This window comes from Platalea leucorodia, assembly GCF_965183815.1.
Source record: "Platalea leucorodia genome assembly, contig: SUPER_19_unloc_1, whole genome shotgun sequence".
Taxonomy (NCBI): domain Eukaryota; kingdom Metazoa; phylum Chordata; class Aves; order Pelecaniformes; family Threskiornithidae; genus Platalea; species Platalea leucorodia.
The window spans coordinates 110114-177997 of NW_028121461.1; the positions used below are offsets into that span (position 1 = coordinate 110114).

Here is a 67884-nt window from a genome sequence, read left to right on the forward strand (position 1 = left end):
CAAACTGGTGTGGAAGGGAAGCACTCGCAAAGCAGGGGAAGCACACGTGTCTCTCCTTCTTGCTGAGCTGAGACGCTCCCCAGAGGGGACTGGCCGCTCTCTGACAAGATCTGCTTTCCTGTCATGCAGGAACTTTTGCGTTTTGTTGGCGGAGCAAAGACAAATGATGCAGCTTCTGCTGGAGGAGGTGGCTCAACTGAGGGCGGAGATCAGCAGGGCAAAGGTGATGCTGCGTTTTGGGGAAGGAGGCTTGGCTGGGCAGAACCCCCGAGAAAGCACTCCTTGGGCTTGTTGGTGGGGTCAGACTGCTGACTGCAGCAAGCCAGCCTTTGCCCCAGGGGCTTGCTGGGTGAGCTTCTGCGCTGCACAGGCCCTTCTCCAGGCCCAGTTTAAGCAGGCTGCTTGAGGCAGCAGAGGACTCCCGAGAGCCTTCCCTTGGCACGCCGGCACTCTGGCTCCTCTGGCTGGGCTCCTGAGGCAGGGATGAGACCCAGGCACGCTGACGGGGCCAGCCGTCGCTTGCAGGGCCCGAGCCCATCTCCCCGCTGACCTGCAGAGCGTGGAGGGTGGGGATGAGGGTGTGGCGACCCTCGTCAACCCACCTCGCGGCCATGGCCGTGGCCGTGGACACAGATTCTCTTCCTCAGTCCTCGTGGCTCACATCAGCAGCAGAGAGTCTTGCAGCTCTGTGGACGAGGCTTGCCTTGCCTTTCTGACACTGGCCCTTTGCCTCTGCCGGCGCTAGCAGCCACGCTGAAGTGCCTGCTGATGTGGTCCTTTTCTGTGTTCGTTTATGGCGTTCCCAGGAAGTGAACCAGGCAGTGTCCCAGATGGCTTCGGAAGTCTACGTCGAGATGTCTGACTGGGCCCTGAAAAGCTCTGGTATGGACACAAGCAGCCCAATCTCCTTGCCCTGCGCTTGTCTGCAGCACTCCCCAAAGAAGCCTGTGCTCCGGGCGCTGCTCTCCAAAGCGGGGGAGCTTCAATGCTTCATGGGGTCCAAGAGCAAGGCTGTGGCACAGTGGCTCTCTCAGACTCCCTCCCAGTCCTGCCCTCGGCCTCCGCACGGGGGCCTGCGCACGGGTGCCTCCGCCGCTGCCCCCGCACGTGTTCCTGTGCTGTTGGAAGGGCTCTCTTCCTCTCCACTGCATTGGAAGAGGGAACGGCTGGGCCACCCTTTGCTGCCCATGCCGCAAGCCCTCAGTTTTGGTGTGCTGTCATTCACGTGGGCGCCCGCTGTCTCCCAGAACCCTCAGACCTTCTCCTCCTGGCGCTGTGAGAGAAGCAGTCACCACCAGGCCGGTGGCTGCTGTCATTCCCCTGCACAGCTGGGCACCCCCAGCGGCGTGGGGAGGAGGAGAGGACTGACAGACGTGGAGCTGGCCGGCAGCATCAGAAATACTGTCTGAGCACTCTAGCTGCCCCAGGGGAGCCCACCGGCTCTCCCCGCCCTGCTGCGCCCTGGGGAGCCCCAGTGTGATGTCAGAGCCACCAGTGTGAGGTCAGAGCTGGCCGCCCGCACAGCCCTGTGGCGCGCGGGCAAGGAGCCCCCAGCTGCCGTGTGGCTCTTGCCCTGGGCAGGCGCGCTCCTGCTGTGGGGCAGCGTGGGGCTGCTGCCGGAGCTGTTTTTGCCTGGGCAGGCCACGCTGCTGGGGCTGAGGGGGAAGAGCGGAGCGGGGAGCCTGCCTTTGCCCAGAGATGGCGAGGAGAAAGGCCGCCGAGAGAAGACGCCAAGGGCCCTCCCAAGGCTCCTTGGGGAACGAGGCCGGCCAACAGCCGGCAGGGGAGGCAGCGGGGCCGAGCTGCTGCCAGACGAGTAGGTACGAAGCCTGGCATGTGCCCGGGGCATCAGGTTGGGCTGGTAGCACGGACGTGGCCTAGCACGGTCAGTGGGGTGCGGAGCAGCCTGGGGAAGCCGACAGAAGTTTTCTGAAGAAGAGCCCCGTGGCTTGCGACGCCCCCCTTCTGCGGGGACGGGTCTCGGCGGAAAGCCTGGCTCACTCTCGCAGCCAAAAGGCAGTGTGCAGCAGGGGCTTTTGGGGAGGCGGTAGCCTCGTGCTGCAGGGTCGGAGCCCAGCCCTGCTGCACGGGGAGGCCAAGCCCCTGGGGCCTGAGACTGGCCCCCTCGGGACGCTGAGGCGCGATCCTGCCTGGCTGATGGGAGCAGCTGTGCGGGGCAGAGAGGGGTCGGGAGACCTGGGAGTGCCCAGGGAAGAGGTGGGGGGGGGCGGTGGGGGGGGGACAGCAGCCCGTGCCCCCTCCCCGAACGGCCACTGGGAGGTGTCTGCCGCGGGGCAGGGTGGGGCCAGGGGCCAGGGAGCAGGGAGGGACGGGCTGAGAATCGGGCTGTGCTGCCGGGTGGGCTTCCCGAGGCGGGGGGTCTGCTGCTGCCAGCTTGCTCCCACTGCAGGCCTGTAAAGCAAAGGATGGGGAAAGGAGAGGGGGGGCCCGCTGGGAGCAGCCCAGCTGTGCTGGCCTCTCTCGCTGCTGCTGGGACGGCCCGTCCTCTGGCAAGGGCCGCCACTCAGGCTACTCCTGCCCGCCTTCTTCACTGTGCTCGCCGATTGACCCTTGCTTCTGCGCAAACGCAGTCCTAGGATCACGTAGACGTTGTCCTTCAAGACTACTGTTGCCATTCTTCTGTTTCTTCCTATCTTCATGGTTCCGTGCATCTGTTCTCCCAAGGCCGAGTTGTCTGTAACGAGATTATCCCGGAGCCCCCTCTTATCTTATAACTGTTCTTCTAGCTACTCCCTAAATCACATCAAACTGTAAGGCATTCACAACACCCTTAAATCACACCAGGGTGTCTTCTGAGCTAATGAAGAGACTAAGGTATTTACCACATCTTTCTTGCTCTTGTGGTTTTTAACCCTTTCGACAGGAGTCCCTCTTTTTCAGGCAAAAGGTGGCCCTGCAGAAGAAGAGGATCTTCCAAGTCGTCTTCTTGTTGCTCCCCGTGGCTCTTGGTGAGTTTGCATGAGCAGACACCTGAGAGCGACAGCCAGGCTGTGCTGCATGCCAGCTTTCCGCTGGCCAGCTTTCCTTTTGGGCCAGTATGGGCGGAAGCTCCCATGGCCCAAGCGCTTCCCGAGTACGTCCCGGAGTGGGCCTGCCTTTTGGCCTGCCAGTAAGACTGGGAGTCTCCCAGCCATGCTGCTGCTCTGGCCACTGGACCACATGGCTTGCTTCGTCTGCAAGTCCGCGAGAGAAGGGCGTAGCTACTTCCAAGCCTGAACTGGGCATTCCCAGAGGGGAGGGGCCGTGCAGGGGGACCCATGGGGAGGTACGTACCTCTCCTAGCCCATGCAGCCTGGTCTCGGGGCTCCCTGAAGCAGCGAGGGGAAGCGGGGAATAGCTCTGGGGCACTGAGCACACCTGAGGCTCACGGCTGCGCAGTCCCCTCAAGCCTGGGCCGATGGCTTCCGGGCAGAGGCGCGTCCTCTCTCCGCACCCCGCGTTCCCCACCTCCTCAGCTCACCTGCTGCCCCACCCCTAAGGCAACAGGCCGGAGACAACGCGACTGCAGGCATCGCTAGCGACCCCAGTAAAATAACTCTCTCTTGATGATGTGAATTGCAGCTGCTGTTTACTGCGGGACCTCACTGTCAGCGTGGACAATGCAGCCAAAGGGACTGCTGGAGGTCGGTGACTCCTGTGGCACAGGCACCTCTCGCAACAGAGCATCGCTGAGAGCGGCTGGATAAATCACGGGCTCTCCTGCTGCCACGCAGGGTGACCCAAAGAAGCAGCAGCTTGTGCCGAGTCTTCCTAGGGAAGCCTCTCCTGGGAAGCCCCGGCGGCTCTGGTAGCGGATGCTCGAACCGAGCGTTTTTCCCTTTCAGGCGCCGGCACTTGTGTCTGCAGAAGACCTGAAGACCCTGCGGTAAGAGACGTTTCCTGAGCTGGCATTGGTTCTGTGCAGAAGCGTCAGCCGACCTCGTGCTACCTGCACTCGTTTTGCTAACAGCCAGGGCTCCCATACCTCCTACCTGCCTTTGCCTTCTGCTCAAACTGGTGTGGAAGGGAAGCGCTCGCAAAGCAGGGGAAGCACACGTGTCTCTCCTTCTTGCTGAGCTGAGACGCTCCCCAGAGGGGACTGGCCGCTCTCTGACAAGATCTGCTTTCCTGTCATGCAGGAACTTTTGCGTTTTGTTGGCGGAGCAAAGACAAATGATGCAGCTTCTGCTGGAGGAGGTGGCTCAACTGAGGGCGGAGATCAGCAGGGCAAAGGTGATGCTGCGTTTTGGGGAAGGAGGCTTGGCTGGGCAGAACCCCCGAGAAAGCACTCCTTGGGCTTGTTGGTGGGGTCAGACTGCTGACTGCAGCAAGCCAGCCTTTGCCCCAGGGGCTTGCTGGGTGAGCTTCTGCGCTGCACAGGCCCTTCTCCAGGCCCAGTTTAAGCAGGCTGCTTGAGGCAGCAGAGGACTCCCGAGAGCCTTCCCTTGGCACGCCGGCACTCTGGCTCCTCTGGCTGGGCTCCTGAGGCAGGGATGAGACCCAGGCACGCTGACGGGGCCAGCCGTCGCTTGCAGGGCCCGAGCCCATCTCCCCGCTGACCTGCAGAGCGTGGAGGGTGGGGATGAGGGTGTGGCGACCCTCGTCAACCCACCTCGTGGCCATGGCCGTGGCCGTGGACACAGATTCTCTTCCTCAGTCCTCGTGGCTCACATCAGCAGCAGAGAGTCTTGCAGCTCTGTGGACGAGGCTTGCCTTGCCTTTCTGACACTGGCCCTTTGCCTCTGCCGGCGCTAGCAGCCACGCTGAACTGCCTGCTGATGTGGTCCTTTTCTGTGTTCGTTTATGGCGTTCCGAGGAAGTGAACCAGGCAGTGTCCCAGATGGCTTCGGAAGTCTACGTCGAGATGTCTGACTGGGCCCTGAAAAGCTCTGGTATGGACACAAGCAGCCCAATCTCCTTGCCCTGCGCTTGTCTGCAGCACTCCCCAAAGAAGCCTGTGCTCCGGGCGCTGCTCTCCAAAGCGGGGGAGCTTCAATGCTTCATGGGGTCCAAGAGCAAGGCTGTGGCACAGTGGCTCTCTCAGACTCCCTCCCAGTCCTGCCCTCGGCCTCCGCACGGGGGCCTGCGCACGGGTGCCTCCGCCGCTGCCCCCGCACGTGTTCCTGTGCTGTTGGAAGGGCTCTCTTCCTCTCCACTGCATTGGAAGAGGGAACGGCTGGGCCACCCTTTGCTGCCCATGCCGCAAGCCCTCAGTTTTGGTGTGCTGTCATTCACGTGGGCGCCCGCTGTCTCCCAGAACCCTCAGACCTTCTCCTCCTGGCGCTGTGAGAGAAGCAGTCACCACCAGGCCGGTGGCTGCTGTCATTCCCCTGCGCAGCTGGGCACCCCCAGCGGCGTGGGGAGGAGGAGAGGACTGACAGACGTGGAGCTGGCCGGCAGCATCAGAAATACTGTCTGAGCACCGAGTCCCCCTAGAATGTGGCCTCTTCCCGTCACCTGCTCTCCCTCCCTTCCAGGTGCCACCATCGACATGCAGAGAACTTCCGAGACCTACATCTGCAAAGAGAATTGGGGCTGCAGGCTTTTATGGCTCTTTCGCACTGCCAACCCCCCCGACACTATTTTGCAGGTATCGTAGCAGAACTCCTCAGGGAAGGTTTCCTGCCTCCCGCTGAAGTTGGGGACCGACCTCAGGGGCTCTGCCCTCGCTCCAGTGGCACTGCTCAAGCCCACAGTGTTGATCAGGTTCCTGAAAGCAAAGCTCGCACACAGGGCTGGGCTTGCTAGCAATCAGCGCTTCCCCTCAGGAGGGGAATGGAGCTGAACGGAGCCAAACTGCTGCATCTCGCCCACAGTGCTCTGCCCCAGCTGGGTGAAAGACTTTCTCCCTGGTTACCCTGTTTCCATGCCCATCCCTAACAGCGCCTTTTTGGGGCTGGCAGGCGGGAGGTGGGGGGTGCCCTGCAGAGCCACTGGGCAGAGAGGTGTTTCTGCTAGGCTCTGACTGGGACGGTTTCATAACCGCTGGTCTCCTCTGCCCCATAATCCTGAGAGCCCCCTTTCAGTCAGGCAGGGACGAAGGCCTCCTGCTTCTGTCCATTTCCTCCCACGTGCCTCATTTTCAAGCCAAAATAGACCCCAAGGAAACAACGGTGCCTACGCTTCAAGCTACGCGGGCCACTGTGTTGGCCCCAACACTCTCTCACTCTTCCTTGCTCTCGCGTTCTGCTTGCAGCCGGATGTTTCCCCAGGAAACTGCTGGCCTTTACAAGGGGATCAGGGCCAGGTGGTCATCAGGTTGCCAGCACGAGTCCATCTGACTGCCGTCACTGTGCAGCACATCTCCAAAGAAGTCTCTCCATCTGGGACCGTCATCAGCGCCCCCAGAGACGTCGCTGTCTTTGTGAGTCTCTGCTGGGCGCTTCTGGCGGGGATCTGGCCCTGGGGGAAAGCCATGGCAGGGTCTTGCTTGCTTTTGTGCGTCCTCTGAGGTTTGCGTCCTGCTCTCTCCTGAGCACTGCAGTGCCCTAGCGGGACACTTCAAGGGCTCTAGGGGTTTCATCCCTCTTGAGACTTGCTTGGGACAAGCACCTCAGGGTTCCTGAGCAGAAGTCAAGGCCGAGCCTGAGCTCCACCACAGCGAGTGCTAGCCTACTGCTAGAGCCCCAGGAGAGGGTGGGGAGATAGCAGGGCTGATCCAGCACGTAGGTTCCCTCTTTGTGGGGACGAGTCTGAGCTGATCTCCTTGTGCTTTGCCCCTGAGGGAGTGGATGCGGACAGAGAAGAGGAAACTCTCCTTGGGACGTTCACGTACAACGTGGCAAAGGAGACCATTCAGACCTTCCCTCTGAAGGTACGGGCCACGCGCAGGGGCAAGGTGCCAGGGAGCAAACCAGGTTTGCCTGCAAGTCCATGGCAGGAAGAGCGTGAATGCTTTCTCCCTGGGCCGAGGGACAGTGTCCTCTCCTCCCAGCACAGCGTGCCCCTTCTCTCCCCGTGCTCTCACGCCTGCCAGGAGGAAAGCGGGCAGAGCAGACAGCGGGAGCTTGGTGGGGTTGCACAGCAGCCGCCCCCCACACAGGAGCACCTCCCCGGCCTCTCTGCCAGCACAGAGCAAGCAGCAGAGGGAAGGGGCAGAGGGGAGGGAGACTGAGCCCCAGCAGGGCTGGCATGCAGAGGATGCCAGCTGCTTTCCCCCTTCCCGTGTCCCCAGCAGCCCCGGTACCAGCAGCGAGCCTCAGATTGCCACAGCCGCTCCCACGCACTTTCAGGAGCTCGTTCCTGAGCAGGAGCAGGGCTGGCAGGGGGAGGCACCTTCATTGCATTGTCGCTCCTAACAGCCCCGCTTCCTTTTCCCGCTTTTCTTCCCAGAACGCGCCGCTTCCCAGAGCCTTTGCACGTGTCAAACTTCTGGTGAAGAGCAACTGGGGAAACCCAGCGTACACCTGCATTTATCGAGTGCAGGTTCACGGGAAGATGGCAAAACCAGAAAGCCTCGAGTAAAGCCAGAGGAAAAAGAGAAGGGCATACAGAAAAGAGCAGCAGAAGGGGAAGGAACAAGAAAATAAAAAAGATGTGGCAATTCAGATTGGTGCAGAAGCTCTGTCTCCAAAGTGGGGTGTGCAAGAAGGCCCTTTGGGGGGAGGGCGGGAGCGTGCTGGAACCGTTAGGACCTCTCCTTAATTTTTTCTGCAACCTGAGGAAGGCAGTAAGCACTCCTGAGGTTTACTCCAGAGAGGAGAGGCCCAGCCTGGCACCGCTCCTTCTCCCGCCACCCCGGGAGGCTCCGCAAGCGGCACCGGCCCAGGGCGGGCAGAGGGGCCCGGCTGCAGTTTACCACAGGCAGACGGCCACCCGGCCCCGAGCGGGCTCTGCAGGAGCTCTCCCCGGAGCCCGCCCACCCTCTTCCTGGCCTCTCAGCCAATGGCGCCCGCCAGGCAGTGACAGGCAGGGCCCGCCCCCAGCCAGTGCAGCGCCCTTCTCTGTCCCCGCCCCCTCCGGCCCGCTGCCGTGGCAACGGGGCCGACTGCAGGCACGGCCTGCGGGCCGAGCGAGGAGCCTTGGGACAGCTCTTCGGGGCTGCCAGGGCCGGGGGCTGGGAGCTCCTCCCTTACTTTCCCGACGGCGGCGCCGCAGGAGCAGATGGAACCGTTTGGCCTAGCACCTTCCCAGCATCCCGGCTGTCGGTTTGTCGGTGACCCCCCAGTTTCTGTGAAAGGGGGGTGGGGAGCCTGTCTGAGCGGCCTGTGGGAAAGCCCCCCGTTCCTCGGCCCATCAACGTCCCCGCTCTAGAGCTGGCTGCTCTCTGTCGGGGGTCCTTTTGTGTCACATTGAGTAGTGTCGACGGGGAATTTTCCAGCGCTTGGCCCCTGGTTATTCTGCCCTTGGCATTGGGACGACCCTGACCCGTCTTTGCTCTTGACGGACCACCCTCTCTGGGGTTCCCAGAAAGGCTGTGCGGTTCTGCAGCCCTTGGGCTGTTCCCGTCATGGGCTCCACCATGTAACACTCGAGGCCCCTCGGTCCCCCAGTGCTGCATTGTGCAACACTTGGCTGTTCCCTCCCGCTGTTGCTATCATGGGCATCGTGTCCTGGGCTACAACGCCGCCTGCGCTAAGGACATCCCGGGCAGCCAGTCGGAAAGCTCGTCCAAAGGGTTCCAGGGATGGGGAGGGTTAGAACCCCGTCTTCCTGGCAGCTGTCTAACAGCAGGGAGTATTGGGAGGGGGTCAGGGTGGCAGGAGCATTCCCTGCGGGGTGCTGGAGGCTCCCAAGGGGTTCCTGAGAGATGGGGCTGGGGAGTGGGCATCCCAGGATGCTCGGGGGGGTTCTCATGCTGCTGGAAATGGTTTGTAAAGCTAAGCAGAAACGGCAATTGTCCCATTAGCTTTGTATGACGGTAGGCACCTTAGGTGGGACCATCCCCCGTGCATCCAGCGCCGTAATAAAGAGAATGCCTGCTTCTCGATGCTACGTTGGTGTGAAGAGGCTGATTCCCCATTTCGGTGACAGTTTGGGCGACCCAGATGGGACTCCGCTTCTGAATCTCGACGGATCCGCGGGATCGCAGGACCCCCAGCCGGCACCGAGGGATTCTCGGGAAGAACCTCCGAAGCCCGGACCGAAGAGCTGTGAGCAGGACCCCTGGGAAGGTAAAGGCATCCCTTTTCTGATTAAAAGGGCGGTTGCCTGCCCGTCAGGCGCGGCGAAGGCCTCGCAGGGTTGGGCTGTAAAGGTACCTAAGGGAAGGATTGGATCCTATGGGGCCCAAGTCCCTAGGACACCTGTGTCTGGAAACCTTTGGCCGAAGGGGTGGGTTGGAGTCCCACTGAAGGTAATCTAGGGGTTCGAGTCCCCTTCTGGGGAATGCCTCTGACTATTTTGTGCCAAGTTATTGTTTCTCTGTTTGGTGTTGCTGTATCTTTTATGGCGGGCACTAAGCCCGCTGCGGGAGGGGGGATTCGGAAAAGATCTCCCCTAGGACGTATCGTGAAACATTGGAGGAAATTGGGAGGGGAGCCTCTCACTCGGAAACAGCTTCTAGAATATGGTAACAATTGGTGGCCAATGTATAGTCTCGAAGATCAGGCAAAATGGCCAAAGAATGGAACTCTGAGATATACTACTATAGTACAACTGATGGTACTTTGCAGGCGGGAGGGTAAATGGGATGAAGTAGCAGACGTGGATTTATTTTTCACACTAAGGAACCACCCGGAATGGCAGAAGGAACGCAGAATAATCCCACAGGATCCTCTGATCTTGGCTCTAGAAAAGGAGGGGAGGGGTAGGAATTTAAAACGATGGGGTTCTGCTTGTAGAAAATCCGCTCCTTTCGTACAAGCCCATCTTGCCTCTTACTGGGTTTTTCTTCTTGGCATACAAAAGAGTTCCGAAAGGAGAAAGGCTGGCAGAAGCAGCTGCCCCACGGGTTGAGAGCAAAGCCCCCGTTCCAGGCTGCTTTCTGGTTTCCCGGGGGTGCCCAGGAGAGCTGGAACCCTGCCCGGCAGCACAGGCCAGGCAGCCGCCCGGCACAGGAGCGTGGCAGGGTTTGGCGGGCCCAGAGGCATGTGCTCCCACCGCCCAGGAGAGCGGCAGCCGTGCTGCCCCAGGGGAGCCCACCGGCTCTCCCCGCCCTGCTGCGCCCTGGGGAGCCCCAGTGTGATGTCAGAGCCACCAGTGTGAGGTCAGAGCTGGCCGCCCGCACAGCCCTGTGGCGCGCGGGCAAGGAGCCCCCAGCTGCCGTGTGGCTCTTGCCCTGGGCAGGCGCGCTCCTGCTGTGGGGCAGCGTGGGGCTGCTGCCGGAGCTGTTTTTGCCTGGGCAGGCCACGCTGCTGGGGCTGAGGGGGAAGAGCGGAGCGGGGAGCCTGCCTTTGCCCAGAGATGGCGAGGAGAAAGGCCGCCGAGAGAAGACGCCAAGGGCCCTCCCAAGGCTCCTTGGGGAACGAGGCCGGCCAACAGCCGGCAGGGGAGGCAGCGGGGCCGAGCCGCTGCCAGACGAGTAGGTACGAAGCCTGGCATGTGCCCGGGGCATCAGGTTGGGCTGGTAGCACGGACGTGGCCTAGCACGGTCAGTGGGGTGCGGAGCAGCCTGGGGAAGCCGACAGAAGTTTTCTGAAGAAGAGCCCCGTGGTTTGCGACGCCCCCCTTCTGTGGGGACGGGTCTCGGCGGAAAGCCTGGCTCACTCTCGCAGCCAAAAGGCAGTGTGCAGCAGGGGCTTTTGGGGAGGCGGTAGCCTCGTGCTGCAGGGTCGGAGCCCAGCCCTGCTGCACGGGGAGGCCAAGCCCCTGGGGCCTGAGACTGGCCCCCTCGGGACGCTGAGGCGCGATCCTGCCTGGCTGATGGGAGCAGCTGTGCGGGGCAGAGAGGGGTCGGGAGACCTGGGAGTGCCCAGGGAAGAGGTGGGGGGGGCGGTGGGGGGGGACAGCAGCCCGTGCCCCCTCCCCGAACGGCCACTGGGAGGTGTCTGCCGCGGGGCAGGGTGGGGCCAGGGGCCAGGGAGCAGGGAGGGACGGGCTGAGAATCGGGCTGTGCTGCCGGGTGGGCTTCCCGAGGCGGGGGGTCTGCTGCTGCCAGCTTGCTCCCACTGCAGGCCTGTAAAGCAAAGGATGGGGAAAGGAGAGGGGGGGCCCGCTGGGAGCAGCCCAGCTGTGCTGGCCTCTCTCGCTGCTGCTGGGACGGCCCGTCCTCTGGCAAGGGCCGCCACTCAGGCTACTCCTGCCCGCCTTCTTCACTGTGCTCGCCGATTGACCCTTGCTTCTGCGCAAACGCAGTCCTAGGATCACGTAGACGTTGTCCTTCAAGACTACTGTTGCCATTCTTCTGTTTCTTCCTATCTTCATGGTTCCGTGCATCTGTTCTCCCAAGGCCGAGTTGTCTGTAACGAGATTATCCCGGAGCCCCCTCTTATCTTATAACTGTTCTTCTAGCTACTCCCTAAATCACATCAAACTGTAAGGCATTCACAACACCCTTAAATCACACCAGGGTGTCTTCTGAGCTAATGAAGAGACTAAGGTATTTACCACATCTTTCTTGCTCTTGTGGTTTTTAACCCTTTCGACAGGAGTCCCTCTTTTTCAGGCAAAAGGTGGCCCTGCAGAAGAAGAGGATCTTCCAAGTCGTCTTCTTGTTGCTCCCCGTGGCTCTTGGTGAGTTTGCATGAGCAGACACCTGAGAGCGACAGCCAGGCTGTGCTGCATGCCAGCTTTCCGCTGGCCAGCTTTCCTTTTGGGCCAGTATGGGCGGAAACTCCCATGGCCCAAGCGCTTCCCGAGTACGTCCCGGAGTGGGCCTGCCTTTTGGCCTGCCAGTAAGACTGGGAGTCTCCCAGCCATGCTGCTGCTCTGGCCACTGGACCACATGGCTTGCTTCGTCTGCAAGTCCGCGAGAGAAGGGCGTAGCTACTTCCAAGCCTGAACTGGGCATTCCCAGAGGGGAGGGGCCGTGCAGGGGGACCCATGGGGAGGTACGTACCTCTCCTAGCCCATGCAGCCTGGTCTCGGGGCTCCCTGAAGCAGCGAGGGGAAGCGGGGAATAGCTCTGGGGCACTGAGCACACCTGAGGCTCACGGCTGCGCAGTCCCCTCAAGCCTGGGCCGATGGCTTCCGGGCAGAGGCGCGTCCTCTCTCCGCACCCCGCGTTCCCCACCTCCTCAGCTCACCTGCTGCCCCACCCCTAAGGCAACAGGCCGGAGACAACGCGACTGCAGGCATCGCTAGCGACCCCAGTAAAATAACTCTCTCTTGATGATGTGAATTGCAGCTGCTGTCTACTGCGGGACCTCACTGTCAGCGTGGACAATGCAGCCAAAGGGACTGCTGGAGGTCGGTGACTCCTGTGGCACAGGCACCTCTCGCAACAGAGCATCGCTGAGAGCGGCTGGATAAATCACGGGCTCTCCTGCTGCCACGCAGGGTGACCCAAAGAAGCAGCAGCTTGTGCCGAGTCTTCCTAGGGAAGCCTCTCCTGGGAAGCCCCGGCGGCTCTGGTAGCGGATGCTCGAACCGAGCGTTTTTCCCTTTCAGGCGCCGGCACTTGTGTCTGCAGAAGACCTGAAGACCCTGCGGTAAGAGACGTTTCCTGAGCTGGCATTGGTTCTGTGCAGAAGCGTCAGCCGACCTCGTGCTACCTGCACTCGTTTTGCTAACAGCCAGGGCTCCCGTACCTCCTACCTGCCTTTGCCTTCTGCTCAAACTGGTGTGGAAGGGAAGCGCTCGCAAAGCAGGGGAAGCACACGTGTCTCTCCTTCTTGCTGAGCTGAGACGCTCCCCAGAGGGGACTGGCCGCTCTCTGACAAGATCTGCTTTCCTGTCATGCAGGAACTTTTGCGTTTTGTTGGCGGAGCAAAGACAAATGATGCAGCTTCTGCTGGAGGAGGTGGCTCAACTGAGGGCGGAGATCAGCAGGGCAAAGGTGATGCTGCGTTTTGGGGAAGGAGGCTTGGCTGGGCAGAACCCCCGAGAAAGCACTCCTTGGGCTTGTTGGTGGGGTCAGACTGCTGACTGCAGCAAGCCAGCCTTTGCCCCAGGGGCTTGCTGGGTGAGCTTCTGCGCTGCACAGGCCCTTCTCCAGGCCCAGTTTAAGCAGGCTGCTTGAGGCAGCAGAGGACTCCCGAGAGCCTTCCCTTGGCACGCCGGCACTCTGGCTCCTCTGGCTGGGCTCCTGAGGCAGGGATGAGACCCAGGCACGCTGACGGGGCCAGCCGTCGCTTGCAGGGCCCGAGCCCATCTCCCCGCTGACCTGCAGAGCGTGGAGGGTGGGGATGAGGGTGTGGCGACCCTCGTCAACCCACCTCGCGGCCATGGCCGTGGCCGTGGACACAGATTCTCTTCCTCAGTCCTCGTGGCTCACATCAGCAGCAGAGAGTCTTGCAGCTCTGTGGACGAGGCTTGCCTTGCCTTTCTGACACTGGCCCTTTGCCTCTGCCGGCGCTAGCAGCCACGCTGAAGTGCCTGCTGATGTGGTCCTTTTCTGTGTTCGTTTATGGCGTTCCCAGGAAGTGAACCAGGCAGTGTCCCAGATGGCTTCGGAAGTCTACGTCGAGATGTCTGACTGGGCCCTGAAAAGCTCTGGTATGGACACAAGCAGCCCAATCTCCTTGCCCTGCGCTTGTCTGCAGCACTCCCCAAAGAAGCCTGTGCTCCGGGCGCTGCTCTCCAAAGCGGGGGAGCTTCAATGCTTCATGGGGTCCAAGAGCAAGGCTGTGGCACAGTGGCTCTCTCAGACTCCCTCCCAGTCCTGCCCTCGGCCTCCGCACGGGGGCCTGCGCACGGGTGCCTCCGCCGCTGCCCCCGCACGTGTTCCTGTGCTGTTGGAAGGGCTCTCTTCCTCTCCACTGCATTGGAAGAGGGAACGGCTGGGCCACCCTTTGCTGCCCATGCCGCAAGCCCTCAGTTTTGGTGTGCTGTCATTCACGTGGGCGCCCGCTGTCTCCCAGAACCCTCAGACCTTCTCCTCCTGGCGCTGTGAGAGAAGCAGTCACCACCAGGCCGGTGGCTGCTGTCATTCCCCTGCACAGCTGGGCACCCCCAGCGGCGTGGGGAGGAGGAGAGGACTGACAGACGTGGAGCTGGCCGGCAGCATCAGAAATACTGTCTGAGCACTCTAGCTGCCCCAGGGGAGCCCACCGGCTCTCCCCGCCCTGCTGCGCCCTGGGGAGCCCCAGTGTGATGTCAGAGCCACCAGTGTGAGGTCAGAGCTGGCCGCCCGCACAGCCCTGTGGCGCGCGGGCAAGGAGCCCCCAGCTGCCGTGTGGCTCTTGCCCTGGGCAGGCGCGCTCCTGCTGTGGGGCAGCGTGGGGCTGCTGCCGGAGCTGTTTTTGCCTGGGCAGGCCACGCTGCTGGGGCTGAGGGGGAAGAGCGGAGCGGGGAGCCTGCCTTTGCCCAGAGATGGCGAGGAGAAAGGCCGCCGAGAGAAGACGCCAAGGGCCCTCCCAAGGCTCCTTGGGGAACGAGGCCGGCCAACAGCCGGCAGGGGAGGCAGCGGGGCCGAGCTGCTGCCAGACGAGTAGGTACGAAGCCTGGCATGTGCCCGGGGCATCAGGTTGGGCTGGTAGCACGGACGTGGCCTAGCACGGTCAGTGGGGTGCGGAGCAGCCTGGGGAAGCCGACAGAAGTTTTCTGAAGAAGAGCCCCGTGGTTTGCGAAGCCCCCCTTCTGTGGGGACGGGTCTCGGCGGAAAGCCTGGCTCACTCTCGCAGCCAAAAGGCAGTGTGCAGCAGGGGCTTTTGGGGAGGCGGTAGCCTCGTGCTGCAGGGTCGGAGCCCAGCCCTGCTGCACGGGGAGGCCAAGCCCCTGGGGCCTGAGACTGGCCCCCTCGGGACGCTGAGGCGCGATCCTGCCTGGCTGATGGGAGCAGCTGTGCGGGGCAGAGAGGGGTCGGGAGACCTGGGAGTGCCCAGGGAAGAGGTGGGGGGGGGCGGTGGGGGGGGGACAGCAGCCCGTGCCCCCTCCCCGAACGGCCACTGGGAGGTGTCTGCCGCGGGGCAGGGTGGGGCCAGGGGCCAGGGAGCAGGGAGGGACGGGCTGAGAATCGGGCTGTGCTGCCGGGTGGGCTTCCCGAGGCGGGGGGTCTGCTGCTGCCAGCTTGCTCCCACTGCAGGCCTGTAAAGCAAAGGATGGGGAAAGGAGAGGGGGGGCCCGCTGGGAGCAGCCCAGCTGTGCTGGCCTCTCTCACTGCTGCTGGGACGGCCCGTCCTCTGGCAAGGGCCGCCACTCAGGCTACTCCTGCCCGCCTTCTTCACTGTGCTCGCCGATTGACCCTTGCTTCTGCGCAAACGCAGTCCTAGGATCACGTAGACGTTGTCCTTCAAGACTACTGTTGCCATTCTTCTGTTTCTTCCTATCTTCATGGTTCCGTGCATCTGTTCTCCCAAGGCCGAGTTGTCTGTAACGAGATTATCCCGGAGCCCCCTCTTATCTTATAACTGTTCTTCTAGCTACTCCCTAAATCACATCAAACTGTAAGGCATTCACAACACCCTTAAATCACACCAGGGTGTCTTCTGAGCTAATGAAGAGACTAAGGTATTTACCACATCTTTCTTGCTCTTGTGGTTTTTAACCCTTTCGACAGGAGTCCCTCTTTTTCAGGCAAAAGGTGGCCCTGCAGAAGAAGAGGATCTTCCAAGTCGTCTTCTTGTTGCTCCCCGTGGCTCTTGGTGAGTTTGCATGAGCAGACACCTGAGAGCGACAGCCAGGCTGTGCTGCATGCCAGCTTTCCGCTGGCCAGCTTTCCTTTTGGGCCAGTATGGGCGGAAGCTCCCATGGCCCAAGCGCTTCCCGAGTACGTCCCGGAGTGGGCCTGCCTTTTGGCCTGCCAGTAAGACTGGGAGTCTCCCAGCCATGCTGCTGCTCTGGCCACTGGACCACATGGCTTGCTTCGTCTGCAAGTCCGCGAGAGAAGGGCGTAGCTACTTCCAAGCCTGAACTGGGCATTCCCAGAGGGGAGGGGCCGTGCAGGGGGACCCATGGGGAGGTACGTACCTCTCCTAGCCCATGCAGCCTGGTCTCGGGGCTCCCTGAAGCAGCGAGGGGAAGCGGGGAATAGCTCTGGGGCACTGAGCACACCTGAGGCTCACGGCTGCGCAGTCCCCTCAAGCCTGGGCCGATGGCTTCCGGGCAGAGGCGCGTCCTCTCTCCGCACCCCGCGTTCCCCACCTCCTCAGCTCACCTGCTGCCCCACCCCTAAGGCAACAGGCCGGAGACAACGCGACTGCAGGCATCGCTAGCGACCCCAGTAAAATAACTCTCTCTTGATGATGTGAATTGCAGCTGCTGTTTACTGCGGGACCTCACTGTCAGGGTGGACAATGCAGCCAAAGGGACTGCTGGAGGTCGGTGACTCCTGTGGCACAGGCACCTCTCGCAACAGAGCATCGCTGAGAGCGGCTGGATAAATCACGGGCTCTCCTGCTGCCACGCAGGGTGACCCAAAGAAGCAGCAGCTTGTGCCGAGTCTTCCTAGGGAAGCCTCTCCTGGGAAGCCCCGGCGGCTCTGGTAGCGGATGCTCGAACCGAGCGTTTTTCCCTTTCAGGCGCCGGCACTTGTGTCTGCAGAAGACCTGAAGACCCTGCGGTAAGAGACGTTTCCTGAGCTGGCATTGGTTCTGTGCAGAAGCGTCAGCCGACCTCGTGCTACCTGCACTCGTTTTGCTAACAGCCAGGGCTCCCGTACCTCCTACCTGCCTTTGCCTTCTGCTCAAACTGGTGTGGAAGGGAAGCGCTCGCAAAGCAGGGGAAGCACACGTGTCTCTCCTTCTTGCTGAGCTGAGACGCTCCCCAGAGGGGACTGGCCGCTCTCTGACAAGATCTGCTTTCCTGTCATGCAGGAACTTTTGCGTTTTGTTGGCGGAGCAAAGACAAATGATGCAGCTTCTGCTGGAGGAGGTGGCTCAACTGAGGGCGGAGATCAGCAGGGCAAAGGTGATGCTGCGTTTTGGGGAAGGAGGCTTGGCTGGGCAGAACCCCCGAGAAAGCACTCCTTGGGCTTGTTGGTGGGGTCAGACTGCTGACTGCAGCAAGCCAGCCTTTGCCCCAGGGGCTTGCTGGGTGAGCTTCTGCGCTGCACAGGCCCTTCTCCAGGCCCAGTTTAAGCAGGCTGCTTGAGGCAGCAGAGGACTCCCGAGAGCCTTCCCTTGGCACGCCGGCACTCTGGCTCCTCTGGCTGGGCTCCTGAGGCAGGGATGAGACCCAGGCACGCTGACGGGGCCAGCCGTCGCTTGCAGGGCCCGAGCCCATCTCCCCGCTGACCTGCAGAGCGTGGAGGGTGGGGATGAGGGTGTGGCGACCCTCGTCAACCCACCTCGTGGCCATGGCCGTGGCCGTGGACACAGATTCTCTTCCTCAGTCCTCGTGGCTCACATCAGCAGCAGAGAGTCTTGCAGCTCTGTGGACGAGGCTTGCCTTGCCTTTCTGACACTGGCCCTTTGCCTCTGCCGGCGCTAGCAGCCACGCTGAACTGCCTGCTGATGTGGTCCTTTTCTGTGTTCGTTTATGGCGTTCCGAGGAAGTGAACCAGGCAGTGTCCCAGATGGCTTCGGAAGTCTACGTCGAGATGTCTGACTGGGCCCTGAAAAGCTCTGGTATGGACACAAGCAGCCCAATCTCCTTGCCCTGCGCTTGTCTGCAGCACTCCCCAAAGAAGCCTGTGCTCCGGGCGCTGCTCTCCAAAGCGGGGGAGCTTCAATGCTTCATGGGGTCCAAGAGCAAGGCTGTGGCACAGTGGCTCTCTCAGACTCCCTCCCAGTCCTGCCCTCGGCCTCCGCACGGGGGCCTGCGCACGGGTGCCTCCGCCGCTGCCCCCGCACGTGTTCCTGTGCTGTTGGAAGGGCTCTCTTCCTCTCCACTGCATTGGAAGAGGGAACGGCTGGGCCACCCTTTGCTGCCCATGCCGCAAGCCCTCAGTTTTGGTGTGCTGTCATTCACGTGGGCGCCCGCTGTCTCCCAGAACCCTCAGACCTTCTCCTCCTGGCGCTGTGAGAGAAGCAGTCACCACCAGGCCGGTGGCTGCTGTCATTCCCCTGCGCAGCTGGGCACCCCCAGCGGCGTGGGGAGGAGGAGAGGACTGACAGACGTGGAGCTGGCCGGCAGCATCAGAAATACTGTCTGAGCACCGAGTCCCCCTAGAATGTGGCCTCTTCCCGTCACCTGCTCTCCCTCCCTTCCAGGTGCCACCATCGACATGCAGAGAACTTCCGAGACCTACATCTGCAAAGAGAATTGGGGCTGCAGGCTTTTATGGCTCTTTCGCACTGCCAACCCCCCCGACACTATTTTGCAGGTATCGTAGCAGAACTCCTCAGGGAAGGTTTCCTGCCTCCCGCTGAAGTTGGGGACCGACCTCAGGGGCTCTGCCCTCGCTCCAGTGGCACTGCTCAAGCCCACAGTGTTGATCAGGTTCCTGAAAGCAAAGCTCGCACACAGGGCTGGGCTTGCTAGCAATCAGCGCTTCCCCTCAGGAGGGGAATGGAGCTGAACGGAGCCAAACTGCTGCATCTCGCCCACAGTGCTCTGCCCCAGCTGGGTGAAAGACTTTCTCCCTGGTTACCCTGTTTCCATGCCCATCCCTAACAGCGCCTTTTTGGGGCTGGCAGGCGGGAGGTGGGGGGTGCCCTGCAGAGCCACTGGGCAGAGAGGTGTTTCTGCTAGGCTCTGACTGGGACGGTTTCATAACCGCTGGTCTCCTCTGCCCCATAATCCTGAGAGCCCCCTTTCAGTCAGGCAGGGACGAAGGCCTCCTGCTTCTGTCCATTTCCTCCCACGTGCCTCATTTTCAAGCCAAAATAGACCCCAAGGAAACAACGGTGCCTACGCTTCAAGCTACGCGGGCCACTGTGTTGGCCCCAACACTCTCTCACTCTTCCTTGCTCTCGCGTTCTGCTTGCAGCCGGATGTTTCCCCAGGAAACTGCTGGCCTTTACAAGGGGATCAGGGCCAGGTGGTCATCAGGTTGCCAGCACGAGTCCATCTGACTGCCGTCACTGTGCAGCACATCTCCAAAGAAGTCTCTCCATCTGGGACCGTCATCAGCGCCCCCAGAGACGTCGCTGTCTTTGTGAGTCTCTGCTGGGCGCTTCTGGCGGGGATCTGGCCCTGGGGGAAAGCCATGGCAGGGTCTTGCTTGCTTTTGTGCGTCCTCTGAGGTTTGCGTCCTGCTCTCTCCTGAGCACTGCAGTGCCCTAGCGGGACACTTCAAGGGCTCTAGGGGTTTCATCCCTCTTGAGACTTGCTTGGGACAAGCACCTCAGGGTTCCTGAGCAGAAGTCAAGGCCGAGCCTGAGCTCCACCACAGCGAGTGCTAGCCTACTGCTAGAGCCCCAGGAGAGGGTGGGGAGATAGCAGGGCTGATCCAGCACGTAGGTTCCCTCTTTGTGGGGACGAGTCTGAGCTGATCTCCTTGTGCTTTGCCCCTGAGGGAGTGGATGCGGACAGAGAAGAGGAAACTCTCCTTGGGACGTTCACGTACAACGTGGCAAAGGAGACCATTCAGACCTTCCCTCTGAAGGTACGGGCCACGCGCAGGGGCAAGGTGCCAGGGAGCAAACCAGGTTTGCCTGCAAGTCCATGGCAGGAAGAGCGTGAATGCTTTCTCCCTGGGCCGAGGGACAGTGTCCTCTCCTCCCAGCACAGCGTGCCCCTTCTCTCCCCGTGCTCTCACGCCTGCCAGGAGGAAAGCGGGCAGAGCAGACAGCGGGAGCTTGGTGGGGTTGCACAGCAGCCGCCCCCCACACAGGAGCACCTCCCCGGCCTCTCTGCCAGCACAGAGCAAGCAGCAGAGGGAAGGGGCAGAGGGGAGGGAGACTGAGCCCCAGCAGGGCTGGCATGCAGAGGATGCCAGCTGCTTTCCCCCTTCCCGTGTCCCCAGCAGCCCCGGTACCAGCAGCGAGCCTCAGATTGCCACAGCCGCTCCCACGCACTTTCAGGAGCTCGTTCCTGAGCAGGAGCAGGGCTGGCAGGGGGAGGCACCTTCATTGCATTGTCGCTCCTAACAGCCCCGCTTCCTTTTCCCGCTTTTCTTCCCAGAACGCGCCGCTTCCCAGAGCCTTTGCACGTGTCAAACTTCTGGTGAAGAGCAACTGGGGAAACCCAGCGTACACCTGCATTTATCGAGTGCAGGTTCACGGGAAGATGGCAAAACCAGAAAGCCTCGAGTAAAGCCAGAGGAAAAAGAGAAGGGCATACAGAAAAGAGCAGCAGAAGGGGAAGGAACAAGAAAATAAAAAAGATGTGGCAATTCAGATTGGTGCAGAAGCTCTGTCTCCAAAGTGGGGTGTGCAAGAAGGCCCTTTGGGGGGAGGGCGGGAGCGTGCTGGAACCGTTAGGACCTCTCCTTAATTTTTTCTGCAACCTGAGGAAGGCAGTAAGCACTCCTGAGGTTTACTCCAGAGAGGAGAGGCCCAGCCTGGCACCGCTCCTTCTCCCGCCACCCCGGGAGGCTCCGCAAGCGGCACCGGCCCAGGGCGGGCAGAGGGGCCCGGCTGCAGTTTACCACAGGCAGACGGCCACCCGGCCCCGAGCGGGCTCTGCAGGAGCTCTCCCCGGAGCCCGCCCACCCTCTTCCTGGCCTCTCAGCCAATGGCGCCCGCCAGGCAGTGACAGGCAGGGCCCGCCCCCAGCCAGTGCAGCGCCCTTCTCTGTCCCCGCCCCCTCCGGCCTGCTGCCGTGGCAACGGGGCCGACTGCAGGCACGGCCTGCGGGCCGAGCGAGGAGCCTTGGGGCAGCTCTTCGGGGCTGCCAGGGCCGGGGGCTGGGAGCTCCTCCCTTACTTTCCCGACGGCGGCGCCGCAGGAGCAGATGGAACCGTTTGGCCTAGCACCTTCCCAGCATCCCGGCTGTCGGTTTGTCGGTGACCCCCCAGTTTCTGTGAAAGGGGGGTGGGGAGCCTGTCTGAGCGGCCTGTGGGAAAGCCCCCCGTTCCTCGGCCCATCAACGTCCCCGCTCTAGAGCTGGCTGCTCTCTGTCGGGGGTCCTTTTGTGTCACATTGAGTAGTGTCGACGGGGAATTTTCCAGCGCTTGGCCCCTGGTTATTCTGCCCTTGGCATTGGGACGACCCTGACCCGTCTTTGCTCTTGACGGACCACCCTCTCTGGGGTTCCCAGAAAGGCTGTGCGGTTCTGCAGCCCTTGGGCTGTTCCCGTCATGGGCTCCACCATGTAACACTCGAGGCCCCTCGGTCCCCCAGTGCTGCATTGTGCAACACTTGGCTGTTCCCTCCCGCTGTTGCTATCATGGGCATCGTGTCCTGGGCTACAACGCCGCCTGCGCTAAGGACATCCCGGGCAGCCAGTCGGAAAGCTCGTCCAAAGGGTTCCAGGGATGGGGAGGGTTAGAACCCCGTCTTCCTGGCAGCTGTCTAACAGCAGGGAGTATTGGGAGGGGGTCAGGGTGGCAGGAGCATTCCCTGCGGGGTGCTGGAGGCTCCCAAGGGGTTCCTGAGAGATGGGGCTGGGGAGTGGGCATCCCAGGATGCTCGGGGGGGTTCTCATGCTGCTGGAAATGGTTTGTAAAGCTAAGCAGAAACGGCAATTGTCCCATTAGCTTTGTATGACGGTAGGCACCTTAGGTGGGACCATCCCCCGTGCATCCAGCGCCGTAATAAAGAGAATGCCTGCTTCTCGATGCTACGTTGGTGTGAAGAGGCTGATTCCCCATTTCGGTGACAGTTTGGGCGACCCAGATGGGACTCCGCTTCTGAATCTCGACGGATCCGCGGGATCGCAGGACCCCCAGCCGGCACCGAGGGATTCTCGGGAAGAACCTCCGAAGCCCGGACCGAAGAGCTGTGAGCAGGACCCCTGGGAAGGTAAAGGCATCCCTTTTCTGATTAAAAGGGCGGTTGCCTGCCCGTCAGGCGCGGCGAAGGCCTCGCAGGGTTGGGCTGTAAAGGTACCTAAGGGAAGGATTGGATCCTATGGGGCCCAAGTCCCTAGGACACCTGTGTCTGGAAACCTTTGGCCGAAGGGGTGGGTTGGAGTCCCACTGAAGGTAATCTAGGGGTTCGAGTCCCCTTCTGGGGAATGCCTCTGACTATTTTGTGCCAAGTTATTGTTTCTCTGTTTGGTGTTGCTGTATCTTTTATGGCGGGCACTAAGCCCGCTGCGGGAGGGGGGATTCGGAAAAGATCTCCCCTAGGACGTATCGTGAAACATTGGAGGAAATTGGGAGGGGAGCCTCTCACTCGGAAACAGCTTCTAGAATATGGTAACAATTGGTGGCCAATGTATAGTCTCGAAGATCAGGCAAAATGGCCAAAGAATGGAACTCTGAGATATACTACTATAGTACAACTGATGGTACTTTGCAGGCGGGAGGGTAAATGGGATGAAGTAGCAGACGTGGATTTATTTTTCACACTAAGGAACCACCCGGAATGGCAGAAGGAACGCAGAATAATCCCACAGGATCCTCTGATCTTGGCTCTAGAAAAGGAGGGGAGGGGTAGGAATTTAAAACGATGGGGTTCTGCTTGTAGAAAATCCGCTCCTTTCGTACAAGCCCATCTTGCCTCTTACTGGGTTTTTCTTCTTGGCATACAAAAGAGTTCCGAAAGGAGAAAGGCTGGCAGAAGCAGCTGCCCCACGGGTTGAGAGCAAAGCCCCCGTTCCAGGCTGCTTTCTGGTTTCCCGGGGGTGCCCAGGAGAGCTGGAACCCTGCCCGGCAGCACAGGCCAGGCAGCCGCCCGGCACAGGAGCGTGGCAGGGTTTGGCGGGCCCAGAGGCATGTGCTCCCACCGCCCAGGAGAGCGGCAGCCGTGCTGCCCCAGGGGAGCCCACCGGCTCTCCCCGCCCTGCTGCGCCCTGGGGAGCCCCAGTGTGATGTCAGAGCCACCAGTGTGAGGTCAGAGCTGGCCGCCCGCACAGCCCTGTGGCGCGCGGGCAAGGAGCCCCCAGCTGCCGTGTGGCTCTTGCCCTGGGCAGGCGCGCTCCTGCTGTGGGGCAGCGTGGGGCTGCTGCCGGAGCTGTTTTTGCCTGGGCAGGCCACGCTGCTGGGGCTGAGGGGGAAGAGCGGAGCGGGGAGCCTGCCTTTGCCCAGAGATGGCGAGGAGAAAGGCCGCCGAGAGAAGACGCCAAGGGCCCTCCCAAGGCTCCTTGGGGAACGAGGCCGGCCAACAGCCGGCAGGGGAGGCAGCGGGGCCGAGCCGCTGCCAGACGAGTAGGTACGAAGCCTGGCATGTGCCCGGGGCATCAGGTTGGGCTGGTAGCACGGACGTGGCCTAGCACGGTCAGTGGGGTGCGGAGCAGCCTGGGGAAGCCGACAGAAGTTTTCTGAAGAAGAGCCCCGTGGTTTGCGACGCCCCCCTTCTGTGGGGACGGGTCTCGGCGGAAAGCCTGGCTCACTCTCGCAGCCAAAAGGCAGTGTGCAGCAGGGGCTTTTGGGGAGGCGGTAGCCTCGTGCTGCAGGGTCGGAGCCCAGCCCTGCTGCACGGGGAGGCCAAGCCCCTGGGGCCTGAGACTGGCCCCCTCGGGACGCTGAGGCGCGATCCTGCCTGGCTGATGGGAGCAGCTGTGCGGGGCAGAGAGGGGTCGGGAGACCTGGGAGTGCCCAGGGAAGAGGTGGGGGGGGCGGTGGGGGGGGACAGCAGCCCGTGCCCCCTCCCCGAACGGCCACTGGGAGGTGTCTGCCGCGGGGCAGGGTGGGGCCAGGGGCCAGGGAGCAGGGAGGGACGGGCTGAGAATCGGGCTGTGCTGCCGGGTGGGCTTCCCGAGGCGGGGGGTCTGCTGCTGCCAGCTTGCTCCCACTGCAGGCCTGTAAAGCAAAGGATGGGGAAAGGAGAGGGGGGGCCCGCTGGGAGCAGCCCAGCTGTGCTGGCCTCTCTCGCTGCTGCTGGGACGGCCCGTCCTCTGGCAAGGGCCGCCACTCAGGCTACTCCTGCCCGCCTTCTTCACTGTGCTCGCCGATTGACCCTTGCTTCTGCGCAAACGCAGTCCTAGGATCACGTAGACGTTGTCCTTCAAGACTACTGTTGCCATTCTTCTGTTTCTTCCTATCTTCATGGTTCCGTGCATCTGTTCTCCCAAGGCCGAGTTGTCTGTAACGAGATTATCCCGGAGCCCCCTCTTATCTTATAACTATTCTTCTAGCTACTCCCTAAATCACATCAAACTGTAAGGCATTCACAACACCCTTAAATCACACCAGGGTGTCTTCTGAGCTAATGAAGAGACTAAGGTATTTACCACATCTTTCTTGCTCTTGTGGTTTTTAACCCTTTCGACAGGAGTCCCTCTTTTTCAGGCAAAAGGTGGCCCTGCAGAAGAAGAGGATCTTCCAAGTCGTCTTCTTGTTGCTCCCCGTGGCTCTTGGTGAGTTTGCATGAGCAGACACCTGAGAGCGACAACCAGGCTGTGCTGCATGCCAGCTTTCCGCTGGCCAGCTTTCCTTTTGGGCCAGTATGGGCGGAAACTCCCATGGCCCAAGCGCTTCCCGAGTACGTCCCGGAGTGGGCCTGCCTTTTGGCCTGCCAGTAAGACTGGGAGTCTCCCAGCCATGCTGCTGCTCTGGCCACTGGACCACATGGCTTGCTTCGTCTGCAAGTCCGCGAGAGAAGGGCGTAGCTACTTCCAAGCCTGAACTGGGCATTCCCAGAGGGGAGGGGCCGTGCAGGGGGACCCATGGGGAGGTACGTACCTCTCCTAGCCCATGCAGCCTGGTCTCGGGGCTCCCTGAAGCAGCGAGGGGAAGCGGGGAATAGCTCTGGGGCACTGAGCACACCTGAGGCTCACGGCTGCGCAGTCCCCTCAAGCCTGGGCCGATGGCTTCCGGGCAGAGGCGCGTCCTCTCTCCGCATCCCGCGTTCCCCACCTCCTCAGCTCACCTGCTGCCCCACCCCTAAGGCAACAGGCCGGAGACAACGCGACTGCAGGCATCGCTAGCGACCCCAGTAAAATAACTCTCTCTTGATGATGTGAATTGCAGCTGCTGTTTACTGCGGGACCTCACTGTCAGCGTGGACAATGCAGCCAAAGGGACTGCTGGAGGTCGGTGACTCCTGTGGCACAGGCACCTCTCGCAACAGAGCATCGCTGAGAGCGGCTGGATAAATCACGGGCTCTCCTGCTGCCACGCAGGGTGACCCAAAGAAGCAGCAGCTTGTGCCGAGTCTTCCTAGGGAAGCCTCTCCTGGGAAGCCCCGGCAGCTCTGGTAGCGGATGCTCGAACCGAGCGTTTTTCCCTTTCAGGCGCCGGCACTTGTGTCTGCAGAAGACCTGAAGACCCTGCGGTAAGAGACGTTTCCTGAGCTGGCATTGGTTCTGTGCAGAAGCGTCAGCCGACCTCGTGCTACCTGCACTCGTTTTGCTAACAGCCAGGGCTCCCGTACCTCCTACCTGCCTTTGCCTTCTGCTCAAACTGGTGTGGAAGGGAAGCGCTCGCAAAGCAGGGGAAGCACACGTGTCTCTCCTTCTTGCTGAGCTGAGACGCTCCCCAGAGGGGACTGGCCGCTCTCTGACAAGATCTGCTTTCCTGTCATGCAGGAACTTTTGCGTTTTGTTGGCGGAGCAAAGACAAATGATGCAGCTTCTGCTGGAGGAGGTGGCTCAACTGAGGGCGGAGATCAGCAGGGCAAAGGTGATGCTGCGTTTTGGGGAAGGAGGCTTGGCTGGGCAGAACCCCCGAGAAAGCACTCCTTGGGCTTGTTGGTGGGGTCAGACTGCTGACTGCAGCAAGCCAGCCTTTGCCCCAGGGGCTTGCTGGGTGAGCTTCTGCGCTGCACAGGCCCTTCTCCAGGCCCAGTTTAAGCAGGCTGCTTGAGGCAGCAGAGGACTCCCGAGAGCCTTCCCTTGGCACGCCGGCACTCTGGCTCCTCTGGCTGGGCTCCTGAGGCAGGGATGAGACCCAGGCACGCTGACGGGGCCAGCCGTCGCTTGCAGGGCCCGAGCCCATCTCCCCGCTGACCTGCAGAGCGTGGAGGGTGGGGATGAGGGTGTGGCGACCCTCGTCAACCCACCTCGCGGCCATGGCCGTGGCCGTGGACACAGATTCTCTTCCTCAGTCCTCGTGGCTCACATCAGCAGCAGAGAGTCTTGCAGCTCTGTGGACGAGGCTTGCCTTGCCTTTCTGACACTGGCCCTTTGCCTCTGCCGGCGCTAGCAGCCACGCTGAAGTGCCTGCTGATGTGGTCCTTTTCTGTGTTCGTTTATGGCGTTCCCAGGAAGTGAACCAGGCAGTGTCCCAGATGGCTTCGGAAGTCTACGTCGAGATGTCTGACTGGGCCCTGAAAAGCTCTGGTATGGACACAAGCAGCCCAATCTCCTTGCCCTGCGCTTGTCTGCAGCACTCCCCAAAGAAGCCTGTGCTCCGGGCGCTGCTCTCCAAAGCGGGGGAGCTTCAATGCTTCATGGGGTCCAAGAGCAAGGCTGTGGCACAGTGGCTCTCTCAGACTCCCTCCCAGTCCTGCCCTCGGCCTCCGCACGGGGGCCTGCGCACGGGTGCCTCCGCCGCTGCCCCCGCACGTGTTCCTGTGCTGTTGGAAGGGCTCTCTTCCTCTCCACTGCATTGGAAGAGGGAACGGCTGGGCCACCCTTTGCTGCCCATGCCGCAAGCCCTCAGTTTTGGTGTGCTGTCATTCACGTGGGCGCCCGCTGTCTCCCAGAACCCTCAGACCTTCTCCTCCTGGCGCTGTGAGAGAAGCAGTCACCACCAGGCCGGTGGCTGCTGTCATTCCCCTGCACAGCTGGGCACCCCCAGCGGCGTGGGGAGGAGGAGAGGACTGACAGACGTGGAGCTGGCCGGCAGCATCAGAAATACTGTCTGAGCACCGAGTCCCCCTAGAATGTGGCCTCTTCCCGTCACCTGCTCTCCCTCCCTTCCAGGTGCCACCATCGACATGCAGAGAACTTCCGAGACCTACATCTGCAAAGAGAATTGGGGCTGCAGGCTTTTATGGCTCTTTCGCACTGCCAACCCCCCCGACACTATTTTGCAGGTATCGTAGCAGAACTCCTCAGGGAAGGTTTCCTGCCTCCCGCTGAAGTTGGGGACCGACCTGAGGGGCTCTCCCCTCGCTCCAGTGGCACTGCTCAAGCCCACAGTGTTGATCAGGTTCCTGAAAGCAAAGCTCGCACACAGGGCTGGGCTTGCTAGCAATCAGCGCTTCCCCTCAGGAGGGGAATGGAGCTGAACGGAGCCAAACCGCTGCATCTCGCCCACAGTGCTCTGCCCCAGCTGGGTGAAAGACTTTCTCCCTGGTGACCCCGTTTCCACGCCCATCCCTAACAGCGCCTTTTTGGGGCTGGCAGGTGGGAGGTGGGGGTGCCCTGCAGAGCCACTGGGCAGAGAGGTGTTTCTGCTAGGCTCTGACTGGGACGGTTTCATAACCGCTGGTCTCCTCTGCCCCATAATCCTGAGAGCCCCCTTTCAGTCAGGCAGGGACGAAGGCCTCCTGCTTCTGTCCATTTCCTCCCACGCGCCTCATTTTCAAGCCAAAATAGACCCCACGGACACAACGGCGCCTACGCTTCAAGCTACGCGGGCCACTGTGTTGGCCCCAACACTCTCTCACTCTTCCTTGCTCTCGCGTTCTGCTTGCAGCCGGATGTTTCCCCAGGAAACTGCTGGCCTTTACAAGGGGATCAGGGCCAGGTGGTCATCAGGTTGCCAGCACGAGTCCATCTGACTGCCGTCACTGTGCAGCACATCTCCAAAGAAGTCTCTCCATCTGGGACCGTCATCAGCGCCCCCAGAGACGTCGCTGTCTTTGTGAGTCTCTGCTGGGCGCTTCTGGCGGGGATCTGGCCCTGGGGGAAAGCCATGGCAGGGTCTTGCTTGCTTTTGTGCGTCCTCTGAGGTTTGCGTCCTGCTCTCTCCTGAGCACTGCAGTGCCCTAGCGGGACACTTCAAGGGCTCTAGGGGTTTCATCCCTCTTGAGACTTGCTTGGGACAAGCACCTCAGGGTTCCTGAGCAGAAGTCAAGGCCGAGCCTGAGCTCCACCACAGCGAGTGCTAGCCTACTGCTAGAGCCCCAGGAGAGGGTGGGGAGATAGCAGGGCTGATCCAGCACGTAGGTTCCCTCTTTGTGGGGACGAGTCTGAGCTGCTCTCCTTGTGCTTTGCCCCTGAGGGAGTGGATGCGGACGGAGAAGAGGAAACTCTCCTTGGGACGTTCACGTACAACGTGGCAAAGGAGACCATTCAGACCTTCCCTCTGAAGGTACGGGCCACGCGCAGGGGCAAGGTGCCGGGGAGCAAACCAGGTTTGCCTGCAAGTCCATGGCAGGAAGAGCGTGAATGCTTTCTCCCTGGGCCGAGGGACAGTGTCCTCTCCTCCCAGCACAGCGTGCCCCTTCTCTCCCCGTGCTCTCACGCCTGCCAGGAGGAAAGCGGGCAGAGCAGACAGCGGGAGCTTGGTGGGGTTGCACAGCAGCCGCCCCCCGCACAGGAGCACCTCCCCGGCCTCTCTGCCAGCACAGAGCAAGCAGCAGAGGGAAGGGGCAGAGGGGAGGGAGACTGAGCCCCAGCAGGGCCGGCATGCAGAGGATGCCAGCTGCCTTCCCCCTTCCCGTGTCCCCAGCAGCCCCGGTACCAGCAGCGAGCCTCAGATTGCCACAGCCGCTCCCACCCACTTTCAGGAGCTCGTTCCTGAGCAGGAGCAGGGCTGGCAGGGAGAGACACCTTCATTGCATTGTCGCTCCTAACACCCCCGCTTCCTTTTCCCGCTTTTCTTCCCAGAACGCGCCGCTTCCCAGAGCCTTTGCACGTGTCAAACTTCTGGTGAAGAGCAACTGGGGAAACCCAGCGTACACCTGCATTTATCGAGTGCAGGTTCACGGGAAGATGGCAAAACCAGAAAGCCTCGACTAAAGCCAGAGGAAAAAGAGAAGGGCATACAGAAAAGAGCAGCAGAAGGGGAAGGAACAAGAAAATAAAAAAGATGTGGCAATTCAGATTGGTGCAGAAGCTCTGTCTCCAAAGTGGGGTGCGCAAGAAGGCCCTTTGGGGGGAGGGCGGGAGCGTGCGGGAACCGTTAGGACCTCTCCTTAATTTTTTCTGCAACCTGAGGAAGGCAGTAAGCACTCCTAAGGTTTACTCCAGAGAGGAGAGGCCCAGCCTGGCACCGCTCCTTCTCCCGCCACCCCGGGAGGCTCCGCAAGTGGCACCAGCCCAGGGCAGGCAGAGGGGGCCGGCTGCAGTTTACAAGTGCCGCAGGAGCAGATGGAACCGTTTGGCCTAGCACCTTCCCAGCATCCCGGCTGTCGGTTTGTCGGTGACCCCCCAGTTTCTGTGAAAGGGGGGTGGGGAGCCTGTCTGAGCGGCCTGTGGGAAAGCCCCCCGTTCCTCGGCCCATCAACGTCCCCGCTCTAGAGCTGGCTGCTCTCTGTCGGGGGTCCTTTTGTGTCACATTGAGTAGTGTCGACGGGGAATTTTCCAGCGCTTGGCCCCTGGTTATTCTGCCCTTGGCATTGGGACGACCCTGACCCGTCTTTGCTCTTGACGGACCACCCTCTCTGGGGTTCCCAGAAAGGCTGTGCGGTTCTGCAGCCCTTGGGCTGTTCCCGTCATGGGCTCCACCATGTAACACTCGAGGCCCCTCGGTCCCCCAGTGCTGCATTGTGCAACACTTGGCTGTTCCCTCCCGCTGTTGCTATCATGGGCATCGTGTCCTGGGCTACAACGCCGCCTGCGCTAAGGACATCCCGGGCAGCCAGTCGGAAAGCTCGTCCAAAGGGTTCCAGGGATGGGGAGGGTTAGAACCCCGTCTTCCTGGCAGCTGTCTAACAGCAGGGAGTATTGGGAGGGGGTCAGGGTGGCAGGAGCATTCCCTGCGGGGTGCTGGAGGCTCCCAAGGGGTTCCTGAGAGATGGGGCTGGGGAGTGGGCATCCCAGGATGCTCGGGGGGGTTCTCATGCTGCTGGAAATGGTTTGTAAAGCTAAGCAGAAACGGCAATTGTGCCATTAGCTTTGTATGACGGTAGGCACCTTAGGTGGGACCATCCCCCGTGCATCCAGCGCCGTAATAAAGAGAATGCCTGCTTCTCGATGCTACGTTGGTGTGAAGAGGCTGATTCCCCATTTCGGTGACAGTTTGGGCGACCCAGATGGGACTCCGCTTCTGAATCTCGACGGATCCGCGGGATCGCAGGACCCCCAGCCGGCACCGAGGGATTCTCGGGAAGAACCTCCGAAGCCCGGACCGAAGAGCTCTGAGCAGGACCCCTGGGAAGGTAAAGGCATCCCTTTTCTGATTAAAAGGGCGGTTGCCTGCCCGTCAGGCGCGGCGAAGGCCTCGCAGGGTTGGGCTGTAAAGGTACCTAAGGGAAGGATTGGATCCTATGGGGCCCAAGTCCCTAGGACACCTGTGTCTGGAAACCTTTGGCCGAAGGGGTGGGTTGGAGTCCCACTGAAGGTAATCTAGGGGTTCGAGTCCCCTTCTGGGGAATGCCTCTGACTATTTTGTGCCAAGTTATTGTTTCTCTGTTTGGTGTTGCTGTATCTTTTATGGCGGGCACTAAGCCCGCTGCGGGAGGGGGGATTCGGAAAAGATCTCCCCTAGGACGTATCGTGAAACATTGGAGGAAATTGGGAGGGGAGCCTCTCACTCGGAAACAGCTTCTAGAATATGGTAACAATTGGTGGCCAATGTATAGTCTCGAAGATCAGGCAAAATGGCCAAAGAATGGAACTCTAAGATATACTACTATAGTACAACTGATGGTACTTTGCAGGCGGGAGGGTAAATGGGATGAAGTAGCAGACGTGGATTTATTTTTCACACTAAGGAACCACCCGGAATGGCAGAAGGAACGCAGAATAATCCCACAGGATCCTCTGATCTTGGCTCTAGAAAAGGAGGGGAGGGGTAGGAATTTAAAACGATGGGGTTCTGCTTGTAGAAAATCCGCTCCTTTCGTACAAGCCCGTCTTGCCTCTTACTGGGTTTTTCTTCTTGGCACACAAAAGAGTTCCGAAAGGAGAAACGTTGGCAGAAGCAGCTGCCCCACGGGTTGAGAGCAAAGCCCCCGTTCCAGGCGGCTTTCTGGTTTCCCGGGGGTGCCCAGGAGAGCTGGAACCCTGCCCGGCAGCACAGGCCAGGCAGCCGCCCGGCACAGGAGCGTGGCAGGGTTTGGCGGGCCCAGAGGCATGTGCTCCCACCGCCCAGGAGGGCGGCAGCCGTGCTGCCCCAGGGGAGCCCACCGGCTCTCCCCGCCCTGCTGCGCCCTGGGGAGCCCCAGTGTGATGTCAGAGCCACCAGTGTGAGGTCAGAGCTGGCCGCCCGCACAGCCCTGTGGCGCGCGGGCAAGGAGCCCCCAGCTGCCGTGTGGCTCTTGCCCTGGGCAGGCGCGCTCCTGCTGTGGGGCAGCGTGGGGCTGCTGCCGGAGCTGTTTTTGCCTGGGCAGGCCACGCTGCTGGGGCTGAGGGGGAAGAGCGGAGCGGGGAGCCTGCCTTTGCCCAGAGATGGCGAGGAGAAAGGCCCCCGAGAGAAGACGCCAAGGGCCCTCCCAAGGCTCCCTGGGGAACGAGGCCGGCCAACAGCCGGCAGGGGAGGCAGCGGGGCCGAGCCGCTGCCAGACGAGTAGGTACGAAGCCTGGCATGTGCCCGGGGCATCAGGTTGGGCTGGTAGCACGGACGTGGCCTAGCACGGTCAGTGGGGTGCGGAGCAGCCTGGGGAAGCCGACAGAAGTTTTCTGAAGAAGAGCCCCGTGGCTTGCGACGCCCCCCTTCTGTGGGGACGGGTCTCGGCGGAAAGCCTGGCTCACTCTCGCAGCCAAAAGGCAGTGTGCAGCAGGGGCTTTTGGGGAGGCGGTAGCCTCGTGCTGCAGGGTCGGAGCCCAGCCCTGCTGCACGGGGAGGCCAAGCCCCTGGGGCCTGAGACTGGCCCCCTCGGGACGCTGAGGCGCGATCCTGCCTGGCTGATGGAAGCAGCTGTGCGGGGCAGAGAGGGGTCGGGAGACCTGGGAGTGCCCAGGGAAGAGGTGGGGGGGGGCCGTGGGGGGGGACAGCAGCCCGTGCCCCCTCCCCGAACGGCCACTGGGAGGTGTCTGCCGCGGGGCAGGGTGGGGCCAGGGGCCAGGGAGCAGGGAGGGACGGGCTGAGAATCGGGCTGTGCTGCCGGGTGGGCTTCCCGAGGCGGGGGGTCTGCTGCTGCCAGCTTGCTCCCACTGCAGGCCTGTAAAGCAAAGGATGGGGAAAGGAGAGGGGGGGCCCGCTGGGAGCAGCCCAGCTGTGCTGGCCTCTCTCGCTGCTGCTGGGACGGCCCGTCCTCTGGCAAGGGCCGCCACTCAGGCTACTCCTGCCCGCCTTCTTCACTGTGCTCGCCGATTGACCCTTGCTTCTGCGCAAACGCAGTCCTAGGATCACGTAGACGTTGTCCTTCAAGACTACTGTTGCCATTCTTCTGTTTCTTCCTATCTTCATGGTTCCGTGCATCTGTTCTCCCAAGGCCGAGTTGTCTGTAACGAGATTATCCCGGAGCCCCCTCTTATCTTATAACTATTCTTCTAGCTACTCCCTAAATCACATCAAACTGTAAGGCATTCACAACACCCTTAAATCACACCAGGGTGTCTTCTGAGCTAATGAAGAGACTAAGGTATTTACCACATCTTTCTTGCTCTTGTGGTTTTTAACCCTTTCGACAGGAGTCCCTCTTTTTCAGGCAAAAGGTGGCCCTGCAGAAGAAGAGGATCTTCCAAGTCGTCTTCTTGTTGCTCCCCGTGGCTCTTGGTGAGTTTGCATGAGCAGACACCTGAGAGCGACAGCCAGGCTGTGCTGCATGCCAGCTTTCCGCTGGCCAGCTTTCCTTTTGGGCCAGTATGGGCGGAAACTCCCATGGCCCAAGCGCTTCCCGAGTACGTCCCGGACTGGGCCTGCCTTTTGGCCTGCCAGTAAGACTGGGAGTCTCCCAGCCATGCTGCTGCTCTGGCCACTGGACCACATGGCTTGCTTCGTCTGCAAGTCCGCGAGAGAAGGGCGTAGCTACTTCCAAGCCTGAACTGGGCATTCCCAGAGGGGAGGGGCCGTGCAGGGGGACCCATGGGGAGGTACGTACCTCTCCTAGCCCATGCAGCCTGGTCTCGGGGCTCCCTGAAGCAGCGAGGGGAAGCGGGGAATAGCTCTGGGGCACTGAGCACACCTGAGGCTCACGGCTGCGCAGTCCCCTCAAGCCTGGGCCGATGGCTTCCGGGCAGAGGCGCGTCCTCTCTCCGCACCCCGCGTTCCCCACCTCCTCAGCTCACCTGCTGCCCCACCCCTAAGGCAACAGGCCGGAGACAACGCGACTGCAGGCATCGCTAGCGACCCCAGTAAAATAACTCTCTCTTGATGATGTGAATTGCAGCTGCTGTTTACTGCGGGACCTCACTGTCAGGGTGGACAATGCAGCCAAAGGGACTGCTGGAGGTCGGTGACTCCTGTGGCACAGGCACCTCTCGCAACAGAGCATCGCTGAGAGCGGCTGGATAAATCACGGGCTCTCCTGCTGCCACGCAGGGTGACCCAAAGAAGCAGCAGCTTGTGCCAAGTCTTCCTAGGGAAGCCTCTCCTGGGAAGCCCCGGCGGCTCTGGTAGCGGATGCTCGAACCGAGCGTTTTTCCCTTTCAGGCGCCGGCACTTGTGTCTGCAGAAGACCTGAAGACCCTGCGGTAAGAGACGTTTCCTGAGCTGGCATTAGTTCTGTGCAGAAGCGTCAGCCGACCTCGTGCTACCTGCACTCGTTTTGCTAACAGCCAGGGCTCCCATACCTCCTACCTGCCTTTGCCTTCTGCTCAAACTGGTGTGGAAGGGAAGCGCTCGCAAAGCAGGGGAAGCACACGTGTGTCTCCTCTTGCTGAGACGCTCCCCAGAGGGGACTGGCCGCTCTCTGACAAGATCTGCTTTCCTGTCATGCAGGAACTTTTGCGTTTTGTTGGCGGAGCAAAGACAAATGATGCAGCTTCTGCTGGAGGAGGTGGCTCAACTGAGGGCGGAGATCAGCAGGGCAAAGGTGATGCTGCGTTTTGGGGAAGGAGGCTTGGCTGGGCAGAACCCCCGAGAAAGCACTCCTTGGGCTTGTTGGTGGGGTCAGACTGCTGACTGCAGCAAGCCAGCCTTTGCCCCAGGGGCTTGCTGGGTGAGCTTCTGCGCTGCACAGGCCCTTCTCCAGGCCCAGTTTAAGCAGGCTGCTTGAGGCAGCAGAGGACTCCCGAGAGCCTTCCCTTGGCACGCCGGCACTCTGGCTCCTCTGGCTGGGCTCCTGAGGCAGGGATGAGACCCAGGCACGCTGACGGGGCCAGCCGTCGCTTGCAGGGCCCGAGCCCATCTCCCCGCTGACCTGCAGAGCGTGGAGGGTGGGGATGAGGGTGTGGCGACCCTCGTCAACCCACCTCGTGGCCATGGCCGTGGCCGTGGACACAGATTCTCTTCCTCAGTCCTCATGGCTCACATCAGCAGCAGAGAGTCTTGCAGCTCTGTGGACGAGGCTTGCCTTGCCTTTCTGACACTGGCCCTTTGCCTCTGCCGGCGCTAGCAGCCACGCTGAAGTGCCTGCTGATGTGGTCCTTTTCTGTGTTCGTTTATGGCGTTCCCAGGAAGTGAACCAGGCAGAGTCCCAGATGGCTTCGGAAGTCTACGTCGAGATGTCTGACTGGGCCCTGAAAAGCTCTGGTATGGACACAAGCAGCCCAATCTCCTTGCCCTGCGCTTGTCTGCAGCACTCCCCAAAGAAGCCTGTGCTCCGGGCGCTGCTCTCCAAAGTGGGGGAGCTTCAATGCTTCATGGGGTCCAAGAGCAAGGCTGTGGCACAGTGGCTCTCTCAGACTCCCTCCCAGTCCTGCCCTCGGCCTCCGCACGGGGGCCTGCGCACGGGTGCCTCCGCCGCTGCCCCCACACGTGTTCCTGTGCTGTTGGAAGGGCTCTCTTCCTCTCCACTGCATTGGAAGAGGGAACGGCTGGGCCACCCTTTGCTGCCCATGCCGCAAGCCCTCAGTTTTGGTGTGCTGTCATTCACGTGGGCGCCCGCTGTCTCCCAGAACCCTCAGACCTTCTCCTCCTGGCGCTGTGAGAGAAGCAGTCACCACCAGGCCGGTGGCTGCTGTCATTCCCCTGCACAGCTGGGCACCCCCAGCGGCGTGGGGAGGAGGAGAGGACTGACAGACGTGGAGCTGGCCGGCAGCATCAGAAATACTGTCTGAGCACCGAGTCCCCCTAGAATGTGGCCTCTTCCCGTCACCTGCTCTCCCTCCCTTCCAGGTGCCACCATCGACATGCAGAGAACTTCCGAGACCTACATCTGCAAAGAGAATTGGGGCTGCGGGCTTTTATGGCTCTTTCGCACTGCCAACCCCCCCGACACTATTTTGCAGGTATCGTAGCAGAACTCCTCAGGGAAGGTTTCCTGCCTCCCGCTGAAGTTGGGGACCGACCTCAGGGGCTCTGCCCTCGCTCCAGTGGCACTGCTCAAGCCCACAGTGTTGATCAGGTTCCTGAAAGCAAAGCTCGCACACAGGGCTGGGCTTGCTAGCAATCAGCGCTTCCCCTCAGGAGGGGAATGGAGCTGAACGGAGCCAAACCGCTGCATCTCGCCCACAGTGCTCTGCCCCAGCTGGGTGAAAGACTTTCTCCCTGGTGACCCCGTTTCCACGCCCATCCCTAACAGCGCCTTTTTGGGGCTGGCAGGCGGGAGGTGGGGGTGCCCTGCAGAGCCACTGGGCAGAGAGGTGTTTCTGCTAGGCTCTGACTGGGACGGTTTCATAACCGCTGGTCTCCTCTGCCCCATAATCCTGAGAGCCCCCTTTCAGTCAGGCAGGGACGAAGGCCTCCTGCTTCTGTCCATTTCCTCCCACGCGCCTCATTTTCAAGCCAAAATAGACCCCACGGAAACAACGGCGCCTACGCTTCAAGCTACGCGGGCCACTGTGTTGGCCCCAACACTCTCTCACTCTTCCTTGCTCTCGCGTTCTGCTTGCAGCCGGATGTTTCCCCAGGAAACTGCTGGCCTTTACAAGGGGATCAGGGCCAGGTGGTCATCAGGTTGCCAGCACGAGTCCATCTGACTGCCGTCACTGTGCAGCACATCTCCAAAGAAGTCTCTCCATCTGGGACCGTCATCAGCGCCCCCAGAGACGTCGCTGTCTTTGTGAGTCTCTGCTGGGCGCTTCTGGCGGGGATCTGGCCCTGGGGGAAAGCCATGGCAGGGTCTTGCTTGCTTTTGTGCGTCCTCTGAGGTTTGCGTCCTGCTCTCTCCTGAGCACTGCAGTGCCCTAGCGGGACACTTCAAGGGCTCTAGGGGTTTCATCCCTCTTGAGACTTGCTTGGGACAAGCACCTCAGGGTTCCTGAGCAGAAGTCAAGGCCGAGCCTGAGCTCCACCACAGCGAGTGCTAGCCTACTGCTAGAGCCCCAGGAGAGGGTGGGGAGATAGCAGGGCTGATCCAGCACGTAGGTTCCCTCTTTGTGGGGACGAGTCTGAGCTGCTCTCCTTGTGCTTTGCCCCTGAGGGAGTGGATGCGGACGGAGAAGAGGAAACTCTCCTTGGGACGTTCACGTACAACGTGGCAAAGGAGACCATTCAGACCTTCCCTCTGAAGGTACGGGCCACGCGCAGGGGCAAGGTGCCGGGGAGCAAACCAGGTTTGCCTGCAAGTCCATGGCAGGAAGAGCGTGAATGCTTTCTCCCTGGGCCGAGGGACAGTGTCCTCTCCTCCCAGCACAGCGTGCCCCTTCTCTCCCCGTGCTCTCACGCCTGCCAGGAGGAAAGCGGGCAGAGCAGACAGCGGGAGCTTGGTGGGGTTGCACAGCAGCCGCCCCCCGCACAGGAGCACCTCCCCGGCCTCTCTGCCAGCACAGAGCAAGCAGCAGAGGGAAGGGGCAGAGGGGAGGGAGACTGAGCCCCAGCAGGGCCGGCATGCAGAGGATGCCAGCTGCCTTCCCCCTTCCCGTGTCCCCAGCAGCCCCGGTACCAGCAGCGAGCCTCAGATTGCCACAGCCGCTCCCACGCACTTTCAGGAGCTCGTTCCTGAGCAGGAGCAGGGCTGGCAGGGAGAGACACCTTCATTGCATTGTCGCTCCTAACAGCCCCGCTTCCTTTTCCCGCTTTTCTTCCCAGAACGCGCCGCTTCCCAGAGCCTTTGCACGTGTCAAACTTCTGGTGAAGAGCAACTGGGGAAACCCAGCGTACACCTGCATTTATCGAGTGCAGGTTCACGGGAAGATGGCAAAACCAGAAAGCCTCGAGTAAAGCCAGAGGAAAAAGAGAAGGGCATACAGAAAAGAGCAGCAGAAGGGGAAGGAACAAGAAAATAAAAAAGATGTGGCAATTCAGATTGGTGCAGAAGCTCTGTCTCCAAAGTGGGGTGCGCAAGAAGGCCCTTTGGGGGGAGGGCGGGAGCGTGCTGGAACCGTTAGGACCTCTCCTTAATTTTTTCTGCAACCTGAGGAAGGCAGTAAGCACTCCTGAGGTTTACTCCAGAGAGGAGAGGCCCAGCCTGGCACCGCTCCTTCTCCCGCCACCCCGGGAGGCTCCGCAAGCGGCACCGGCCCAGGGCGGGCAGAGGGGCCCGGCTGCAGTTTACCACAGGCAGACGGCCACCCGGCCCCGAGCGGGCTCTGCAGGAGCTCTCCCCGGAGCCCGCCCACCCTCTTCCTGGCCTCTCAGCCAATGGCGCCCGCCAGGCAGTGACAGGCAGGGCCCGCCCCCAGCCAGTGCAGCGCCCTTCTCTGTCCCCGCCCCCTCCGGCCCGCTGCCGTGGCAACGGGGCCGACTGCAGGCACGGCCTGCGGGCCGAGCGAGGAGCCTTGGGACAGCTCTTCGGGGCTGCCAGGGCCGGGGGCTGGGAGCTCCTCCCTTACTTTCCCGACGGCGGGGCCGCAGGAGCAGATGGAACCGTTTGGCCTAGCACCTTCCCAGCATCCCGGCTGTCGGTTTGTCGGTGACCCCCCAGTTTCTGTGAAAGGGGGGTGGGGAGCCTGTCTGAGCGGCCTGTGGGAAAGCCCCCCGTTCCTCGGCCCATCAACGTCCCCGCTCTAGAGCTGGCTGCTCTCTGTCGGGGGTCCTTTTGTGTCACATTGAGTAGTGTCGACGGGGAATTTTCCAGCGCTTGGCCCCTGGTTATTCTGCCCTTGGCATTGGGACGACCCTGACCCGTCTTTCCTCTTGACGGACCACCCTCTCTGGGGTTCCCAGAAAGGCTGTGCGGTTCTGCAGCCCTTGGGCTGTTCCCGTCATGGGCTCCACCATGTAACACTCGAGGCCCCTCGGTCCCCCAGTGCTGCATTGTGCAACACTTGGCTGTTCCCTCCCGCTGTTGCTATCATGGGCATCGTGTCCTGGGCTACAACGCCGCCTGCGCTAAGGACATCCCGGGCAGCCAGTCGGAAAGCTCGTCCAAAGGGTTCCAGGGATGGGGAGGGTTAGAACCCCGTCTTCCTGGCAGCTGTCTAACAGCAGGGAGTATTGGGAGGGGGTCAGGGTGGCAGGAGCATTCCCTGCGGGGTGCTGGAGGCTCCCAAGGGGTTCCTGAGAGATGGGGCTGGGGAGTGGGCATCCCAGGATGCTCGGGGGGGTTCTCATGCTGCTGGAAATGGTTTGTAAAGCTAAGCAGAAACGGCAATTGTCCCATTAGCTTTGTATGACGGTAGGCACCTTAGGTGGGACCATCCCCCGTGCATCCAGCGCCGTAATAAAGAGAATGCCTGCTTCTCGATGCTACGTTGGTGTGAAGAGGCTGATTCCCCATTTCGGTGACAGTTTGGGCGACCCAGATGGGACTCCGCTTCTGAATCTCGACGGATCCGCGGGATCGCAGGACCCCCAGCCGGCACCGAGGGATTCTCGGGAAGAACCTCCGAAGCCCGGACCGAAGAGCTGTGAGCAGGACCCCTGGGAAGGTAAAGGCATCCCTTTTCTGATTAAAAGGGCGGTTGCCTGCCCGTCAGGCGCGGCGAAGGCCTCGCAGGGTTGGGCTGTAAAGGTACCTAAGGGAAGGATTGGATCCTATGGGGCCCAAGTCCCTAGGACACCTGTGTCTGGAAACCTTTGGCCGAAGGGGTGGGTTGGAGTCCCACTGAAGGTAATCTAGGGGTTCGAGTCCCCTTCTGGGGAATGCCTCTGACTATTTTGTGCCAAGTTATTGTTTCTCTGTTTGGTGTTGCTGTATCTTTTATGGCGGGCACTAAGCCCGCTGCGGGAGGGGGGATTCGGAAAAGATCTCCCCTAGGACGTATCGTGAAACATTGGAGGAAATTGGGAGGGGAGCCTCTCACTCGGAAACAGCTTCTAGAATATGGTAACAATTGGTGGCCAATGTATAGTCTCGAAGATCAGGCAAAATGGCCAAAGAATGGAACTCTGAGATATACTACTATAGTACAACTGATGGTACTTTGCAGGCGGGAGGGTAAATGGGATGAAGTAGCAGACGTGGATTTATTTTTCACACTAAGGAACCACCCGGAATGGCAGAAGGAACGCAGAATAATCCCACAGGATCCTCTGATCTTGGCTCTAGAAAAGGAGGGGAGGGGTAGGAATTTAAAACGATGGGGTTCTGCTTGTAGAAAATCCGCTCCTTTCGTACAAGCCCATCTTGCCTCTTACTGGGTTTTTCTTCTTGGCATACAAAAGAGTTCCGAAAGGAGAAATGCTGGCAGAAGCAGCTGCCCCACGGGTTGAGAGCAAAGCCCCCGTTCCAGGCTGCTTTCTGGTTTCCCGGGGGTGCCCAGGAGAGCTGGAACCCTGCCCGGCAGCACAGGCCAGGCAGCCGCCCGGCACAGGAGCGTGGCAGGGTTTGGCGGGCCCAGAGGCATGTGCTCCCACCGCCCAGGAGAGCGGCAGCCGTGCTGCCCCAGGGGAGCCCACCGGCTCTCCCCGCCCTGCTGCGCCCTGGGGAGCCCCAGTGTGATGTCAGAGCCACCAGTGTGAGGTCAGAGCTGGCCGCCCGCACAGCCCTGTGGCGCGCGGGCAAGGAGCCCCCAGCTGCCGTGTGGCTCTTGCCCTGGGCAGGCGCGCTCCTGCTGTGGGGCAGCGTGGGGCTGCTGCCGGAGCTGTTTTTGCCTGGGCAGGCCACGCTGCTGGGGCTGAGGGGGAAGAGCGGAGCGGGGAGCCTGCCTTTGCCCAGAGATGGCGAGGAGAAAGGCCGCCGAGAGAAGACGCCAAGGGCCCTCCCAAGGCTCCTTGGGGAACGAGGCCGGCCAACAGCCGGCAGGGGAGGCAGCGGGGCCGAGCTGCTGCCAGACGAGTAGGTACGAAGCCTGGCATGTGCCCGGGGCATCAGGTTGGGCTGGTAGCACGGACGTGGCCTAGCACGGTCAGTGGGGTGCGGAGCAGCCTGGGGAAGCCGACAGAAGTTTTCTGAAGAAGAGCCCCGTGGTTTGCGAAGCCCCCCTTCTGTGGGGACGGGTCTCGGCGGAAAGCCTGGCTCACTCTCGCAGCCAAAAGGCAGTGTGCAGCAGGGGCTTTTGGGGAGGCGGTAGCCTCGTGCTGCAGGGTCGGAGCCCAGCCCTGCTGCACGGGGAGGCCAAGCCCCTGGGGCCTGAGACTGGCCCCCTCGGGACGCTGAGGCGCGATCCTGCCTGGCTGATGGGAGCAGCTGTGTGGGGCAGAGAGGGGTCGGGAGACCTGGGAGTGCCCAGGGAAGAGGTGGGGGGGGCGGTGGGGGGGGACAGCAGCCCGTGCCCCCTCCCCGAACGGCCACTGGGAGGTGTCTGCCGCGGGGCAGGGTGGGGCCAGGGGCCAGGGAGCAGGGAGGGACGGGCTGAGAATCGGGCTGTGCTGCCGGGTGGGCTTCCCGAGGCGGGGGGTCTGCTGCTGCCAGCTTGCTCCCACTGCAGGCCTGTAAAGCAAAGGATGGGGAAAGGAGAGGGGGAGCCCGCTGGGAGCAGCCCAGCTGTGCTGGCCTCTCTCGCTGCTGCTGGGACGGCCCGTCCTCTGGCAAGGGCCGCCACTCAGGCTACTCCTGCCCGCCTTCTTCACTGTGCTCGCCGATTGACCCTTGCTTCTGTGCAATCGCAGTCCTAGGATCACGTAGACGTTGTCCTTCAAGACTACTGTTGCCATTCTTCTGTTTCTTCCTATCTTCATGGTTCCGTGCATCTGTTCTCCCAAGGCCGAGTTGTCTGTAACGAGATTATCCCGGAGCCCCCTCTTATCTTATAACTATTCTTCTAGCTACTCCCTAAATCACATCAAACTGTAAGGCATTCACAACACCCTTAAATCACACCAGGGTGTCTTCTGAGCTAATGAAGAGACTAAGGTATTTACCACATCTTTCTTGCTCTTGTGGTTTTTAACCCTTTCGACAGGAGTCCCTCTTTTTCAGGCAAAAGGTGGCCCTGCAGAAGAAGAGGATCTTCCAAGTCGTCTTCTTGTTGCTCCCCGTGGCTCTTGGTGAGTTTGCATGAGCAGACACCTGAGAGCGACAGCCAGGCTGTGCTGCATGCCAGCTTTCCGCTGGCCAGCTTTCCTTTTGGGCCAGTATGGGCGGAAGCTCCCATGGCCCAAGCGCTTCCCGAGTACGTCCCGGACTGGGCCTGCCTTTTGGCCTGCCAGTAAGACTGGGAGTCTCCCAGCCATGCTGCTGCTCTGGCCACTGGACCACATGGCTTGCTTCGTCTGCAAGTCCGCGAGAGAAGGGCGTAGCTACTTCCAAGCCTGAACTGGGCATTCCCAGAGGGGAGGGGCCGTGCAGGGGGACCCATGGGGAGGTACGTACCTCTCCTAGCCCATGCAGCCTGGTCTCGGGGCTCCCTGAAGCAGCGAGGGGAAGCGGGGAATAGCTCTGGGGCACTGAGCACACCTGAGGCTCACGGCTGCGCAGTCCCCTCAAGCCTGGGCCGATGGCTTCCGGGCAGAGGCGCGTCCTCTCTCCACACCCCGCGTTCCCCACCTCCTCAGCTCACCTGCTGCCCCACCCCTAAGGCAACAGGCCGGAGACAACGCGACTGCAGGCATCGCTAGCGACCCCAGTAAAATAACTCTCTCTTGATGATGTGAATTGCAGCTGCTGTTTACTGCGGGACCTCACTGTCAGCGTGGACAATGCAGCCAAAGGGACTGCTGGAGGTCGGTGACTCCTGTGGCACAGGCACCTCTCGCAACAGAGCATCGCTGAGAGCGGCTGGATAAATCACGGGCTCTCCTGCTGCCACGCAGGGTGACCCAAAGAAGCAGCAGCTTGTGCCGAGTCTTCCTAGGGAAGCCTCTCCTGGGAAGCCCCGGCGGCTCTGGTAGCGGATGCTCGAACCGAGCGTTTTTCCCTTTCAGGCGCCGGCACTTGTGTCTGCAGAAGACCTGAAGACCCTGCGGTAAGAGACGTTTCCTGAGCTGGCATTGGTTCTGTGCAGAAGCGTCAGCCGACCTCGTGCTACCTGCACTCGTTTTGCTAACAGCCAGGGCTCCCGTACCTCCTACCTGCCTTTGCCTTCTGCTCAAACTGGTGTGGAAGGGAAGCGCTCGCAAAGCAGGGGAAGCACACGTGTCTCTCCTCTTGCTGAGACGCTCCCCAGAGGGGACTGGCCGCTCTCTGACAAGATCTGCTTTCCTGTCATGCAGGAACTTTTGCGTTTTGTTGGCGGAGCAAAGACAAATGATGCAGCTTCTGCTGGAGGAGGTGGCTCAACTGAGGGCGGAGATCAGCAGGGCAAAGGTGATGCTGCGTTTTGGGGAAGGAGGCTTGGCTGGGCAGAACCCCCGAGAAAGCACTCCTTGGGCTTGTTGGTGGGGTCAGACTGCTGACGGCAGCAAGCCAGCCTTTGCCCCAGGGGCTTGCTGGGTGAGCTTCTGCGCTGCACAGGCCCTTCTCCAGGCCCAGTTTAAGCAGGCTGCTTGAGGCAGCAGAGGACTCCCGAGAGCCTTCCCTTGGCACGCCGGCACTCTGGCTCCTCTGGCTGGGCTCCTGAGGCAGGGATGAGACCCAGGCACGCTGACGGGGCCAGCCGTCGCTTGCAGGGCCCGAGCCCATCTCCCCGCTGACCTGCAGAGCGTGGAGGGTGGGGATGAGGGTGTGGCGACCCTCGTCAACCCACCTCGTGGCCATGGCCGTGGCCGTGGACACAGATTCTCTTCCTCAGTCCTCGTGGCTCACATCAGCAGCAGAGAGTCTTGCAGCTCTGTGGACGAGGCTTGCCTTGCCTTTCTGACACTGGCCCTTTGCCTCTGCTGGCGCTAGCAGCCACGCTGAACTGCCTGCTGATGTGGTCCTTTTCTGTGTTCGTTTATGGCGTTCCCAGGAAGTGAACCAGGCAGCGTCCCAGATGGCTTCGGAAGTCTACGTCGAGATGTCTGACTGGGCCCTGAAAAGCTCTGGTATGGACACAAGCAGCCCAATCTCCTTGCCCTGCGCTTGTCTGCAGCACTCCCCAAAGAAGCCTGTGCTCCGGGCGCTGCTCTCCAAAGCGGGGGAGCTTCAATGCTTCATGGGGTCCAAGAGCAAGGCTGTGGCACAGTGGCTCTCTCAGACTCCCTCCCAGTCCTGCCCTCGGCCTCCGCACGGGGGCCTGCGCACGGGTGCCTCCGCCGCTGCCCCCGCACGTGTTCCTGTGCTGTTGGAAGGGCTCTCTTCCTCTCCACTGCATTGGAAGAGGGAACGGCTGGGCCACCCTTTGCTGCCCATGCCGCAAGCCCTCAGTTTTGGTGTGCTGTCATTCACGTGGGCGCCCGCTGTCTCCCAGAACCCTCAGACCTTCTCCTCCTGGCGCTGTGAGAGAAGCAGTCACCACCAGGCCGGTGGCTGCTGTCATTCCCCTGCACAGCTGGGCACCCCCAGCGGCGTGGGGAGGAGGAGAGGACTGACAGACGTGGAGCTGGCCGGCAGCATCAGAAATACTGTCTGAGCACCGAGTCCCCCTAGAATGTGGCCTCTTCCCGTCACCTGCTCTCCCTCCCTTCCAGGTGCCACCATCGACATGCAGAGAACTTCCGAGACCTACATCTGCAAAGAGAATTGGGGCTGCGGGCTTTTATGGCTCTTTCGCACTGCCAACCCCCCCCGACACTATTTTGCAGGTATCGTAGCCTCAGGGAAGGTTTCCTGCCTCCCGCTGAAGTTGGGGACCGACCTCAGGGGCTCTGCCCTCGCTCCAGTGGCACTGCTCAAGCCCACAGTGTTGATCAGGTTCCTGAAAGCAAAGCTCGCACACAGGGCTGGGCTTGCTAGCAATCAGCGCTTCCCCTCAGGAGGGGAATGGAGCTGAACGGAGCCAAACTGCTGCATCTCGCCCACAGTGCTCTGCCCCAGCTGGGTGAAAGACTTTCTCCCTGGTGACCCCGTTTCCACGCCCATCCCTAACAGCGCCTTTTTGGGGCTGGCAGGCGGGAGGTGGGGGTGCCCTGCAGAGCCACTGGGCAGAGAGGTGTTTCTGCTAGGCTCTGACTGGGACGGTTTCATAACCGCTGGTCTCCTCTGCCCCATAATCCTGAGAGCCCCCTTTCAGTCAGGCAGGGACGAAGGCCTCCTGCTTCTGTCCATTTCCTCCCACGCGCCTCATTTTCAAGCCAAAATAGACCCCACGGAAACAACGGCGCCTACGCTTCAAGCTACGCGGGCCACTGTGTTGGCCCCAACACTCTCTCACTCTTCCTTGCTCTCGCGTTCTGCTTGCAGCCGGATGTTTCCCCAGGAAACTGCTGGCCTTTACAAGGGGATCAGGGCCAGGTGGTCATCAGGTTGCCAGCACGAGTCCATCTGACTGCCGTCACTGTGCAGCACATCTCCAAAGAAGTCTCTCCATCTGGGACCGTCATCAGCGCCCCCAGAGACGTCGCTGTCTTTGTGAGTCTCTGCTGGGCGCTTCTGGCGGGGATCTGGCCCTGGGGGAAAGCCATGGCAGGGTCTTGCTTGCTTTTGTGCGTCCTCTGAGGTTTGCGTCCTGCTCTCTCCTGAGCACTGCAGTGCCCTAGCGGGACACTTCAAGGGCTCTAGGGGTTTCATCCCTCTTGAGACTTGCTTGGGACAAGCACCTCAGGGTTCCTGAGCAGAAGTCAAGGCCGAGCCTGAGCTCCACCACAGCGAGTGCTAGCCTACTGCTAGAGCCCCAGGAGAGGGTGGGGAGATAGCAGGGCTGATCCAGCACGTAGGTTCCCTCTTTGTGGGGACGAGTCTGAGCTGCTCTCCTTGTGCTTTGCCCCTGAGGGAGTGGATGCGGACGGAGAAGAGGAAACTCTCCTTGGGACGTTCACGTACAACGTGGCAAAGGAGACCATTCAGACCTTCCCTCTGAAGGTACGGGCCACGCGCAGGGGCAAGGTGCTGGGGAGCAAACCAGGTTTGCCTGCAAGTCCATGGCAGGAAGAGCGTGAATGCTTTCTCCCTGGGCCGAGGGACAGTGTCCTCTCCTCCCAGCACAGCGTGCCCCTTCTCTCCCCGTGCTCTCACGCCTGCCAGGAGGAAAGCGGGCAGAGCAGACAGCGGGAGCTTGGTGGGGTTGCACAGCAGCCGCCCCCCGCACAGGAGCACCTCCCCGGCCTCTCTGCCAGCACAGAGCAAGCAGCAGAGGGAAGGGGCAGAGGGGAGGGAGACTGAGCCCCAGCAGGGCCGGCATGCAGAGGATGCCAGCTGCCTTCCCCCTTCCCGTGTCCCCAGCAGCCCCGGTACCAGCAGCGAGCCTCAGATTGCCACAGCCGCTCCCACCCACTTTCAGGAGCTCGTTCCTGAGCAGGAGCAGGGCTGGCAGGGAGAGACACCTTCATTGCATTGTCGCTCCTAACACCCCCGCTTCCTTTTCCCGCTTTTCTTCCCAGAACGCGCCGCTTCCCAGAGCCTTTGCACGTGTCAAACTTCTGGTGAAGAGCAACTGGGGAAACCCAGCGTACACCTGCATTTATCGAGTGCAGGTTCACGGGAAGATGGCAAAACCAGAAAGCCTCGACTAAAGCCAGAGGAAAAAGAGAAGGGCATACAGAAAAGAGCAGCAGAAGGGGAAGGAACAAGAAAATAAAAAAGATGTGGCAATTCAGATTGGTGCAGAAGCTCTGTCTCCAAAGTGGGGTGCGCAAGAAGGCCCTTTGGGGGGAGGGCGGGAGCGTGCGGGAACCGTTAGGACCTCTCCTTAATTTTTTCTGCAACCTGAGGAAGGCAGTAAGCACTCCTGAGGTTTACTCCAGAGAGGAGAGGCCCAGCCTGGCACCGCTCCTTCTCCCGCCACCCCGGGAGGCTCCGCAAGTGGCACCAGCCCAGGGCAGGCAGAGGGGGCCGGCTGCAGTTTACAAGTGCCGCAGGAGCAGATGGAACCGTTTGGCCTAGCACCTTCCCAGCATCCCGGCTGTCGGTTTGTCGGTGACCCCCCAGTTTCTGTGAAAGGGGGGTGGGGAGCCTGTCTGAGCGGCCTGTGGGAAAGCCCCCCGTTCCTCGGCCCATCAACGTCCCCGCTCTAGAGCTGGCTGCTCTCTGTCGGGGGTCCTTTTGTGTCACATTGAGTAGTGTCGACGGGGAATTTTCCAGCGCTTGGCCCCTGGTTATTCTGCCCTTGGCATTGGGACGACCCTGACCCGTCTTTCCTCTTGACGGACCACCCTCTCTGGGGTTCCCAGAAAGGCTGTGCGGTTCTGCAGCCCTTGGGCTGTTCCCGTCATGGGCTCCACCATGTAACACTCGAGGCCCCTCGGTCCCCCAGTGCTGCATTGTGCAACACTTGGCTGTTCCCTCCCGCTGTTGCTATCATGGGCATCGTGTCCTGGGCTACAACGCCGCCTGCGCTAAGGACATCCCGGGCAGCCAGTCGGAAAGCTCGTCCAAAGGGTTCCAGGGATGGGGAGGGTTAGAACCCCGTCTTCCTGGCAGCTGTCTAACAGCAGGGAGTATTGGGAGGGGGTCAGGGTGGCAGGAGCATTCCCTGCGGGGTGCTGGAGGCTCCCAAGGGGTTCCTGAGAGATGGGGCTGGGGAGTGGGCATCCCAGGATGCTCGGGGGGGTTCTCATGCTGCTGGAAATGGTTTGTAAAGCTAAGCAGAAACGGCAATTGTCCCATTAGCTTTGTATGACGGTAGGCACCTTAGGTGGGACCATCCCCCGTGCATCCAGCGCCGTAATAAAGAGAATGCCTGCTTCTCGATGCTACGTTGGTGTGAAGAGGCTGATTCCCCATTTCGGTGACAGTTTGGGCGACCCAGATGGGACTCCGCTTCTGAATCTCGACGGATCCGCGGGATCGCAGGACCCCCAGCCGGCACCGAGGGATTCTCGGGAAGAACCTCCGAAGCCCGGACCGAAGAGCTGTGAGCAGGACCCCTGGGAAGGTAAAGGCATCCCTTTTCTGATTAAAAGGGCGGTTGCCTGCCCGTCAGGCGCGGCGAAGGCCTCGCAGGGTTGGGCTGTAAAGGTACCTAAGGGAAGGATTGGATCCTATGGGGCCCAAGTCCCTAGGACACCTGTGTCTGGAAACCTTTGGCCGAAGGGGTGGGTTGGAGTCCCACTGAAGGTAATCTAGGGGTTCGAGTCCCCTTCTGGGGAATGCCTCTGACTATTTTGTGCCAAGTTATTGTTTCTCTGTTTGGTGTTGCTGTATCTTTTATGGCGGGCACTAAGCCCGCTGCGGGAGGGGGGATTCGGAAAAGATCTCCCCTAGGACGTATCGTGAAACATTGGAGGAAATTGGGAGGGGAGCCTCTCACTCGGAAACAGCTTCTAGAATATGGTAACAATTGGTGGCCAATGTATAGTCTCGAAGATCAGGCAAAATGGCCAAAGAATGGAACTCTGAGATATACTACTATAGTACAACTGATGGTACTTTGCAGGCGGGAGGGTAAATGGGATGAAGTAGCAGACGTGGATTTATTTTTCACACTAAGGAACCACCCGGAATGGCAGAAGGAACGCAGAATAATCCCACAGGATCCTCTGATCTTGGCTCTAGAAAAGGAGGGGAGGGGTAGGAATTTAAAACGATGGGGTTCTGCTTGTAGAAAATCCGCTCCTTTCGTACAAGCCCATCTTGCCTCTTACTGGGTTTTTCTTCTTGGCATACAAAAGAGTTCCGAAAGGAGAAATGCTGGCAGAAGCAGCTGCCCCACGGGTTGAGAGCAAAGCCCCCGTTCCAGGCTGCTTTCTGGTTTCCCGGGGGTGCCCAGGAGAGCTGGAACCCTGCCCGGCAGCACAGGCCAGGCAGCCGCCCGGCACAGGAGCGTGGCAGGGTTTGGCGGGCCCAGAGGCATGTGCTCCCACCGCCCAGGAGAGCGGCAGCCGTGCTGCCCCAGGGGAGCCCACCGGCTCTCCCCGCCCTGCTGCGCCCTGGGGAGCCCCAGTGTGATGTCAGAGCCACCAGTGTGAGGTCAGAGCTGGCCGCCCGCACAGCCCTGTGGCGCGCGGGCAAGGAGCCCCCAGCTGCCGTGTGGCTCTTGCCCTGGGCAGGCGCGCTCCTGCTGTGGGGCAGCGTGGGGCTGCTGCCGGAGCTGTTTTTGCCTGGGCAGGCCACGCTGCTGGGGCTGAGGGGGAAGAGCGGAGCGGGGAGCCTGCCTTTGCCCAGAGATGGCGAGGAGAAAGGCCGCCAAGAGAAGACGCCAAGGGCCCTCCCAAGGCTCCTTGGGGAACGAGGCCGGCCAACAGCTGGCAGGGGAGGCAGCGGGGCCGAGCTGCTGCCAGACGAGTAGGTACGAAGCCTGGCATGTGCCCGGGGCATCAGGTTGGGCTGGTAGCACGGACGTGGCCTAGCACGGTCAGTGGGGTGCGGAGCAGCCTGGGGAAGCCGACAGAAGTTTTCTGAAGAAGAGCCCCGTGGTTTGCGAAGCCCCCCTTCTGTGGGGACGGGTCTCGGCGGAAAGCCTGGCTCACTCTCGCAGCCAAAAGGCAGTGTGCAGCAGGGGCTTTTGGGGAGGCGGTAGCCTCGTGCTGCAGGGTCGGAGCCCAGCCCTGCTGCACGGGGAGGCCAAGCCCCTGGGGCCTGAGACTGGCCCCCTCGGGACGCTGAGGCGCGATCCTGCCTGGCTGATGGGAGCAGCTGTGCGGGGCAGAGAGGGGTCGGGAGACCTGGGAGTGCCCAGGGAAGAGGTGGGGGGGGCGGTGGGGGGGGACAGCAGCCCGTGCCCCCTCCCCGAACGGCCACTGGGAGGTGTCTGCCGCGGGGCAGGGTGGGGCCAGGGGCCAGGGAGCAGGGAGGGACGGGCTGAGAATCGGGCTGTGCTGCCGGGTGGGCTTCCCGAGGCGGGGGGTCTGCTGCTGCCAGCTTGCTCCCACTGCAGGCCTGTAAAGCAAAGGATGGGGAAAGGAGAGGGGGGGCCCGCTGGGAGCAGCCCAGCTGTGCTGGCCTCTCTCGCTGCTGCTGGGACGGCCCGTCCTCTGGCAAGGGCCGCCACTCAGGCTACTCCTGCCCGCCTTCTTCACTGTGCTCGCCGATTGACCCTTGCTTCTGCGCAAACGCAGTCCTAGGATCACGTAGACGTTGTCCTTCAAGACTACTGTTGCCATTCTTCTGTTTCTTCCTGTCTTCATGGTTCCGTGCATCTGTTCTCCCAAGGCCGAGTTGTCTGTAACGAGATTATCCCGGAGCCCCCTCTTATCTTATAACTGTTCTTCTAGCTACTCCCTAAATCACATCAAACTGTAAGGCATTCACAACACCCTTAAATCACACCAGGGTGTCTTCTGAGCTAATGAAGAGACTAAGGTATTTACCACATCTTTCTTGCTCTTGTGGTTTTTAACCCTTTCGACAGGAGTCCCTCTTTTTCAGGCAAAAGGTGGCCCTGCAGAAGAAGAGGATCTTCCAAGTCGTCTTCTTGTTGCTCCCCGTGGCTCTTGGTGAGTTTGCATGAGCAGACACCTGAGAGCGACAGCCAGGCTGTGCTGCATGCCAGCTTTCCGCTGGCCAGCTTTCCTTTTGGGCCAGTATGGGCGGAAGCTCCCATGGCCCAAGCGCTTCCCGAGTACGTCCCGGACTGGGCCTGCCTTTTGGCCTGCCAGTAAGACTGGGAGTCTCCCAGCCATGCTGCTGCTCTGGCCACTGGACCACATGGCTTGCTTCGTCTGCAAGTCCGCGAGAGAAGGGCGTAGCTACTTCCAAGCCTGAACTGGGCATTCCCAGAGGGGAGGGGCCGTGCAGGGGGACCCATGGGGAGGTACGTACCTCTCCTAGCCCATGCAGCCTGGTCTCGGGGCTCCCTGAAGCAGCGAGGGGAAGCGGGGAATAGCTCTGGGGCACTGAGCACACCTGAGGCTCACGGCTGCGCAGTCCCCTCAAGCCTGGGCCGATGGCTTCCGGGCAGAGGCGCGTCCTCTCTCCACACCCCGCGTTCCCCACCTCCTCAGCTCACCTGCTGCCCCACCCCTAAGGCAACAGGCCGGAGACAACGCGACTGCAGGCATCGCTAGCGACCCCAGTAAAATAACTCTCTCTTGATGATGTGAATTGCAGCTGCTGTTTACTGCGGGACCTCACTGTCAGCGTGGACAATGCAGCCAAAGGGACTGCTGGAGGTCGGTGACTCCTGTGGCACAGGCACCTCTCGCAACAGAGCATCGCTGAGAGCGGCTGGATAAATCACGGGCTCTCCTGCTGCCACGCAGGGTGACCCAAAGAAGCAGCAGCTTGTGCCGAGTCTTCCTAGGGAAGCCTCTCCTGGGAAGCCCCGGCGGCTCTGGTAGCGGATGCTCGAACCGAGCGTTTTTCCCTTTCAGGCGCCGGCACTTGTGTCTGCAGAAGACCTGAAGACCCTGCGGTAAGAGACGTTTCCTGAGCTGGCATTGGTTCTGTGCAGAAGCGTCAGCCGACCTCGTGCTACCTGCACTCGTTTTGCTAACAGCCAGGGCTCCCGTACCTCCTACCTGCCTTTGCCTTCTGCTCAAACTGGTGTGGAAGGGAAGCGCTCGCAAAGCAGGGGAAGCACACGTGTCTCTCCTTCTTGCTGAGCTGAGACGCTCCCCAGAGGGGACTGGCCGCTCTCTGACAAGATCTGCTTTCCTGTCATGCAGGAACTTTTGCGTTTTGTTGGCGGAGCAAAGACAAATGATGCAGCTTCTGCTGGAGGAGGTGGCTCAACTGAGGGCGGAGATCAGCAGGGCAAAGGTGATGCTGCGTTTTGGGGAAGGAGGCTTGGCTGGGCAGAACCCCCGAGAAAGCACTCCTTGGGCTTGTTGGTGGGGTCAGACTGCTGACTGCAGCAAGCCAGCCTTTGCCCCAGGGGCTTGCTGGGTGAGCTTCTGCGCTGCACAGGCCCTTCTCCAGGCCCAGTTTAAGCAGGCTGCTTGAGGCAGCAGAGGACTCCCGAGAGCCTTCCCTTGGCACGCCGGCACTCTGGCTCCTCTGGCTGGGCTCCTGAGGCAGGGATGAGACCCAGGCATGCTGACGGGGCCAGCCGTCACTTGCAGGGCCCGAGCCCATCTCCCCGCTGACCTGCAGAGCGTGGAGGGTGGGGATGAGGGTGTGGCGACCCTCGTCAACCCACCTCGTGGCCATGGCCGTGGCCGTGGACACAGATTCTCTTCCTCAGTCCTCGTGGCTCACATCAGCAGCAGAGAGTCTTGCAGCTCCGTGGACGAGGCTTGCCTTGCCTTTCTGACACTGGCCCTTTGCCTCTGCCGGCGCTAGCAGCCACGCTGAAGTGCCTGCTGATGTGGTCCTTTTCTGTGTTCGTTTATGGCGTTCCCAGGAAGTGAACCAGGCAGAGTCCCAGATGGCTTCGGAAGTCTACGTCGAGATGTCTGACTGGGCCCTGAAAAGCTCTGGTATGGACACAAGCAGCCCAATCTCCTTGCCCTGCGCTTGTCTGCAGCACTCCCCAAAGAAGCCTGTGCTCCGGGCGCTGCTCTCCAAAGCGGGGGAGCTTCAATGCTTCATGGGGTCCAAGAGCAAGGCTGTGGCACAGTGGCTCTCTCAGACTCCCTCCCAGTCCTGCCCTCGGCCTCCGCACGGGGGCCTGCGCACGGGTGCCTCCGCCGCTGCCCCCGCACGTGTTCCTGTGCTGTTGGAAGGGCTCTCTTCCTCTCCACTGCATTGGAAGAGGGAACGGCTGGGCCACCCTTTGCTGCCCATGCCGCAAGCCCTCAGTTTTGGTGTGCTGTCATTCACGTGGGCGCCCGCTGTCTCCCAGAACCCTCAGACCTTCTCCTCCTGGCGCTGTGAGAGAAGCAGTCACCACCAGGCCGGTGGCTGCTGTCATTCCCCTGCACAGCTGGGCACCCCCAGCGGCGTGGGGAGGAGGAGAGGACTGACAGACGTGGAGCTGGCCGGCAGCATCAGAAATACTGTCTGAGCACCGAGTCCCCCTAGAATGTGGCCTCTTCCCGTCACCTGCTCTCCCTCCCTTCCAGGTGCCACCATCGACATGCAGAGAACTTCCGAGACCTACATCTGCAAAGAGAATTGGGGCTGCAGGCTTTTATGGCTCTTTCGCACTGCCAACCCCCCCGACACTATTTTGCAGGTATCGTAGCAGAACTCCTCAGGGAAGGTTTCCTGCCTCCCGCTGAAGTTGGGGACCGACCTGAGGGGCTCTGCCCTCGCTCCAGTGGCACTGCTCAAGCCCACAGTGTTGATCAGGTTCCTGAAAGCAAAGCTCGCACACAGGGCTGGGCTTGCTAGCAATCAGCGCTTCCCCTCAGGAGGGGAATGGAGCTGAACGGAGCCAAACCGCTGCATCTCGCCCACAGTGCTCTGCCCCAGCTGGGTGAAAGACTTTCTCCCTGGTGACCCCGTTTCCACGCCCATCCCTAACAGCGCCTTTTTGGGGCTGGCAGGTGGGAGGTGGGGGTGCCCTGCAGAGCCACTGGGCAGAGAGGTGTTTCTGCTAGGCTCTGACTGGGACGGTTTCATAACCGCTGGTCTCCTCTGCCCCATAATCCTGAGAGCCCCCTTTCAGTCAGGCAGGGACGAAGGCCTCCTGCTTCTGTCCATTTCCTCCCACGCGCCTCATTTTCAAGCCAAAATAGACCCCACGGACACAACGGCGCCTACGCTTCAAGCTACGCGGGCCACTGTGTTGGCCCCAACACTCTCTCACTCTTCCTTGCTCTCGCGTTCTGCTTGCAGCCGGATGTTTCCCCAGGAAACTGCTGGCCTTTACAAGGGGATCAGGGCCAGGTGGTCATCAGGTTGCCAGCACGAGTCCATCTGACTGCCGTCACTGTGCAGCACATCTCCAAAGAAGTCTCTCCATCTGGGACCGTCATCAGCGCCCCCAGAGACGTCGCTGTCTTTGTGAGTCTCTGCTGGGCGCTTCTGGCGGGGATCTGGCCCTGGGGGAAAGCCATGGCAGGGTCTTGCTTGCTTTTGTGCGTCCTCTGAGGTTTGCGTCCTGCTCTCTCCTGAGCACTGCAGTGCCCTAGCGGGACACTTCAAGGGCTGTAGGGGTTTCATCCCTCTTGAGACTTGTTTGGGACAAGCACCTCAGGGTTCCTGAGCAGAAGTCAAGGCCGAGCCTGAGCTCCACCACAGCGAGTGCTAGCCTACTGCTAGAGCCCCAGGAGAGGGTGGGGAGATAGCAGGGCTGATCCAGCACGTAGGTTCCCTCTTTGTGGGGACGAGTCTGAGCTGCTCTCCTTGTGCTTTGCCCCTGAGGGAGTGGATGCGGACGGAGAAGAGGAAACTCTCCTTGGGACGTTCACGTACAACGTGGCAAAGGAGACCATTCAGACCTTCCCTCTGAAGGTACGGGCCACGCGCAGGGGCAAGGTGCCGGGGAGCAAACCAGGTTTGCCTGCAAGTCCATGGCAGGAAGAGCGTGAATGCTTTCTCCCTGGGCCGAGGGACAGTGTCCTCTCCTCCCAGCACAGCGTGCCCCTTCTCTCCCCGTGCTCTCACGCCTGCCAGGAGGAAAGCGGGCAGAGCAGACAGCGGGAGCTTGGTGGGGTTGCACAGCAGCCGCCCCCCGCACAGGAGCACCTCCCCGGCCTCTCTGCCAGCACAGAGCAAGCAGCAGAGGGAAGGGGCAGAGGGGAGGGAGACTGAGCCCCAGCAGGGCTGGCATGCAGAGGATGCCAGCTGCCTTCCCCCTTCCCGTGTCCCCAGCAGCCCCGGTACCAGCAGCGAGCCTCAGATTGCCACAGCCGCTCCCACCCACTTGCAGGAGCTCGTTCCTGAGCAGGAGCAGGGCTGGCAGGGAGGGACACCTTCATTGCATTGTCGCTCCTAACAGCCCCGCTTCCTTTTCCCGCTTTTCTTCCCAGAACGCGCCGCTTCCCAGAGCCTTTGCACGTGTCAAACTTCTGGTGAAGAGCAACTGGGGAAACCCAGCGTACACCTGCATTTATCGAGTGCAGGTTCACGGGAAGATGGCAAAACCAGAAAGCCTCGAGTAAAGCCAGAGGAAAAAGAGAAGGGCATACAGAAAAGAGCAGCAGAAGGGGAAGGAACAAGAAAATAAAAAAGATGTGGCAATTCAGATTGGTGCAGAAGCTCTGTCTCCAAAGTGGGGTGCGCAAGAAGGCCCTTTGGGGGGAGGGCGGGAGCGTGCGGGAACCGTTAGGACCTCTCCTTAATTTTTTCTGCAACCTGAGGAAGGCAGTAAGCACTCCTAAGGTTTACTCCAGAGAGGAGAGGCCCAGCCTGGCACCGCTCCTTCTCCCGCCACCCCGGGAGGCTCCGCAAGCAGCACCTGCCCAGGGCAGGCAGTGGGGCCCGGCTGCAGTTTACCACAGGCAGACGGCCACCCGGCCCCGAGCGGGCTCTGCAGGAGCTCTCCCCGGAGCCCGCCCACCCTCTTCCTGGCCTCTCAGCCAATGGCGCCCGCCAGGCAGTGACAGGCAGGGCCCGCCCCCAGCCAGTGCAGCGCCCTTCTCTGTCCCCGCCCCCTCCGGCCCGCTGCCGTGGCAACGGGGCCGACTGCAGGCACGGCCTGCGGGCCGAGCGAGGAGCCTTGGGACAGCTCTTCGGGGCTGCCAGGGCCGGGGGCTGGGAGCTCCTCCCTTACTTTCCCGACGGCGGCGCCGCAGGAGCAGATGGAACCGTTTGGCCTAGCACCTTCCCAGCATCCCGGCTGTCGGTTTGTCGGTTACCCCCCAGTTTCTGTGAAAGGGGGGTGGGGAGCCTGTCTGAGCGGCCTGTGGGAAAGCCCCCCGTTCCTCGGCCCATCAACGTCCCCGCTCTAGAGCTGGCTGCTCTCTGTCGGGGGTCCTTTTGTGTCACATTGAGTAGTGTCGACGGGGAATTTTCCAGCGCTTGGCCCCTGGTTATTCTGCCCTTGGCATTGGGACGACCCTGACCCGTCTTTGCTCTTGACGGACCACCCTCTCTGGGGTTCCCAGAAAGGCTGTGCGGTTCTGCAGCCCTTGGGCTGTTCCCGTCATGGGCTCCACCATGTAACACTCGAGGCCCCTCGGTCCCCCAGTGCTGCATTGTGCAACACTTGGCTGTTCCCTCCCGCTGTTGCTATCATGGGCATCGTGTCCTGGGCTACAACGCCGCCTGCGCTAAGGACATCCCGGGCAGCCAGTCGGAAAGCTCGTCCAAAGGGTTCCAGGGATGGGGAGGGTTAGAACCCCGTCTTCCTGGCAGCTGTCTAACAGCAGGGAGTATTGGGAGGGGGTCAGGGTGGCAGGAGCATTCCCTGCGGGGTGCTGGAGGCTCCCAAGGGGTTCCTGAGAGATGGGGCTGGGGAGTGGGCATCCCAGGATGCTCGGGGGGGTTCTCATGCTGCTGGAAATGGTTTGTAAAGCTAAGCAGAAACGGCAATTGTGCCATTAGCTTTGTATGACGGTAGGCACCTTAGGTGGGACCATCCCCCGTGCATCCAGCGCCGTAATAAAGAGAATGCCTGCTTCTCGATGCTACGTTGGTGTGAAGAGGCTGATTCCCCATTTCGGTGACAGTTTGGGCGACCCAGATGGGACTCCGCTTCTGAATCTCGACGGATCCGCGGGATCGCAGGACCCCCAGCCGGCACCGAGGGATTCTCGGGAAGAACCTCCGAAGCCCGGACCAAAGAGCTCTGAGCAGGACCCCTGGGAAGGTAAAGGCATCCCTTTTCTGATTAAAAGGGCGGTTGCCTGCCCGTCAGGCGCGGCGAAGGCCTCGCAGGGTTGGGCTGTAAAGGTACCTAAGGGAAGGATTGGATCCTATGGGGCCCAAGTCCCTAGGACACCTGTGTCTGGAAACCTTTGGCCGAAGGGGTGGGTTGGAGTCCCACTGAAGGTAATCTAGGGGTTCGAGTCCCCTTCTGGGGAATGCCTCTGACTATTTTGTGCCAAGTTATTGTTTCTCTGTTTGGTGTTGCTGTATCTTTTATGGCGGGCACTAAGCCCGCTGCGGGAGGGGGGATTCGGAAAAGATCTCCCCTAGGACGTATCGTGAAACATTGGAGGAAATTGGGAGGGGAGCCTCTCACTCGGAAACAGCTTCTAGAATATGGTAACTATTGGTGGCCAATGTATAGTCTCGAAGATCAGGCAAAATGGCCAAAGAATGGAACTCTGAGATATACTACTATAGTACAACTGATGGTACTTTGCAGGCGGGAGGGTAAATGGGATGAAGTAGCAGACGTGGATTTATTTTTCACACTAAGGAACCACCCGGAATGGCAGAAGGAATGCAGAATAATCCCACAGGATCCTCTGATCTTGGCTCTAGAAAAGGAGGGGAGGGGTAGGAATTTAAAACGATGGGGTTCTGCTTGTAGAAAATCCGCTCCTTTCGTACAAGCCCGTCTTGCCTCTTACTGGGTTTTTCTTCTTGGCACACAAAAGAGTTCCGAAAGGAGAAACGCTGGCAGAAGCAGCTGCCCCACGGGTTGAGAGCAAAGCCCCCGTTCCAGGCGGCTTTCTGGTTTCCCGGGGGTGCCCAGGAGAGCTGGAACCCTGCCCGGCAGCACAGGCCAGGCAGCCGCCCGGCACAGGAGCGTGGCAGGGTTTGGCGGGCCCAGAGGCATGTGCTCCCACCGCCCAGGAGAGCGGCAGCCGTGCTGCCCCAGGGGAGCCCACCGGCTCTCCCCGCCCTGCTGCGCCCTGGGGAGCCCCAGTGTGATGTCAGAGCCACCAGTGTGAGGTCAGAGCTGGCCGCCCGCACAGCCCTGTGGCGCGCGGGCAAGGAGCCCCCAGCTGCCGTGTGGCTCTTGCCCTGGGCAGGCGCGCTCCTGCTGTGGGGCAGCGTGGGGCTGCTGCCGGAGCTGTTTTTGCCTGGGCAGGCCACGCTGCTGGGGCTGAGGGGGAAGAGCGGAGCGGGGAGCCTGCCTTTGCCCAGAGATGGCGAGGAGAAAGGCCCCCGAGAGAAGACGCCAAGGGCCCTCCCAAGGCTCCTTGGGGAACGAGGCCGGCCAACAGCCGGCAGGGGAGGCAGCGGGGCCGAGCCGCTGCCAGACGAGTAGGTACGAAGCCTGGCATGTGCCCGGGGCATCAGGTTGGGCTGGTAGCACGGACGTGGCCTAGCACGGTCAGTGGGGTGCGGAGCAGCCTGGGGAAGCCGACAGAAGTTTTCTGAAGAAGAGCCCCGTGGCTTGCGACGCCCCCCTTCTGTGGGGACGGGTCTCGGCGGAAAGCCTGGCTCACTCTCGCAGCCAAAAGGCAGTGTGCAGCAGGGGCTTTTGGGGAGGCGGTAGCCTCGTGCTGCAGGGTCGGAGCCCAGCCCTGCTGCACGGGGAGGCCAAGCCCCTGGGGCCTGAGACTGGCCCCCTCGGGACGTTGAGGCGCGATCCTGCCTGGCTGATGGGAGCAGCTGTGCGGGGCAGAGAGGGGTCGGGAGACCTGGGAGTGCCCGGGGAAGAGGTGGGGGGGGCGGTGGGAGGGGACAGCAGCCCGTGCCCCCTCCCCGAACGGCCACTGGGAGGTGTCTGCCGCGGGGCAGGGTGGGGCCAGGGGCCAGGGAGCAGGGAGGGACGGGCTGAGAATCGGGCTGTGCTGCCGGGTGGGCTTCCCGAGGCGGGGGGTCTGCTGCTGCCAGCTTGCTCCCACTGCAGGCCTGTAAAGCAAAGGATGGGGGGGGGGGGGGGAGCCCGCTGGGAGCAGCCCAGCTGTGCTGGCCTCTCTCGCTGCTGCTGGGACGGCCCGTCCTCTGGCAAGGGCCGCCACTCAGGCTACTCCTGCCCGCCTTCTTCACTGTGCTCGCCGATTGACCCTTGCTTCTGCGCAAACGCAGTCCTAGGATCACGTAGACGTTGTCCTTCAAGACTACTGTTGCCATTCTTCTGTTTCTTCCTATCTTCATTGTTCCGTGCATCTGTTCTCCCAAGGCCGAGTTGTCTGTAACGAGATTATCCCGGAGCCCCCTCTTATCTTATAACTGTTCTTCTAGCTACTCCCTAAATCACATCAAACTGTAAGGCATTCACAACACCCTTAAATCACACCAGGGTGTCTTCTGAGCTAATGAAGAGACTAAGGTATTTACCACATCTTTCTTGCTCTTGTGGTTTTTAACCCTTTCGACAGGAGTCCCTCTTTTTCAGGCAAAAGGTGGCCCTGCAGAAGAAGAGGATCTTCCAAGTCGTCTTCTTGTTGCTCCCCGTGGCTCTTGGTGAGTTTGCATGAGCAGACACCTGAGAGCGACAGCCAGGCTGTGCTGCATGCCAGCTTTCCGCTGGCCAGCTTTCCTTTTGGGCCAGTATGGGCGGAAGCTCCCATGGCCCAAGCGCTTCCCGAGTACGTCCCGGACTGGGCCTGCCTTTTGGCCTGCCAGTAAGACTGGGAGTCTCCCAGCCATGCTGCTGCTCTGGCCACTGGACCACATGGCTTGCTTCGTCTGCAAGTCCGCGAGAGAAGGGCGTAGCTACTTCCAAGCCTGAACTGGGCATTCCCAGAGGGGAGGGGCCGTGCAGGGGGACCCATGGGGAGGTACGTACCTCTCCTAGCCCATGCAGCCTGGTCTCGGGGCTCCCTGAAGCAGCGAGGGGAAGCGGGGAATAGCTCTGGGGCACTGAGCACACCTGAGGCTCACGGCTGCGCAGTCCCCTCAAGCCTGGGCCGATGGCTTCCGGGCAGAGGCGCGTCCTCTCTCCGCACCCCGCGTTCCCCACCTCCTCAGCTCACCTGCTGCCCCACCCCTAAGGCAACAGGCCGGAGACAACGCGACTGCAGGCATCGCTAGCGACCCCAGTAAAATAACTCTCTCTTGATGATGTGAATTGCAGCTGCTGTTTACTGCGGGACCTCACTGTCAGGGTGGACAATGCAGCCAAAGGGACTGCTGGAGGTCGGTGACTCCTGTGGCACAGGCACCTCTCGCAACAGAGCATCGCTGAGAGCGGCTGGATAAATCACGGGCTCTCCTGCTGCCACGCAGGGTGACCCAAAGAAGCAGCAGCTTGTGCCGAGTCTTCCTAGGGAAGCCTCTCCTGGGAAGCCCCGGCGGCTCTGGTAGCGGATGCTCGAACCGAGCGTTTTTCCCTTTCAGGCGCCGGCACTTGTGTCTGCAGAAGACCTGAAGACCCTGCGGTAAGAGACGTTTCCTGAGCTGGCATTGGTTCTGTGCAGAAGCGTCAGCCGACCTCGTGCTACCTGCACTCGTTTTGCTAACAGCCAGGGCTCCCATACCTCCTACCTGCCTTTGCCTTCTGCTCAAACTGGTGTGGAAGGGAAGCGCTCGCAAAGCAGGGGAAGCACACGTGTCTCTCCTCTTGCTGAGACGCTCCCCAGAGGGGACTGGCCGCTCTCTGACAAGATCTGCTTTCCTGTCATGCAGGAACTTTTGCGTTTTGTTGGCGGAGCAAAGACAAATGATGCAGCTTCTGCTGGAGGAGGTGGCTCAACTGAGGGCGGAGATCAGCAGGGCAAAGGTGATGCTGCGTTTTGGGGAAGGAGGCTTGGCTGGGCAGAACCCCCGAGAAAGCACTCCTTGGGCTTGTTGGTGGGGTCAGACTGCTGACGGCAGCAAGCCAGCCTTTGCCCCAGGGGCTTGCTGGGTGAGCTTCTGCGCTGCACAGGCCCTTCTCCAGGCCCAGTTTAAGCAGGCTGCTTGAGGCAGCAGAGGACTCCCGAGAGCCTTCCCTTGGCACGCCGGCACTCTGGCTCCTCTGGCTGGGCTCCTGAGGCAGGGATGAGACCCAGGCACGCTGACGGGGCCAGCCGTCGCTTGCAGGGCCCGAGCCCATCTCCCCGCTGACCTGCAGAGCGTGGAGGGTGGGGATGAGGGTGTGGCGACCCTCGTCAACCCACCTCGTGGCCATGGCCGTGGCCGTGGACACAGATTCTCTTCCTCAGTCCTCGTGGCTCACATCAGCAGCAGAGAGTCTTGCAGCTCCGTGGACGAGGCTTGCCTTGCCTTTCTGACACTGGCCCTTTGCCTCTGCCGGCGCTAGCAGCCACGCTGAAGTGCCTGCTGATGTGGTCCTTTTCTGTGTTCGTTTATGGCGTTCCCAGGAAGTGAACCAGGCAGAGTCCCAGATGGCTTCGGAAGTCTACGTCGAGATGTCTGACTGGGCCCTGAAAAGCTCTGGTATGGACACAAGCAGCCCAGTCTCCTTGCCCTGCGCTTGTCTGCAGCACTCCCCAAAGAAGCCCGTGCTCCGGGCGCTGCTCTCCAAAGTGGGGGAGCTTCAATGCTTCATGGGGTCCAAGAGCAAGGCTGTGGCACAGTGGCTCTCTCAGACTCCCTCCCAGTCCTGCCCTCGGCCTCCGCACGGGGGCCTGCGCACGGGTGCCTCCGCCGCTGCCCCCGCACGTGTTCCTGTGCTGTTGGAAGGGCTCTCTTCCTCTCCACTGCATTGGAAGAGGGAACGGCTGGGCCACCCTTTGCTGCCCATGCCGCAAGCCCTCAGTTTTGGTGTGCTGTCATTCACGTGGGCGCCCGCTGTCTCCCAGAACCCTCAGACCTTCTCCTCCTGGCGCTGTGAGAGAAGCAGTCACCACCAGGCCGGTGGCTGCTGTCATTCCCCTGCGCAGCTGGGCACCCCCAGCGGCGTGGGGAGGAGGAGAGGACTGACAGACGTGGAGCTGGCCGGCAGCATCAGAAATACTGTCTGAGCACCGAGTCCCCCTAGAATGTGGCCTCTTCCCGTCACCTGCTCTCCCTCCCTTCCAGGTGCCACCATCGACATGCAGAGAACTTCCGAGACCTACATCTGCAAAGAGAATTGGGGCTGCGGGCTTTTATGGCTCTTTCGCACTGCCAACCCCCCCGACACTATTTTGCAGGTATCGTAGCCTCAGGGAAGGTTTCCTGCCTCCCGCTGAAGTTGGGGACCGACCTCAGGGGCTCTGCCCTCGCTCCAGTGGCACTGCTCAAGCCCACAGTGTTGATCAGGTTCCTGAAAGCAAAGCTCGCACACAGGGCTGGGCTTGCTAGCAATCAGCGCTTCCCCTCAGGAGGGGAATGGAGCTGAACGGAGCCAAACCGCTGCATCTCGCCCACAGTGCTCTGCCCCAGCTGGGTGAAAGACTTTCTCCCTGGTGACCCCGTTTCCACGCCCATCCCTAACAGCGCCTTTTTGGGGCTGGCAGGCGGGAGGTGGGGGTGCCCTGCAGAGCCACTGGGCAGAGAGGTGTTTCTGCTAGGCTCTGACTGGGACGGTTTCATAACCGCTGGTCTCCTCTGCCCCATAATCCTGAGAGCCCCCTTTCAGTCAGGCAGGGACGAAGGCCTCCTGCTTCTGTCCATTTCCTCCCACGCGCCTCATTTTCAAGCCAAAATAGACCCCACGGACACAACGGCGCCTACGCTTCAAGCTACGCGGGCCACTGTGTTGGCCCCAACACTCTCTCACTCTTCCTTGCTCTCGCGTTCTGCTTGCAGCCGGATGTTTCCCCAGGAAACTGCTGGCCTTTACAAGGGGATCAGGGCCAGGTGGTCATCAGGCTGCCAGCACGAGTCCATCTGACTGCCATCACTGTGCAGCACATCTCCAAAGAAGTCTCTCCATCTGGGACCGTCATCAGCGCCCCCAGAGACGTCGCTGTCTTTGTGAGTCTCTGCTGGGCGCTTCTGGCGGGGATCTGGCCCTGGGGGAAAGCCATGGCAGGGTCTTGCTTGCTTTTGTGCGTCCTCTGAGGTTTGCGTCCTGCTCTCTCCTGAGCACTGCAGTGCCCTAGCGGGACACTTCAAGGGCTCTAGGGGTTTCATCCCTCTTGAGACTTGCTTGGGACAAGCACCTCAGGGTTCCTGAGCAGAAGTCAAGGCCGAGCCTGAGCTCCACCACAGCGAGTGCTAGCCTACTGCTAGAGCCCCAGGAGAGGGTGGGGAGATAGCAGGGCTGATCCAGCACGTAGGTTCCCTCTTTGTGGGGACGAGTCTGAGCTGCTCTCCTTGTGCTTTGCCCCTGAGGGAGTGGATGCGGACGGAGAAGAGGAAACTCTCCTTGGGACGTTCACGTACAACGTGGCAAAGGAGACCATTCAGACCTTCCCTCTGAAGGTACGGGCCACGCGCAGGGGCAAGGTGCCGGGGAGCAAACCAGGTTTGCCTGCAAGTCCATGGCAGGAAGAGCGTGAATGCTTTCTCCCTGGGCCGAGGGACAGTGTCCTCTCCTCCCAGCACAGCGTGCCCCTTCTCTCCCCGTGCTCTCACGCCTGCCAGGAGGAAAGCGGGCAGAGCAGACAGCGGGAGCTTGGTGGGGTTGCACAGCAGCCGCCCCCCGCACAGGAGCACCTCCCCGGCCTCTCTGCCAGCACAGAGCAAGCAGCAGAGGGAAGGGGCAGAGGGGAGGGAGACTGAGCCCCAGCAGGGCTGGCATGCAGAGGATGCCAGCTGCCTTCCCCCTTCCCGTGTCCCCAGCAGCCCCGGTACCAGCAGCGAGCCTCAGATTGCCACAGCCGCTCCCACCCACTTTCAGGAGCTCGTTCCTGAGCAGGAGCAGGGCTGGCAGGGAGGGACACCTTCATTGCATTGTCGCTCCTAACACCCCCGCTTCCTTTTCCCGCTTTTCTTCCCAGAACGCGCCGCTTCCCAGAGCCTTTGCACGTGTCAAACTTCTGGTGAAGAGCAACTGGGGAAACCCAGCGTACACCTGCATTTATCGAGTGCAGGTTCACGGGAAGATGGCAAAACCAGAAAGCCTCGACTAAAGCCAGAGGAAAAAGGGCATACAGAAAAGAGCAGCAGAAGGGGAAGGAACAAGAAAATAAAAAAGATGTGGCAATTCAGATTGGTGCAGAAGCTCTGTCTCCAAAGTGGGGTGCGCAAGAAGGCCCTTTGGGGGGAGGGCGGGAGCGTGCGGGAACTGTTAGGACCTCTCCTTAATTTTTTCTGCAACCTGAGGAAGGCAGTAAGCACTCCTGAGGTTTACTCCAGAGAGGAGAGGCCCAGCCTGGCACCGCTCCTTCTCCCGCCACCCCGGGAGGCTCCGCAAGCGGCACCGGCCCAGGGCGGGCAGAGGGGCCCGGCTGCAGTTTACCACAGGCAGACGGCCACCCGGCCCCGAGCGGGCTCTGCAGGAGCTCTCCCCGGAGCCCGCCCACCCTCTTCCTGGCCTCTCAGCCAATGGCGCCCGCCAGGCAGTGACAGGCAGGGCCCGCCCCCAGCCAGTGCAGCGCCCTTCTCTGTCCCCGCCCCCTCCGGCCCGCTGCCGTGGCAACGGGGCCGACTGCAGGCACGGCCTGCGGGCCGAGCGAGGAGCCTTGGGACAGCTCTTCGGGGCTGCCAGGGCCGGGGGCTGGGAGCTCCTCCCTTACTTTCCCGACGGCGGCGCCGCAGGAGCAGATGGAACCGTTTGGCCTAGCACCTTCCCAGCATCCCGGCTGTCGGTTTGTCGGTGACCCCCCAGTTTCTGTGAAAGGGGGGTGGGGAGCCTGTCTGAGCGGCCTGTGGGAAAGCCCCCCGTTCCTCGGCCCATCAACGTCCCCGCTCTAGAGCTGGCTGCTCTCTGTCGGGGGTCCTTTTGTGTCACATTGAGTAGTGTCGACGGGGAATTTTCCAGCGCTTGGCCCCTGGTTATTCTGCCCTTGGCATTGGGACGACCCTGACCCGTCTTTGCTCTTGACGGACCACCCTCTCTGGGGTTCCCAGAAAGGCTGTGCGGTTCTGCAGCCCTTGGGCTGTTCCCGTCATGGGCTCCACCATGTAACACTCGAGGCCCCTCGGTCCCCCAGTGCTGCATTGTGCAACACTTGGCTGTTCCCTCCCGCTGTTGCTATCATGGGCATCGTGTCCTGGGCTACAACGCCGCCTGCGCTAAGGACATCCCGGGCAGCCAGTCGGAAAGCTCGTCCAAAGGGTTCCAGGGATGGGGAGGGTTAGAACCCCGTCTTCCTGGCAGCTGTCTAACAGCAGGGAGTATTGGGAGGGGGTCAGGGTGGCAGGAGCATTCCCTGCGGGGTGCTGGAGGCTCCCAAGGGGTTCCTGAGAGATGGGGCTGGGGAGTGGGCATCCCAGGATGCTCGGGGGGGTTCTCATGCTGCTGGAAATGGTTTGTAAAGCTAAGCAGAAACGGCAATTGTCCCATTAGCTTTGTATGACGGTAGGCACCTTAGGTGGGACCATCCCCCGTGCATCCAGCGCCGTAATAAAGAGAATGCCTGCTTCTCGATACTACGTTGGTGTGAAGAGGCTGATTCCCCATTTCGGTGACAGTTTGGGCGACCCAGATGGGACTCCGCTTCTGAATCTCGACGGATCCGCGGGATCGCAGGACCCCCAGCCGGCACCGAGGGATTCTCGGGAAGAACCTCCGAAGCCCGGACCGAAGAGCTCTGAGCAGGACCCCTGGGAAGGTAAAGGCATCCCTTTTCTGATTAAAAGGGCGGTTGCCTGCCCGTCAGGCGCGGCGAAGGCCTCGCAGGGTTGGGCTCTAAAGGTACCTAAGGGAAGGATTGGATCCTATGGGGCCCAAGTCCCTAGGACACCTGTGTCTGGAAACCTTTGGCCGAAGGGGTGGGTTGGAGTCCCACTGAAGGTAATCTAGGGGTTCGAGTCCCCTTCTGGGGAATGCCTCTGACTATTTTGTGCCAAGTTATTGTTTCTCTGTTTGGTGTTGCTGTATCTTTTATGGCGGGCACTAAGCCCGCTGCGGGAGGGGGGATTCGGAAAAGATCTCCCCTAGGACGTATCGTGAAACATTGGAGGAAATTGGGAGGGGAGCCTCTCACTCGGAAACAGCTTCTAGAATATGGTAACAATTGGTGGCCAATGTATAGTCTCGAAGATCAGGCAAAATGGCCAAAGAATGGAACTCTGAGATATACTACTATAGTACAACTGATGGTACTTTGCAGGCGGGAGGGTAAATGGGATGAAGTAGCAGACGTGGATTTATTTTTCACACTAAGGAACCACCCGGAATGGCAGAAGGAACGCAGAATAATCCCACAGGATCCTCTGATCTTGGCTCTAGAAAAGGAGGGGAGGGGTAGGAATTTAAAACGATGGGGTTCTGCTTGTAGAAAATCCGCTCCTTTCGTACAAGCCCGTCTTGCCTCTTACTGGGTTTTTCTTCTTGGCACACAAAAGAGTTCCGAAAGGAGAAACGTTGGCAGAAGCAGCTGCCCCACGGGTTGAGAGCAAAGCCCCCGTTCCAGGCGGCTTTCTGGTTTCCCGGGGGTGCCCAGGAGAGCTGGAACCCTGCCCGGCAGCACAGGCCAGGCAGCCGCCCGGCACAGGAGCGTGGCAGGGTTTGGCGGGCCCAGAGGCATGTGCTCCCACCGCCCAGGAGGGCGGCAGCCGTGCTGCCCCAGGGGAGCCCACCGGCTCTCCCCGCCCTGCTGCGCCCTGGGGAGCCCCAGTGTGATGTCAGAGCCACCAGTGTGAGGTCAGAGCTGGCCGCCCGCACAGCCCTGTGGCGCGCGGGCAAGGAGCCCCCAGCTGCCGTGTGGCTCTTGCCCTGGGCAGGCGCGCTCCTGCTGTGGGGCAGCGTGGGGCTGCTGCCGGAGCTGTTTTTGCCTGGGCAGGCCACGCTGCTGGGGCTGAGGGGGAAGAGCGGAGCGGGGAGCCTGCCTTTGCCCAGAGATGGCGAGGAGAAAGGCCCCCGAGAGAAGACGCCAAGGGCCCTCCCAAGGCTCCTTGGGGAACGAGGCCGGCCAACAGCCGGCAGGGGAGGCAGCGGGGCCGAGCCGCTGCCAGACGAGTAGGTACGAAGCCTGGCATGTGCCCGGGGCATCAGGTTGGGCTGGTAGCACGGACGTGGCCTAGCACGGTCAGTGGGGTGCGGAGCAGCCTGGGGAAGCCGACAGAAGTTTTCTGAAGAAGAGCCCCGTGGCTTGCGACGCCCCCCTTCTGTGGGGACGGGTCTCGGCGGAAAGCCTGGCTCACTCTCGCAGCCAAAAGGCAGTGTGCAGCAGGGGCTTTTGGGGAGGCGGTAGCCTCGTGCTGCAGGGTCGGAGCCCAGCCCTGCTGCACGGGGAGGCCAAGCCCCTGGGGCCTGAGACTGGCCCCCTCGGGACGTTGAGGCGCGATCCTGCCTGGCTGATGGGAGCAGCTGTGCGGGGCAGAGAGGGGTCGGGAGACCTGGGAGTGCCCGGGGAAGAGGTGGGGGGGGCGGTGGGAGGGGACAGCAGCCCGTGCCCCCTCCCCGAACGGCCACTGGGAGGTGTCTGCCGCGGGGCAGGGTGGGGCCAGGGGCCAGGGAGCAGGGAGGGACGGGCTGAGAATCGGGCTGTGCTGCCGGGTGGGCTTCCCGAGGCGGGGGGTCTGCTGCTGCCAGCTTGCTCCCACTGCAGGCCTGTAAAGCAAAGGATGGGGGGGGGGGGGGGGAGCCCGCTGGGAGCAGCCCAGCTGTGCTGGCCTCTCTCGCTGCTGCTGGGACGGCCCGTCCTCTGGCAAGGGCCGCCACTCAGGCTACTCCTGCCCGCCTTCTTCACTGTGCTCGCCGATTGACCCTTGCTTCTGCGCAAACGCAGTCCTAGGATCACGTAGACGTTGTCCTTCAAGACTACTGTTGCCATTCTTCTGTTTCTTCCTATCTTCATGGTTCCGTGCATCCGTTCTCCCAAGGCCGAGTTGTCTGTAACGAGATTATCCCGGAGCCCCCTCTTATCTTATAACTATTCTTCTAGCTACTCCCTAAATCACATCAAACTGTAAGGCATTCACAACACCCTTAAATCACACCAGGGTGTCTTCTGAGCTAATGAAGAGACTAAGGTATTTACCACATCTTTCTTGCTCTTGTGGTTTTTAACCCTTTCGACAGGAGTCCCTCTTTTTCAGGCAAAAGGTGGCCCTGCAGAAGAAGAGGATCTTCCAAGTCGTCTTCTTGTTGCTCCCCGTGGCTCTTGGTGAGTTTGCATGAGCAGACACCTGAGAGCGACAGCCAGGCTGTGCTGCATGCCAGCTTTCCGCTGGCCAGCTTTCCTTTTGGGCCAGTATGGGCGGAAACTCCCATGGCCCAAGCGCTTCCCGAGTACGTCCCGGACTGGGCCTGCCTTTTGGCCTGCCAGTAAGACTGGGAGTCTCCCAGCCATGCTGCTGCTCTGGCCACTGGACCACATGGCTTGCTTCGTCTGCAAGTCCGCGAGAGAAGGGCGTAGCTACTTCCAAGCCTGAACTGGGCATTCCCAGAGGGGAGGGGCCGTGCAGGGGGACCCATGGGGAGGTACGTACCTCTCCTAGCCCATGCAGCCTGGTCTCGGGGCTCCCTGAAGCAGCGAGGGGAAGCGGGGAATAGCTCTGGGGCACTGAGCACACCTGAGGCTCACGGCTGCGCAGTCCCCTCAAGCCTGGGCCGATGGCTTCCGGGCAGAGGCGCGTCCTCTCTCCGCACCCCGCGTTCCCCACCTCCTCAGCTCACCTGCTGCCCCACCCCTAAGGCAACAGGCCGGAGACAACGCGACTGCAGGCATCGCTAGCGACCCCAGTAAAATAACTCTCTCTTGATGATGTGAATTGCAGCTGCTGTCTACTGCAGGACCTCACTGTCAGGGTGGACAATGCAGCCAAAGGGACTGCTGGAGGTCGGTGACTCCTGTGGCACAGGCACCTCTCGCAACAGAGCATCGCTGAGAGCGGCTGGATAAATCACGGGCTCTCCTGCTGCCACGCAGGGTGACCCAAAGAAGCAGCAGCTTGTGCCGAGTCTTCCTAGGGAAGCCTCTCCTGGGAAGCCCCGGCGGCTCTGGTAGCGGATGCTCGAACCGAGCGTTTTTCCCTTTCAGGCGCCGGCACTTGTGTCTGCAGAAGACCTGAAGACCCTGCGGTAAGAGACGTTTCCTGAGCTGGCATTGGTTCTGTGCAGAAGCGTCAGCCGACCTCGTGCTACCTGCACTCGTTTTGCTAACAGCCAGGGCTCCCATAC

General features: G+C 61.1%; 2 protein-coding genes and 1 pseudogene across 3 annotated transcripts in view; all 3 read left to right on the forward strand.

The window, feature by feature from the left end:
* Window positions 1-4155: 4155 nt before the first annotated feature.
* LOC309599218 (uncharacterized protein) lies at window positions 4156-28761 on the forward strand (the record flags this gene model as incomplete). Its single annotated transcript, XM_082338043.1, has 12 exons — window positions 4156-4233; window positions 4817-4892; window positions 5478-5590; window positions 6197-6364; window positions 6725-6814; window positions 7333-7460; window positions 25438-25531; window positions 26115-26190; window positions 26776-26888; window positions 27494-27661; window positions 28022-28111; window positions 28630-28761. Coding segments are annotated over 12 exons (1326 nt in total), but the record flags the coding sequence as incomplete, so codon positions are not given.
* Window positions 28762-42440: 13679 nt separating this feature from the next.
* LOC309599219 (sperm-associated antigen 4 protein-like) lies at window positions 42441-45742 on the forward strand (the record flags this gene model as incomplete). Its single annotated transcript, XM_082338044.1, is given in 7 exon segments — window positions 42441-42518; window positions 43102-43177; window positions 43763-43854; window positions 43856-43876; window positions 44475-44642; window positions 45003-45092; window positions 45611-45742. Coding segments are annotated over 7 exon segments (657 nt in total), but the record flags the coding sequence as incomplete, so codon positions are not given.
* Window positions 45743-67465: 21723 nt separating this feature from the next.
* Window positions 67466-67884, forward strand: part of LOC309599220 (sperm-associated antigen 4 protein-like) — a 21155-nt pseudogene continuing 20736 nt past the window's right edge. Inside the window, exon 1 of the transcript in view lies at window positions 67466-67470. The product of the transcript in view is annotated as a sperm-associated antigen 4 protein-like (transcript). The remainder of the gene's footprint in view (window positions 67471-67884) is intronic.